Below are 66,206 nucleotides of genomic sequence, written 5' to 3'. Positions count from 1 at the left end.
GGATCTCTCCTTTACGTGAAACGTCACATCCAACCTATTCAACAGAACGGATGAGTCCCGAAAATCAGCAATCAACCTGGAAGGATTCTTACATGCACCATCTTCCTGCTCCAAAGCGACTGACCTCAGCCCTTTCAGATCGAAGCTTAACTGGTTTATGAATCATAATGCTCATATGCTTAGGGACACCGAATTATGCCCGGAATTTAAAAAAAAAGATTCCGGCACATTGTGTAGGTGTATCTGCTGTGTGTGTGTGTGTGTGTGGGGGGGGGGTTATACTTTCCCTCACTGATTCATGGCAACGAATTAATTTGGTAACCCTTTCACAGAGCACAAAATGATCTATTCCCTCTCCCCCGTTCTAGGAATCATGATGTCAGCAAAGCGGAGCGTGTTGAGACAGTTCTGCCCAACTGGAATTAGACAAGAAGGCATCAATTAATGCGTCTAGAAAACCCTCTGATTCATAAAACATTATTACATTTAAAAAGGGGGGAGGATACCTCTTCCTCCCTCCCCCCCCACACCCCCTGCCCAGATATTAATGGTGTTAGCGTAGCAATTCTAGCACACCCGTTTTCATAGAATCAGAGTTGGAAGGGACCACCAGGGTCATCTAGTCCAACCCCCTGCACAATGCAGGAAATTCACAACTACCTCCCCCTTCAAAACTCGTGACCCCTACTACACGCCCAGAAGATGGCCAAGATGCCTTCCCTCTCATCATCTGCCTAAGGGCTGGTAAGTTCATAAGGCGACGGAAGGACATTATTATATTTTGTACACAGAAGTTCCTCTCGTATAGAGGGAAGGCATATATTTGGTAATGTACGCACTAATGGACAGGGAGAAGCTTTTCTCCCTCTCTCATAATACCAGAACGTGGGGTTGTCTGCTGAAGCTGGAGGATGAGAGATTCAAAACAGATAAAAGGAAGTATTTCTTCACACAACGCATCATGAAATTGTGGAACTCCCTGCCCCGGGATGTGGTGATGGCTGCCAAGTTGGAAGGCTTTAAGTGGGGAGTGGACATGTTCATGGAGAGGGCTATTCATGGCTACCAGCAAAAATGGATACTAGTTATGATGCATACCTATTATCTCCAGAATCAGAAGAGCCTGCCTATTATATTAGGTGCTGTGGAACAGAGGCAGGAGTATTTTGAGAGTACTTTCAGTTAGATTCGAGTCCAGTAGCACCTTAAGAGACCAACAAAATTTGCAGGGTATAAGCTTTTGAGAGTCAAAGCCTGCAAATTTTGTTGGGTCTCTTAAGGTGCTACTGGACTCAAATCTAGCTCCTCTACTGCAGTCAAAAAGGGCAAGAGTCCAGTAGCACCTTAAAGACTAACAAAAATATTTTCTGGTAGGGTATGAGCTTTCGTGAGCCACAGCTCACTTCTTCAGATACAGCTAGAATGTGAATCCATCGGTCTTTAAGTAGAGGAACAGTATGTAAATGTGAATAGCAGGCTTGATTGGATTAGGTGTGATATGCAGAAGAGTCTGTGATGTCCAGGGGAGAGATGGGTGTGGAGAAATCAGCATTGGTAATGGGCCATGAATGCAAGGTCTTTATTCAGCCCAGGTAAATGCATTGACTTTAGTTTGAATATCAACTGTAATTCAGCAGTTTCTCTTGCCAATCTCCCTTTAAAATTCCTTTGTAAGAGAACTGCTACTCTTAAATCTGCAACAGAATGTCCTGGAAGGTTGAAATGTTCACCCACTGGTTTTTGAATATTGTGGTTTCTGATGTCAGACTTATGTCCATTTAATCTTTGTCTAAGAGACTGACCTGTTTGTCCAATGTAGATTGTGGAAGGGCATTGCTGGCATGTGATGGCATAAATCACATTAGAAGATGAGCAGGAATATGAACCTGAGTTAGTATGGCTGACATTGGTGGGTCCAGAGATGGTGTTCCTAGAATCTATATGAGGGCAAAGTTGGCACCTTGGTTTGTTGCAGGCCTTGGTGCCAGAGTCCACTGTGAATTATCCTCTACTGCAGACCAACATGGCTATGTTCAGAGGTGGTTTGCCATTGCCTGCCTCCTGATATTCTTTGGAGGTCTCCCATCCAAATACTAGCCAAGGCCAATCCTGCTTAGCGTCTGAGAAGATCAGGCCAGCCTGGGGCTATCCCAGTCAGGGCCAGGGTCAAATAAAACCATCCCCGCTTTAATAACAGAATCGCATTGGTGGGGAGGGGGATTTTCGTTGCAGAATGAGTTCATTTTTCTTATGGTAAATGAAACACGGGGGGGGGGGGGATTTTGCCAAGGTGACTTTTATTTCGTAAGCAATGAGGCGAACGAGAATACAAATGCAGACAAACTTAAGATCACCTTGCTGCAGCCGACAGCTTGTCTTCCTCGATAAAAAAATGGGGCATGGGGAGGAGAAACTGTAGACATTTGCCTGTATTGTCAACAATCAATATTTCTGTTTGTTATAAGCATTCTGCAAGAAATTTTTTGATACCTGCAGTAGAAATCTCCTGGCTGTAGGACCAGGGTCTTTGAAAAGCTACAGATTAAGAGCCTATAAGACATGAGCGATAAGACCTTTTCTGACATGATGTTTGGGGAGGATCCATCCACACAGACCAGGCTCACGTGGTACCCACGATGCTCCCATCACATCCAGTCACCGTTTTGTCTGAATAAGGAAACATGTATTTTCTAGCTTCAGTATGTGCAGTGGAACTAACAAAAAGGGACGAAAAAAAGAACAAACTCAACCTTAACTAGACAAAGAACCTAAAAGTTGAACTGAAATGAAAGTATGAACAAAGAAGAAGTGTTGGTTTTTATATGCCGACTTTCTCTACTAATTAAGGGAGACTCAAACTGGCTTACAATCACCTTCCCTTCCTTACAACAGACACCCTGTGAGGTAGGTGGGGCTGAGAGAGTGTGACTAGCCCAAGGTCACCCAGCTGGCTTTGTGTGTAGGAGTGGGGAATCGAACCCAGTTCACCGGATTAGCCTCTGCTGCCCATGCAGAGGAGTGGGGGATCAAACCCAGCTCTCCAGATCAGAGTCCACCACTCCAAACTACCACTCTTAACCACTACACCATGTATATATGACCACTGAAGAAGGCAATAGGCCGAAACACATTTGGTTATTTATCAGTCATTTACATTGACTTTTAATAATCAACTATGTTGGAAAATTATCAATTATTTTTAATATATTCTTTTAATTGATCAGCCTTTATATTTAAGGCCTAGTGTTTTTAATTTGGTGCACACTGTATAATAAATAATAGTATTCAGTATGTGCAAACCATGAACACACGAAGCTGCCTTCTACTGAATCAGACCCTTGGTCCATCCAAGTCAGTATTGCTTACTTGGACCGGCAGCGGCTCTCCAGGGTCTCAGGTGGAGGTCTTTCACATGACCTACTTGCCTGGTGCCTTGAACTGGAGATGCCAAGGATTGAACCCGGGACCTTCCGCATGCCAAGCAGAGGCTCTACAGAGCCACGGCCCCTCCCCTAAAAATGCACTATTCCATTCACACACACCAAACCTCAAAAACAGGCGTGTTTCCCTATTCAGACAAGAAGGCGACTATACACACAGTTGGATTCCCCTCAAACATGACATCTGAAAAGGCCGTATTGTGTCCTCCCCTTGAGTGCGCAGGTCAAGGGAGGAGAGAGACATTTGGAGGCATCTCCACAACAAAATGGCATGACAAAATATGTTGGGGAGAAGTCTTGCCTGCAAAATTAGGGTTGAAAGCTTATTTCGGAGGGAAAGCCTTTCTGCTTGTCCAAGAGACAGAAGGGAACTTTCAAACAGCTCCGGTTGCTTTTTGAGGCCGTACAGTTGGGTGACGGTCTGTACCTCATGCTCTTCTGTACGCCGGAATTGGCTCTTGTTTCTACAATGCCATACATCTATAGTAGCTGCTTCTGCTTTCTACAATAAAAAAAAAATTATATGCAAACTAAAAAGAGCTTTTAAAAAGTAAGAAGTGTGCTTATTGAAATGGTTCACTGGACTATTTAAAAAACAAAAAAAACACCAAGTACAGTAGTACTTACTTACCACAGAGCTGACTCAGGTCATTTACAACAGAAAATAAAAAAATAGATTTAATTTACAACTACATTACATTGGCCTTTATATAAAACAAGATGCTAGGTCCTATGGCTAGTGAGATGCACTTAACTTGGTAATTGCCGTCACGTTTTTTTGTGTGAAACAACTCGGACATCCAACGGCCTGAGGGATCCAGGAAACAAACTCGCGTTATTTAGCTCACACAAAAAAAACGGAAGGAGACGTTTTAAGCTCCACGTTCATCCCTTTGCATCGATCCAGCACGTTGTGGATTCGGCTCCTTAAAACACGTCCCTTCGCCAGTGAAACAGTACAATGCAATTCAAGAAAGAAGATTCTTTGAAGACCGAAACATTCATAGTCTTAAAATAAACGTGTGTGCTGATGTTTGTACTATAAAGCTTTGTTCCAAAAATCAAGTGATAGTTATTCAATATGTTTTACGGCGATCCAGGACTGATGTGTGAACATTTCACCGCACACTATGCTGACAGTTTCAATATGGCACATGGAATGACTTCAGTAACTACTACCACACGAAGCAAAACACCGTCAGTCATGAGTAACAAAGCCATACGATGGACGATTAACAAGAACAGGGGGCATTTCTCTGAAAGTACTGTGGGCAAATTCAGATTTCAGAAATTTAAGGCATAGAAACCTCTTCGAACGGCGGCAACACACATGAAGGGATGTCGATGTATGCACATGCAGACGACCCAATGCAATACTGAAGAGGTCAAGACCAAAATGTCCGCTACGAGCCAGTCATTGAAGGGTAGAGAAAACGGAATCCAGAAGAACGAATCATTAAAAATAATAAAAAAATAAAAACCCACAACAACCCAAAACCTCATCTGCAAAATAAATAATGAGCACAGTTGTTCATACAAAAGGAAAATGTTTTTAGTATATTGTATATGAATACTCAAAAACTAGTTTGAGGCTAGCTACTCATCTACCAGTCATGTATTCGGTCTGTGGTTTCAAAATCATTTCCACCTCTCGTTTCAGAGAGACTGCACATTTCTTAATGGTGACGCACACAAACTCTGCATTGTTCTTCTAACCTCTTCTGTGTTTGTCTTTCAAACGTAATAGTTACACATCTAAGGAGTGCTCCAAAATGTTGCCAGCCATAGTCAACAAGAGAGTTCCCTACAAAACGGGGGGGTTGGGGGTCTTTTTTTCTCCGGAGTGTACTAGAGTGTGAAACCTTGCACTTTCTCCTTCCTCCACATGCCCCGAAGTAGTTGACAGAAATACCACGTAAATAAAGACGTTACGGAGACGTTCTTGGCGTCTTGTAAAATGTTACATCGTTGAGCATCAAAAGCGCCTGTTATAATACAGTCGGCTTTTTCCCCTTGCAAATGCTCTTTTCCCTATAACATTTTATATAATTGCTTATTTTTTGTATGTTTCTAAAAAAAACCCAACATTGCAAGTTCACTGTTGAAGTGTGTTATACCCCGCTTCCTTCCCCTCATCCATTAACTAAGGATTTTTTTTAAAAAAAAATCAGACTTCTAACTATCATACCTATGTATCATACATTTAAAGTAGACGTTGAAATTTCAAGTAAAAAAAAACGGCAGCCACATCTACTGGACTTAAAACACATCCTGACACCTAGATTTTTTTTTTTAACTTTGATGATAAGTTATACAAATACATAATACATTCTTAAATAACAAGGGTCCACAGTATTAGTTTGTGACCCTTCTCCCACATTACAAAAGTCACTTTTCCGGAATGTTTGCACCCTCTTCTCTCCGCAGACTCCGTTTGCAGACGGGTTTTTGTCTTGTCCGTTCCCAATGCGGTAGGGGAACCCCAGTTCTTCAGCTTTGGCTATGAAATCTCTTATTTCAGTGAGGCAACACTGGTTTATTAAGGCTTGTTTGATTTCTCCTTTGAAGCTTTTATTCCTAAATAAAATACCCTGTTTTCTCCTGAAGTATGGCTATCTTGTGTCTTCCGGCTCTGTCTTGATGACTTTCCTTTCGAGGTTGCTGAAAGCTGAGTGAGGGAAATCTTTCAAGATACCAAGGCCTTCTGCAAATGAAAAAGGAAATGACTGAAAACTTTCAAGAAACGCATCGAACCAAATCCCAGTGTTGAATTACATCGTGGGGAGAGGAAGGGAAGGTGGTTGTAAGCTGGTTTGATTGTCCTTAAAAGGTACAGAAAATTGGCATATAAAAACCTATTCTTCTTCTTTTTCTGATTTGGTCAACTTTCAGAAGGTAACCGGGGTTAGCCCTGGTTAGTATTTGGATGGGAGGCCACAGAAGAAGACAACGAAGAAGACGAAGACGATGAAGAAGAAGTAGAGTTGGTTTTTATATGCCGACTTTCTCTGCCACTTAAGGGAGAATCAAACCGGCTTACAATCACCTTCCCCAAAACAGACACCCTGTGAGGTAGGTGAGCCTGAGAGAGAATGACTTGCCCAAGGTCACCCAGCTGGCTTCATGTGGAGGAGTGGGGAAACCAATCCAGTTCACCAGATTAGCCTCCACCGCACATGTGGAGGAATGGGGAATCAAACCCGGTTCTCCAGATCAGAGTCCACCGCTCCAAACCACCGCTTTTAACCACTACACCACGCTGGCTCTCTGGAAGTCCAGCGTCGCAACGCAGAGGCAGGCAATGGCAAACCACCTCTGCATGTATTTTGCCCTGACATGGATGGCCCAGGCCAGCCCAATCTCATGAGGTCTCAGAAGCTAAGCAGGGTCAACCCTGGTTAGTATGCGGATGGGAAACCACCAAGAAAACACAGGGTTGCTACAAAGAGGCAGGCAATGGCAAACCACCTCTAAACGTCTCTTGCCTTGAAAACTCTCCGGGGTCACCATAAGTTGGCTATGACTTGAGGGCACTTTACACCACCACCACCACTCCCAAGCCTTGTGGGGGGAAATTGGTGGAAATCAGTGCAATCTTGTATATATGCACTGGCATATTTTTTAAAAAAAACAAACAAACCCTAAAAGCACTGGTTTGTGCGGATTAACAACCAATGTACTGAGAACTACCAAAGGGCTGTTTCTCAAGGTGAATGTTTAGGGAGCTGAAGTAAGGGGTTTAAGTGCAGGGGGTTGGACTAGATGACCCTGGTGGTCCCTTCCAACTCTATGATTCTATGATTCCATGACAGGGACCTCGACCCACATTAAATTTTTGCCTGCAATTTACCACACGCAAGGGAGCTTCTGAGCGGTCACAGCAGCAATAAATACAAGGAGCCATCCCGTGGGCGGGAAGGATGATGTGGCCACTTCCCACACAAACGCTTTACCTGAGGTGACTAACACCGATGTGGGAAGGAGCCACGCAACCCAGGCGTCACGCACGGCCGGCCTTTGTGTACGCTTCTGTCACAACGTGACCGGGTTTTTCGGAGGCTCTTGCTTAACCTAACAACTCCCCATCAATCAGGCCATTAGGAGAAAAGCCACACAGGAATTTAGGGAATCGATTTTCCTCCTGAGGGGAAGATGCGTTCAGCTCCCTTTTGCAGGATTCGTTAAAGCGCCAAGAACAAATCCTTACCTGATAAGATAAAATAGCTGCCTGTGTCAAAGCTGAGCCTTTAGCTCTGCTGCAAGGGAAATGTTTAGGTACCCTTCATTTGTGTTTTTACCAGTTGAACGGCACTGAAACGGTTGAACACGTCACTTCACTGTTCGTTTTATAAGGATATTCATCCCCTATGTGTTACTCCTCTTTTAACTAAGAGCCAACATGGTGTAGTGGTTAAGAGTGATGGACTCTAATCTGGAGAACCGGGTTTGATTCCCCACTCCTCCTCATGAGTGGCGGACTCTAATCTAGAGGACCGGGTTCGATTCCCCACTCCTCCCCATGAAGAGTGCTGGGTGACCTTGGGCTAGTCACAGTTCTCTCCGAACTCTCTCAGCCCCACCTACCTCACAGGGTGTCTGTGGGGGGGGAGAGGAAGGGAAGGTGATTGTAAACCAGTTTGAGACTCCTTAAAGGTAGAGAAAATCGGGTATAAGAACCAACTCTGCTTCTATATCCACCCTTCTTGCAGATTGCCTTAATGAAATCACTTTTATGGTGGCCAAATTTTGCACTTTGGCTCAGCCAGTAAGGAAACAGATGCTCCAATCTTTTTATTGACTGCCCTGTTATCGCTGAAATTAGTGCTTAACAAAGGTAAGATTTTTTAAAAATTGTTTTTATATGTTTTATTTGTGCTTAGCTTGTTGCTCTCACGTTGCTCTCACATTGAGGGCTGATCTCGGATCATAATGAACAAAATGAATGAAAATCCTTACCCGAAGAGTGTGACTTTGCCTCACCGCTGGAATACAGCCGGCTCAAGTCACCGCAGAGCGGTTTCACCACGTGGGGGTCCCCGTCTAACGAAATGTGCGGCATCAGTCTGCTGGGCAGCCCTGACATGCGGAGATTTAAGGGCCTTTCGCCTGAAAGAGAGGAATACCCCGGTTATTTACCGAAAGCCTTGTTAAAGCAGAGAGCCATGGCCGCTCTGCCAACCGAAGGCACAGATTTTCATTTATCTCAACAGCAGAGAGGGCCCACCTATCCCGTGGCTGCCGCCACCTCCCCGCCCTCTGCCTATACGAATCCGGTGGCCTGATCCATCCCACACCACACCTGCAATGCCCGTCTAACCCAGCAGGCACTTTAGAAACAGAGAAACATAGAGCTGGAAGGCACCTCGAGGGTCATCTAGTCCAACCCCCTGCACAAGGCAGGAAATTTACAACTACCTACAACTGCATTAACATTTTCCAACGCACATGGATTGCACCATGTAATCACTTGACCTTTGGAGTGATGATACTTTACATTTTAAAAGGGCTCCTCCCCTTTCTGTGCTCATACTTTTAAATATTTGAACCTGGAACAAGGATACCTTGGTTGAAATCCCAGCAACAGACTACTTCCTTCTCACTAGGTAACTTGGGCAGATCATAACTATGGAAATATAGAAACCACAGAGCTGGAAGGGACCCCAATGGCCATCTAGTCCAACCCCCTGTACAACGAAGGATTCACAGCTCCCCCCTCCCCCAGTGACCCTTGCTCTATGCCCACAGGAAGGCAAAAAAAAAAAAAACCCTCCAGGATCCCTGACCAATCTCACCTGGAGGAAAATTGCTTCCTAACCGCAGAGTGGCAATCGACATTGCCCTGGGCATGCAAGAAAGGGCCATGAGAGCCGAGCGCTGGCTCATCCCTTCCTGCCCTCTCTCTCATGATCTGCCTAAGTTCACTTTAGGCACGACCCAGAACTAGCAAGGGAATTGACACACTTAGCATTGCCAACAGACCCGAAGAAAAATGTCCTGTCCCTTTGGCTTACAGAGGAATATGGCAGCTGAAGCTTTATATTAGGTGCAGTGGGACACAGGCAGGACAATGCTGCTGCAGTCGTCTTGTTTGTGGGATTCCTAGACACCCCTCGTTGGCCACCGTGTGAACAGACTGCTGGACTTGATGGACCTTGGTCTGATCCAGCAGGGCTTTTCTTATGTTCTTATGAACACTAGTCATGATGCATACCTATTCTCCCCAGATGCATACCATGCCGAATATATTGGGTGCTGTGAAACACAAGCAGGACAATGCTGCTGCAGTCGTCTTTTTTGTGGGCTTCCTAGAGGCACCTGGTTGGCCACAGTGTGAACAGATTTGATGGTCCTTGGTCTTATCCAGCAGGGCTTTTCTTATGTTCTTATGGCACGGAGGAAAATAATGTCACCTGGTAAATAACACCTCATTCAGCCTCTGTTAAAAGTTCGGGACATTTTTTATCCTTCCAGGCCTTAGGTGACCCTAAAGACTTGTAGGTGAAGAATTCACAGATCATCTCAGCACAGGGGAAACCTCTATGGGAGCGGCGGTTCCCACACCACTCCAACTATCTCAGAACCAGGTCACATTCTCGTTTCTCAGAGCGCTTCTTTGTTGTAACGCGACGGCTACGCGGCCCGCGCATTGGCAAAAGACCTTTCCCTCCTCATCCCAGAGGGAGACCTCCGCGAGACGCCTAACCGTTCCACACTGCTACAGTCTACACCACGTCGCTACAGTATAAATACTGCAAAGGAGAAATAACAAATTGCAACAAACGATGTTGGACGGAAGCAAACGCGTGCAGGGGAACGGCAGTACCTTGCCCGTCGGCATGGTCCGGTGTCAAGCCGTTGGGACTGTGCTCTTCGGAAGTCTGCCTGTAAAGGCCCGTCGAAAGGCGCCTCTCCAGATTCGCCCGGGTGCAAAGGAATTCCATCTGCTTCGACATCATCTTTTCCGGCTGAAAGGGAAGCAAGCCCAAAATTTACACCCAATGCTTCCTGCTCCCGGTAGTTAACCCAGGTTTCAGAACACCCACACACAAAGGACGACAACGCAACAAAGACACACCCTGCCAGAAATTTTGTTAGTCTTTAAGGTGCAATTGGACTTTTGCTAGGGTAGCCAGGTCCCTCTTCGCCACCGGTGGGAGGTTTTTGGGGCGGAGCCTGAGGAGGGTGGGGTTTGGGGAGGGACTTCAATGCCCTAGAGTCCAATTGCCAAAGGGGCCATTTTCTCCAGGGGAACTGACCTCTATTGGCTGGAGATCAGTTGTAATAGCAGGAGATCTCCAGCTAGTACCAGGAGATTGTAGGAACCCAAAACCCGCACAAACAATTCAATGCAATACAACTATATTAAAGTGCAAAATATCAAGTGAAATACTTAACTAAGGATGCTACTATTTACAATATATACAAGTACACGGAAGTGCAAGGAGCAGCAACAATTCTATGGATTCAATTAATCAAGGTATTTCCAATATTGTTCATATGAATAGTATTGCATATATGTAGCAATGCTACAGGTAAGTGGTACAGTCTACGTAGAGACAGCCGAAAGGGGGAAACTAGAACGTATCCGGACGACACGTTCTAGTTTCCCCTTCTCGGTTGTCTCTACATGGACTGTACCACTTACCTGTAGCATTGCTACATATATGCAATACTATTCATATGAACAATATTGGAAATACTTACCTTGATTAATTGAATCCATAGAATTGTTGCTGCTCCTTGCACTTTCGTGTACTTGTATATATTGTAAATAGTAGCGTCCTTAGTTAAGTATTTCACTTGATATTTTGCACTTTAATATAGTTGTATTGCATTGAATTGTTTGTGCTGGTTTTGGGTTCCTATAATACCCCACAGCATAGAGCCTATTTTGTTGTGCCAGGTAGTACCAGGAGGTTGCCAACTAGAGTTGCTTGGTCGCTCTTTGTCACCAGTGGGAGGTTTTTGGGGCAGAGCCTGAGGATGGCGGGGTTTGGGGAGGGACGGGACTTCAATGCCATAGAGTCCAATCCAAAGCAGCCATTTCCTCCAGGGGAACTGATCTCTATCGGCTGGAGATCAGTTGTAATAGCAGATCTCCAGCTACTACCTGGAGGTTACTACCCTATACAGGGAGTCAGAGGCAGGAAGGCAGGCTACTCTGGTGACAGCACGGAAGCAGGATGACACAAATACAAATATGGAAGAGTCAACAATGGGAAAAGAAGTTCACATGCCGAGAAAACACACAGTGCTAAGGGAATGGCTTGTTTTATATCTGTCTTTTCCCCCTTTGTTGGCTTAAACGAAAGCGCATTCCTAGTCTTGCTTTGCAAATATCAAACCTCTTTACAAGCATACTGAAATATTTCGGGACCCGGCAAAGGAAGAATGCACTGAATAATCCCGTTTCATTCAAAGTGCAAAGATCATAGCTCAGGAACAAAAGATGTCTCTCGTTAAAAGGGAGAACAAAACTTGCAATATATTAACCAGTACAGCCTATGCACAGAACGAAATCAAAATTATTAAGAGCCTTAGAAGTCTTATTGAAATATAGATGTATACATATGTAAATATTTCAAGAGCAACAAGAACATCTGCTTTTAAAAACCCACAAAACGAGTTTATGCCAAGATTTCACTCACATTTATTTTTGGAAACAGCACTATCCAAGTTTTTTTTTAAAAAAAATCCAACAATCTGCCATTCTGAAAAGAGTAGGATGACAGTATAGTTGTGTGGAATAACGGTGTGAAAAAAATGTCTAGAAAAAGAACAAGCCCTTATCCACTACAAGAGAAAAGTAATTATCCAAGCAGAGCAATCTGAGAGAGGCCTGTATAAATGACCAGCGTCAAAAAAATTCTGAACTCTTGGATATAACTGACTTCTCATTACTGCGAGAGAACATATTTGGGAAATGAAAAGGAGGGGGAAAAATACTTTCCAAAAAAGCCGATTTAAATGACCCATGCAACACGTTTGAAGAAAACCAGAAAGAAAATATTAACAAACGGTCAAGATTTGGGAAGGTATTTCCAGTTCCTAAGCACCAACCAATGCCAATTTTTGTTATATGCCAACCTTATGCAAGATTGTAAAACAAGTGATTAAATTTTTTGTTCTGCTCAGACAACCCAGAATTTTTCAGCCTGTATCAATAATTAAAAGTGGACCTCTTCAGACATTAGTCTTTACATGTACGCATAAGATATTTTAAAGGCACATTTCTGGCCCATTCCTGAGGGTGAGGGGTAGTTAGGTCATGGCCTGGATCGATGCATATGAACATATGAACACATAAAGCTGCCTTCTACTGAATCAGACCCTTGGTCCATCAAAGTCAGTATTGTCTACTCAGACCGGCAGCGGCTCTCCGGGGTCTCAGGCAGGGGTCTTTCACCTCATCTACTGCCTGGACTCCTTAACTGGAGATGCAGGGGATTGAACCTGGGACCTTCTGCATGCCAAGCAGATGCTCTACCACTGAGCCACGGGCCCCTCCCACACTGCCTCCAGAAAAAACGTTTTGAAAGCATTTTAAAAAACCCTCTTATGAAGTTTGTAACAGAACAAAACGCAAAAAGGCCAAACAGATCTTGTTCATTGCCATGCTCATGTAAACAGGTACGCTGTCTGCAGAAAGGCCAAACAGATGTTGTCCGCTGTCGTGCTCATGCAAACAGGCACGCTGTCTACACATAGCTAAACATGTGATTTAGCCGAAGTCTTCATATATACTTAGGATGTGACTTTCGTACAGGAGTCACTCTGCACTGCTTCCTTGTTTTAATGACAGGCATTTCCTTTCCTTTATCCCTTAGACGCTCCATGATCCATTGATCTCGAGCAGCACAGTTTTGAATCTAATGTTTGGGGGATATAAGGACTGAGATCAATTTTGCCACTGCCAATGGAGCCTTGGGATCCCTATCACTTAATCAAAAAGGCATTATATCGGACCCAGAGGGACTGGATTTATGTACTGAAAGAGGAGAGAGATATCGTGCTCCAAGGTCCTCATAGAAATGGCATTCCAAGAACACATGAACTAATGAGTCAATGGAGCCAGAAGATAAATTCAAAATTCTGCCTTGCATAACCACTGAAGGGTTTAATCTAGCTGGAAAGAAGGCTCTAGAGAGAGGCATTTGCTTTGATGGTTGTCAGAAAGCGTGTTACAAAGAACTCTGACGCCAGCTGTTTTATTTACTTCCTTGCCTTCCAAATGTCGATGCTCAAAAAAAAAAATTATTCCATCAGGATGCATGCATGTATCTTTAAAAAAAAAACAACCCCTACAATCTCCACTTGCCTTCCACCCAACGAAATGAGCGCTGTGGCCATTTATAGCCATTTCAAGAGCTGCTCGCCCACATTCAAAATGGCATCACAATAGCAAGGTCAGAACAACCTCTTCAACTGTGGCTAGTGGTGGGGGGGCCGAGGGGGCAATCATGGCTTCAGAGAATTTGTTGGGAGTCCAAAAGAAAAGCCCGTTATAACGCGGGCCCTCTGATTACCTGCAAGCCGAGAACTGCCAAGTCTTCACACTTCCCTTTTGACAGCGCCTGCTGAATTTTGACCGAATCCTGCTGGTAAAAGCTCTGGACCGCATCCTGGAAATCGGAGAAGCCATCCTGCAGACACGCAAAGGTGGGAGAGAGAAGGAGGCGTTATGACGCAGTCTTATCACCCCAGCGAATAGATGCTCTTCAACAGTTTGTCTGCAGCAGCTTAATTTGAGAACCAGAGCAGAGGACTTTAATGGACACACAATCATACATGCACAAAGACGAAAGTGTGGGTTGTTCTAGATGCACCATGGTTTTTTCCCGTAATTTTAGTTATGTATATTCATAAGGTCTGCCTTCCACAGTTTCAAAACAAGGGGGTTACGGCTACCAACTTCCAGCCGGGGCCTGGAGATTTCCTGGAATTACAACTGAGCTCCAGATTATTTATTTATTTTTATTTTATTCCATGTATACTCCGCTCTCTTTCCCGGCCAAGGCCAGGCTCAGAGAGGGCTAACCATCGTTAAAAGCAGTCCAAAAATATAAAACTCGACACAACACACTACACTAAAATTAATAAGTATTAACAATAAGCCATAACAGTCCCCCTGGAGAAAATGGCTGATCTGGTGGATGGGCTCTGCGGCATTATACCCTGCTATGGTCCCTCCCCTCCCCAAACTCTGCCCCTCCCCAGATTGCATCCCCACATTTTGAGAGTCTCCCAGCTTGGAGTTGGTGTGACGGCGGAGAACTTTCATTGCTGGACAGCTTTCGGAAACCACCAATGAAGAAATTTCACACACCACTACAAAACCAGAAGGCCAGATTACGAACTGACACCACTGAAGAGAAACTTGCACGATGCATTACTTAATGGACAGAACTGGTGTGGTGGCATGGAACGTTCATGAACATTTCAGTTGCACGTGAAATAAAAATATCAGAATGTGTGCAGCTCATCTTTTGATAGAGAAGGAAACCCTTGCCATACTGGCTGGTTCTGGAAAGAGGAATATTATTATGGAGCAGGCTAAGGACTGGGAAAAGATCCTAGGCAATAGGGAACTCATGAGGCCAGCGGAAGGAAGGAAGGAAGGAAGGAAGGAAGGAAGGAAGGAAGGAAGGAAGGAAGGAAGGAAGGAAGGAAGGAAGGAAGGAAGGAAGGAAGGAAGGAAGGAAGGAAGGAAGGAAGGAAGGTTTTCAAGCAATCCTCATACTTTGCCAAGCTATTTTTACTCCATTCTCAAAATCCAAAGCACCTGCAAAGCAGCTTGCAAAAACAGAAGAAATGAGAACACATTATACCACAAGCACCCACATCTAGAACCAACCCCCACCTGGTCCCACCCCCAGAGATGCATGTAATCAGAACAGATGAAAACATAGCAGATCAGCAGCAGACAGAGAGGAACGATCTGCTACGAATTAACAAGATTAAGCAGTCCCTTGAATAGCACACTCTTGATCCTCTCCAAAACCAAACCAAACAAGCCATGTGAGAAAGGGAACGCCTAGGGTTGCCAACTTCCGGGTACTAGCTGGAGATTTCCTGCTATTACAATTGATCTCCAGCTGATAGAGATCAGTTCTCCTGGAGAAAATGGCCGCTTTGGCCATTGGACTCTATGGCATTGAAGCCCCTCCCCTCCCCAAACCCCACCCTCCTCAGGCTCTGCCCCAAAAACCTCCCACTGGTGGTGAAGAGGGACCTGGCAACCCCAGGAACGCCACTGTTTTGCCACTACCACTGAAAAGGCACCGTTCGGCATAACTGTGAGCTGAACATCAGAGGGCCAGGAATGCAAACCAGGACCTCTCTGGATGATGGTTTGTGTATTATAGTCTAATCTGGACGTCACCAGGATGCCCACGACTGTGGTTGGATCAGACTTCTCCAGGGAAGTCACTGCTGGGGTGGTCAAAGGTTCTGTTGGCCCAGCGGCTATATGGACGTCGAGGAGGAACGCTGGATCCAAAAGGAGCCTAAGCCATGCTCCTGAGTATTCAGGAAGTGCTGATCCGCTTCCAGAATCAACTGAACCTCTGACTTGTGTGACTGGGCCACACACAGCCCCACACGCATGCAAACTCTGCATGCTTGTTCTGCAAATGCTGAGCCCGACAGGATCTTTCCTTCATTGTCCACACAAATAGCGGCAGCCGTCTGGGATGGCAAGAACAAGCATGCAGCCATTTCAGACTGCTGAAGTCCAAAAATAAAAGCCGCAAGTGTTCTACATGGGAGCATCCTACCGGCCACAGCCAACATACGCCTCTGGGCTGTTTTGTTTGTGGGCTTCCTAGAGGCACCTGGTTGGCCACTGTGTGAACAGACTGCTGGGCTTGATGGGCCTGGGTCTGATCCAGCAGGGCTTTCCTTATGTTCTTTTGTAGGATGGGGCTATCCATGGCTACTAGCCAAAATGGATACTAGTCACGATGCATACCTATTCTCTCCAGGATCAGGCCTTGGTCTGATCCAGCAGGGCTTTCCTTGTGTTCTTATGACTGCTGGACTTGATGGGCCTTGGTCTGATCCAGCATGGTCTTTCTTATGTTCTTAAGGGATACCACGGCAATTATCACTAGCAGCTCCCTGAACTCGCCCTTTTTAATTATTTTTTACAGAGCGCTCTTTCCCAACTTCTCCTTCAATTGCCGTTTGACAGCAAAAAAGGGAATTTACGGGTAGTTATTAAAGAGGGTAGGCGAAAGGATAGAGGACCATTGTGAGCTGAACGGTCCTCGCCCCTCTGCTCCGTGTGGCCTACTCAGTGGAAAAGAGGGGGAAACCAAAAAAAAAAAAAGAAAGAAAGAAAAAGAAAAGACCCCTACATGCACAAACACTGAGCTTCCTTCCAACTTGGCTGTTCTTGAAGCGATTTCTTCGAGCAGATGTTCCCAGTCCCACGGGCGCTTTTCTTCCCCTCCACCAACCCTTCTCCTACATGAACACCAGATTGCAATGCTTCTGTTCTTTTGATCTGCAGGGAGCGCGAGAGAAAGAAATCCCACACTTCTCTCTTTTCAGCCCTGCTTGGCAGTGGCGTAGGTGGGCTCATGCCTCCCCCTTCCCGTTCTCTCTTTCTTCCCCCCCCTTCCTCCCACCCTCCTCAGTGCTGACATCAATGCTGAACCTCTTCCCCTCCCCACCCCTTCATTTCCCCTATAGGTGCCTGCCTCCCACTAAAAGCCTGGCAAACCCAGCCCTCTCAGAATAACCCTCCACCTCTATTAGGGCTTGCCATTCACCTCCAGGATTGCCTTTGTGCCTGTAGTGTGCAGGAGGGCTGTAATATCCCCCCACCCACCCCGCCACCATGTTACCCTAAGCAGGCAGGCTCCACTTCGGTTGGGAGGATTAGCTGGAGACAGAGAGCAGGTAACTGAGATCAATAACCCATGTATACCAGGATAGCCCTGGGTGAAAAATCTCAAATTAGCAGGCAGCTGTATAATTAAAATATGGTTTTATTAAAGAATAAAAATAGTAAAACAAGAAATATATTTAAAGAAACATATTTTAAGAAACAGGATTGCTTTTGTCCTTCTAGTCTGCAGGAGGGCTGTAATATTTCTCCACCCACCCATGTTACCCTATGTCTCCACTTTAGTTGGGGGAATTAGCTGGAGACAGAGCAAGAGGGGGTAACTGGGATCAATAACCCCTGTATACCTGGGGAGTCCTGGGTGAAAACTCTCAAATTAGCAGGCATTGTACAATTAAAAGAAGGTTTAATTAAAGAATAAAAATAGCAAAGCAAGAAATATATTTTAAGAAACATACACGCACAAAGAGCTAACTATGAGAAAAGGGAGGACGTTGGAGAGGGTTTCAGGGATGGGTGACAGTTACCAGTCTTGACGAGACGTCCAGCGAAAGCAGCGCCGAAGAGGAAAATGACCAGCGTTTCCAGGAGCAAAGGAAAGAGCCTCACGCAAGTGGGGGTGCGCACACGGATCCAAGACACACACACACTATGTATGGCCAAAGGACCAATACTTATACTACAAAATGGGCCCTGAGGTGGTATGAGATAAGCCGGCAGGAAAGCCAGAGACAAAGAATTGACTGCTTTTCGGGGGTCCGAACAATAGGATAGGAGATGGCTTGATGGGTTGTCAGGACCCAAGAGAATGCCTGGTCTATTTTCTTGAATAATGATTGATTGCGGGAATGGGTGCAGATATAGGGTAAGTAATGGAGCACTGACAAAATCACCTTAGGGTGATACAATGGGATTTTCTAGCCCCGTTGTCCAGCCAGGCACACCTTCATGCCAGGGGGAAAGTTCAGCGGCCAACTGCCTTCATGCCCACAAGATGGGCTAGACCCACATGATGGATCCCAAAACCCTCTGAGAGGCATCCATTTTGTGGGGAGCGGTGTCTTGCTCTTATGCCAGTTTTTGGGCCCCGTGCCTCCGCGGCACCCCTTAGCAGGAGGAGGGGTCCGACTCCTTGCACCCATTCCCACCCCGCGCTTCCTCCCTCCTCCTGGCAGTCAGCACTATATTTGGAAAGGAAACCTCTTTCGCGCATTGCAAGATAACAACGGCTGATTATGATAAGAGAAAAAGGACAGACTTAGGAAAGAAAAGAAAAACCAGCCGCTTGTGACTCGCTCCGCTTTCCACGGCGGAGCAAAAAAGCTCCCGGCGTGGTTGTCACTGACTCATTGGAGGTGACAGAAAATAAGGAGGGGGGAGACACCCACACTGAGGCCACAGCAGGCCCCTCCATGGGGCGAGGGGGCTGGTTTGACGAAGGGCGGCAGCACAGCGGTTCATATGTGCCAGCTCCCCAAACCCCCGGCTGGCTGCAAGTTCCTTTGCTGCATTCCTTTCTCACCACCCACTCGACTCCCATAGCCTGTCATTTTCCAGGAATTCCCCCCCCTTCCTCCTCCCTGAACGCTTTCTTCCCACATCTTTACCCACCCACTCCATCTTTCCAAGGGGGGAGGTCGCACGGGAGGGGGAGAGCAAAAGGCTTTCACAGGTAATTGAATGTAATTTGCGATCCCCCTCCCTTTTGTATTGCTTATGTGAAACTCGGGGCTCCCGTGGAGGAGAGGTTTACAATGGTGGTTAGCGGGAACCGGGCAGGCTGCAGGGTTGCCCACACAGTTGAGAAGCTTCGATCTTGACATTTTTTTTTAAAAAAGTCTCCTATTATACCCAGAAATCGTTCCACATCATGCCCAAGGCAGTCATTTCTACCTGTGAAAAGGAGGTGTTAAATGCCTGAAAAGATCAAATTGCCAGTAGTTTTACACCCACTGGTTCTTGTAGGTTATCCGGGCTGCGTGACCGTGGTCTTGGTATTTTCTTTCCTGACGTTTCGCCAGCAGCTGTGGCCGGCATCTTCAGAGGAGTGACACTGTGGGTAAGTGCACATCTTCGCACTTATTGCTTCGAAACGTAACAAAAACCACACACCACTTCTTAACAAAATTATACAACTGGTTACTAGACAAATTCTTTGATCTTACGTGTGTGTGCATGATGTGCTGTCAAGTCGCCTCTGACTTACGGCAAACCTATGAATTAATGATTTCCAAAATGTTCTATTGTTAACAGGTTTGCTTAGGTCTCGCAAACCGATCTTACATAGTGAGGGTCAGTTTTATCATTAAAACCTATTTCCCACTCCTTGCAACACCTGGCATGAATGGCCCAGGCTAGCCCAATCTCAGAAGCTAAGCAGGGTTGGCCCTGGTTAGTACAGGTTGAGTACCCCTTATCTGGACATCCGATATCCGGACTGACCCAAAAACCAGACTTTTTGGGCCAGCATGCAGGCATTACTCACAGGCGCTCATCAGGACTCTAGTTTGCTTTCTGATGGTTCAATGTACACAAAATTATTAAAAACATTGTTTAAAATCATATTCAGGCTATGTGTATAAAATGTATATAAAACATAAATGGATTTTGTGTTTAGACTTGGGTCTCATCCCCAAGATATCTCATTATGCAAATTCTTCATGCAAAGCATAGTTAAATTGTGGAACTCCCTGCCCCAGGATGTGGGGATGGCTGCCAACTTGGAAGGCTTTAAGAGGGGAGTGGACATGTTCACGGAGGAGAGGGCTATCCATGGCTACTAGTCAAAATGGCTACTAGTCATGATGCATACCTATTCTCTCCAGGTTCAGAGGAGCATGCCGAATATATTAGGTGCTGTGGAACGCAGGCAGGATAATGCTGCTGCAGTCATCTTGCTTGTGGGCTTCCTGGAGGCACCTGGTTGGCCACTGTGTGAACAGACTGCTGGACTTGATGGGTCGTGGACTGATTCAGCATGGTTTTTCTTATGTTCTTATATCCCCACTGGTCAGTTAAAAGCCCTTCCCCTCCCCACAACAAACACCTTGTGAGGTCAATGGGGCTGAGAGAGTTCAGACAGAACTGTGACTAGCCCAAGGTCACCCAGCTGGCTTCAAGGACAGCATACGTAGAGACCCTGTTGCAACATCAGAGGAAAAGGAGGAGGAGGAGAAGAAGAGTTGGTTTTTATATGCCGACTTTCTCTACCTTTTAAGGAGAATCAAACCGGCTTACAATCCCCTTCCCTTCCCCTCCCTGCAACAGACACCCTGTGCGGTAGGTGGGGCTGAGAGAGCTCTAAGAGAGCTGTGACTTGCCCTAAGTCATCCAGCTGGCTTCATGTGTAGGAGTGGGGAAACAAACCCAGTTCACCAGATTATCCTCCACCACTCATGTGGAGGGGTGGGAATTCAAACCCGGTTCTCCAGATCAGACTCCACCGCTCCAAACCACCGCTCTTAACCACCACACCATGCTGTCTAAATATTTTTTTTATTAGAACAGAACCAAAGTGTTCAGAGAGGTGGGAGATAAAATATCTAAACCTCTCTTATTGCCAAGTATCCAAGTATTTAAAAAACCCACATTTAATCTCCTCCCAGGGACTGGTGCAGGAGTTACAGAGGAAAGGAGAAATCTGCTTGAACAAGAATAAAATAAATAAAATGGCCAGCTGCCTGCCCTTAGGAGCCTGAAAAAACAACGAAAAATGTATGTGTTTGGATCTCTTGCAACATGCATAAATAATTACACGTTGCTGAAAAATACCAGTAGGCCAAAATGCATCAGGTGAATGTTCTGCAGTGACATGTGTGTGTGTTAAATACCATCAAGTTGTAGACTGACTCATGATGACCCCAGAGGGTTTTCTTGGGAAGGATTAAGCAGAGGGGGTTTGCCATCACCTTCCTCTGCAAACTCTTCCTTGGTGGTCTCCCATCCAAGTACCGACCCTGTTTAGCTGCCGAAATCTGATGAGATCGGGCGATACTATACCATTCCCCATCCCCTGTAGCAAAATACTTGTGGCTAACCAAAACTTGAAGTACTGGTATAGCAAATGCCAACCGGGGATCCCAGAAACAAACCTGAGATTTATTTATTTATTTTTTTACAAAAAAAGAAGAACACATGTTTGTGAAGAGCTGAATATTGTATTGAATATTTGTATTGTATTGTTCTGAATATTATATTGAATCTTTTTTACTTATTTATTTTCCTATTTTATAACCTAACTTTTTTAGTGCAAAAATACTAATCTACTAGAATAGGGTCGCCAGGTCCCTCTTCGCCACCGGCGGGAGGTGTTGGGGGGAGGAGCCTGAGGGCGGAATTTGTGGAGGGGAGGGACTTCAAGGCCATAGAGTCCAATGGCCAAAGCAGCCGTTTTCTCCAGGGGAACTGATCTCTATCAGCTGGAGAGCAGTTGTAATAGCAGGAGATCTCCAGCTAGTTCCTGGAGGTTGGCAGCCCTACACTAGAACGACCGCACTTTAATAGGATTACATCCTGTATTAGGCTGCAATCTTAAATACACTTTCCTGGAAGTAGCCCTCATTGACTGACATGTGGTTTCCTTCTGAGTAGACCTGCCTAGGATTGCTCCCTAAATCTTTCTGTGAGAGCATAAAGCAACAAAACCTTCAAAAAGCTCTCCCCAAAAACATGTTTTCAACCAGACCACTGAAAATTTTTTATTTGAAGACATTTTTAGCTCACCATTCTCCACCCCCATCAAAAAGGACTCAAAGCAGGTGTGAAGAACAATGAGTCGATCACATAAAAAGCATGCCTTCCCTTAGAAAATAACACTGGACGGTGAAAGAGAATTTCGCAGCAGAACAGGCAACTGGAAATCTACGCCAGCAGAGGGAAATTCACCACCGCAGCAAAATAACGACCACCCAGCTGCGTCACGTACCGGACTCCCCCATCACAGAGGGAAAAAATACGGTAAAGTTGGCAGCTCCCTACCCACGTCCAATCTGCATTTGTCAAAATTATGCCATCAATCACAAACTATTATTTTACTCCAGCGTAGCACACTGCTGTACCAGCAGGCTTCAAAAACACGTTCTTTTTATATCTACAAGAGCAAAAATCAAGTAGAGGAGGAAGGTTTTATTATTTTTTATGCTATGAGTTTTTTAAAAATGCCAACTGGCTGCAAAGCTGAGAAAAGATATTGTCGAAGGCTTTCACGGTCAGAGTTCATTGGTTCTTGTAGGTTATCCGGGCTGTGTAACCGTGGTCTTGGAATTTTCTTTCCTGACGTTTCGCCAGCAACTGTGGCAGGCATCTTCAGAGTAGTAACACTGAAGGACAGTGTCTCTCAGTGTCAAGGGTGTAGGAAGAGTAATATATAGTCAGAAAGGGGTTGGGTTTGAGCTGAGTATTGTCCTGCAAAAGTATTGTCCTGTAAGTATCAAGATAATGTGCTAATGAGGGTATGGTATGTTAATATGGAACCATTGTATCCTGAAGTGATCTGTTAATGTGTGTAATCCAAAGCTAATCTGTATGGCTATTGTTGAATGTTGTCTTTGTCTGGAGGTTTTTCAGGACAGGAAGCCAAGCCTTATTCATTCTTAAACTCTCCTCTTTTCTGTTAAAGTTGTGCTGATGTTTATGAATTTCAATGGCTTCTCTGTGCAATCTGACAAAATAGTTGGTAGAATTGTCCAGTCTTTCAGTGTCTTGGAATAAGACACTGAAACAGGACACAGGGTCTTATTCCAAGACACTGAAAGACTGGACAATTCTACCAACTATTTTGTCAGATTGCACAGAGAAGCCATTGAAATTCATAAACATCAGCACAACTTTAACAGAAAAGAGGAGAGTTTAAGAATGAATAAGGCTTGGCTTCCTGCCCTGAAAAACCTCCAGACAAAGACAACATTCAACAATAGCCATACAGATTAGCTTTGGATTACACACATTAACAGATCACTTCAGGATACAATGGTTCCATATTAACATACCATACCCTCATTAGCACATTATCTTGATACTTACAGGACAATACTTTTGCAGGACAATACTCAGCTCAAACCCAACCCCTTTCTGACTATATATTACTCTTCCTACACCCTTGACACTGAGAGACACTGTCCTTCAGTGTTACTACTCTGAAGATGCCTGCCACAGTTGCTGGCGAAACGTCAGGAAAGAAAATTCCAAGACCACGGTTACACAGCCCGGATAACCTACAAGAACCACTGAGAAAAGATGTTTCCCATAAGTACGAGTGCGGTGTAGTGCGGTGGTTAAAGCGTCGGACTAGAATTTGCGAGATCCAAGTTTGAACCCCCACTGATGCCATGGAGGCCTGTGAGTGCCCTTGGGTCAGTCTCACACCCTCGGCCTAATCTACCTCACAGGGCTGTTGTGGGGATAAAATGGAGGAGAAGGGAACGATGTAAGCTCCCCCCATTGGGGAGAAAGGTGGGGTATAAAGGAAATAAAACAAATAAGTTCACTGAACAGATATGCTCAAAGCCCCAGGGATGTAACTTTGAATTTAAGTTTAGGAAATCTCAGCAATGGCTAGGATTCAAAGAATCGAACAACACATGAACACGTGAGGCTGCCGGGTACTTCATCAGACTCTTGGTCCATCAAGGTCAGTATTGTCTACTCGGACTGGCAGCAGCTCTCCAGGGCCTCAGGTTAGAGATCTTTCATATCACCTACTGCCAGGTCCTTTAAAACTGGAAATGCCAGGGATTGAACCCGGGACCTTCTGCATGCCAAGCAGATGCTCTGTCACTGAGCCACCCCCGCCACCTCCCATGAGCACTTCTCTGTGTTAAACACTTCCCAAAACTGTGAAGTTGCAAAGGCAGATGCTGACATGCTGGGTGGTGAATTCTAACATGCCAGGTCGTGGATCTGCTGTTTGGAATAAAAAATCTCACTGGTTGCAAGAAGGGTGTAGGATATGCCCAAAGGAAGTCTCCAGAACTCAGACTGTAAGAGTTGCTGGACAACAGCACCGATTGCCCGGGAGGCTGAGTTATCCCTTTCCTTGAAGACTGTTCAAAGGTCTCCCAGTAATGCTTTCCATATAGGATTGATGAGCAGCTGGCTTGTCTAGCAGATGCATTTAATCCCATGCAATTCTGAGAAAGATCTTCAAAGATCTATTCATAAGAACGAAATAAAGGCCCTGCTGGATCAGACCAAGGCCCATCAAGTCCAGCAGTCCCTTCCCACAGCGGTCAACCAGATGCCTCTAGGAAGCCCACGAACAAGATGACTGCAGCAGCATTGTCCTGCCTGTGTTCCACAGCACCTAATATAACAGGGCAGGCATGCTCCTCTAATCCTGGAGAAAATAGATATGCATGACTAGTATCCATTTTGACTGGTAGCCATGGATAGCTCTCTTCTCCATGAACATGTCCATTCCCTTCTTCAAGCCTTCCAAGTTGGCAGCCATCACCACAGCCTGGGGCAGGGAGTTCCACAATTTACCAATTCTAATTTGTGTAAACTGGTTTGTCATCTAGCTAAGAAGAGTTGGTTTTTTATACGCCGACTTCCTCTACCTTTCTGTAAGAAGAATTAAACTGGTTTACAATCTCCTTCCCTTCCTCTCCCCACAACAGACACCTTGTGAGGCAGTTGAGGTTGAGAGAGTTCAGAGAGAGCTGTGACTAGCCCCGGGTCACCCAGCAGGCTTCATGTGTAGAAGTGGGGAAACAAACCCGGTTCTCCAGATTAGAATCCGCCGCTCGTGTGGAGGAGTGGGGAATCGATTCTGGTTCTCCAGATTAGAGACCACTGCTCTTAACCACCACTTTTAACCACTATACCACACTGGCTCTCTAAGTGCAGACGAAGGGATTCCTAAGCCTCAATACTTCCTGGACCCCAAATTCCACATCCCATTTGTTTTTAAGATGGCCAACAAACACTTCTGGACTACAAAATACTAAGGACTAAAGAGCTCCGTGAGCTCTTTTTTTTACTCATCCTCTATGAAGTCAAGACAAAAAAAAAATTGTCTGAATACCAGGACGTTATTTCCTAATGGCTCCGTGGTCCATTAGGCAGGAAAGAACGCTCCCAAATGTACTGTCTGTATGTTATTGCATATGCTGAGGAAGATCTGAACAAAGAAACACAGTCCACTGGGTTATTGGAAAAGAGCGAGCTTGTTTCGCCCACGCCAAGAAACAAAATAGTTTATGTTAGGTCCCATGCTGCTCCGTGAGGAACAAGACTTCCACTCAAGCAACCACTTAATTTGACAAGACGTGCAAAAAAGGATGAGGCTGATTCCTCAAAGCGAAACAGTGGAAAGCCCAGAAAACCATATCGGAATCCATGTTTAGCAACAGTATTAATTTACTTTTCAGGAACAGACACTTGATCGCATCCTAATGGCAAAAATTTCAGAGGTAACAACCGCTTTACTAATTTCATTTCCCAGATAGGTGGCATGTTAAGTCTCCTAGAGCCAAAATAACTAATAATCTTGTGGGGGTCTACTTCATAAAACCTTATGGCATGTTGCATTTCATTTGTCTTTAAGTGCTACAAGGCTCTTTGGTTATTCCTAACAAAAGTACCCAAGAGAACGGACACCCTGTCACAAAGTAAAACTTTATGTTCAAGCTGACAGTTGCTTTCCGAGCCGTGTACTTTGCCCTTGATTGTCTTGATAACTCAACAGATAATAGGATGATACAACATGGTTTGACAGAATGCATGGGTATTACACACACACACACACACACACACACACACACACACACAAAGTTCTTTAGAACAGCATATTGGAAAGGTTTAAAAGAGAAGCAAAGGGAATCTGAGTAGCATAGGGGGAATCAGAAGGCTCACTTTTTATTGGATAACAAATATCAATCAGAAAGGAGCTTGGTTTTGATTGAAGCCATTTATGCCTGGCTGTTTCCTCGCCATCACCCCATTGACTTCTTCAGGGCTTTGCTTCGATTATGCATGCATTTTCCGACCGTCAGAGGTCGCCTCACTCTCCCCCCGCGTTTCCCCCGCATTTTGCCCGCGTTTTCTGGATTTGTGTGTAGCTAGCAACCAGAAAACGCAGGGGGGGGGGACACGCGGGAACTCGTGGGGAGAGCGAGGTTACCTCTGACGGTCGGGAAATGCATGCATAATCAAATCAAAGCCCCGAAGAAACCAGTGGTGTGACCATGAGGAAACAGCCATCCATAAATGGCCTGGATGAACAGAAGTGTTTTAGCCGGGATTAGCTGAGAAAAGGTTCTTTACATTTGGGGTTCCCAGATTTTAGCCCAACAAACTTTTGATTCCACAACTTTATCACTGCTCTTCTAATGATCTTATTGTTAGACTCTCAGAATAATTTTTAATTCCAAGTGTGTGCTATTTTAAGGGTGTGTTTGTGTCTCTGTGCATGCATCTCTGAGTGCATGCATGTGCATCTCTGTGTGTGCGCGTGTCCAACCTTTCTTTAAATGATACTTTAACAGATATAATGCCAGTCAGTTTTTGCAATTGCATTTGAACAGAAAAAGAAGTTAAAATACAATACCTCTAGCTTAATTCTCTTTGGAGACAGCTCATCCCTTTCCCCACATTTAGACCTAGGAGATGAAATATATATATATAATTTAAATTCATTTAGACCGCAGTTCAGGAAAATTATTTTGAAAAATCCTGGCTTCTAAGGGAGAAGTTAAATAAACCAAATTCCTTGCTAAACCTTGCATCGTTTCAAAAGGGAATCTCTGATGAGCCAAATTACGGTCTTCGGAAACAAAAAAGGCTCTGCCTGAACTGTAGCAACCCAATGAACAAAATTGCGTGTCTGAACGCTCCTTCGTACCAAAAGTGCCTCTGTATAGAAAACCAGCATGTCACGAGGAAGGATTCTAACCCCTCTGTGACCCGTTCTGAGGAAGTACAGTTACTGGTAGCCAGGGTGGAACTGAGGTTGCAAAGACAGGAGCGGCAGGTGGGGAGGAAATTCCATGGGCCCAGGTTGCTCTGAAAGCCTCGGGAGGCAGGCAGTCCATACAGCCTGGCTTCCTTCTGGGAGAGAGGCACAGTACGGAGAAGCCACCCCGTGACACTGAAGGGCGGGACATTCAGAACAAAAAGAAAGAATGTGTAGTTAACTTGTGGAACTCGCTGCCACAGGATCCAGCAATGGCCAATTGCACAAGTAGCTTTTAGACAAAGGGTGCTAATCTGGTTCTCCAGATTAGAGTCCACCACTCCAAACCACTACACCACGCTGGCTCTCACGAATGAACCCAATACTTACCTTGCAGTGCATGACAGAGATGTTCCTGCCATACATTCCTGCCTGGGAATTAAGACCACAGGAAGAAGCCCTCCTAACTGTCCCATCGATCAAAGCAGCTCGTTTGGTGGGTACATGAGAGAAGGGCCTCTTCGGTGGCAGCCCCACAAATACGGAGCACCCGCCCCCTCGCTTTCCATCTTGAGGAGGCAGTTGAAAATGGTTTTATTTCTGCGTTTGGTTAAGTTTGCTAGGGGCACTGAGTTGTGACTTTAAAGGGTGGTTTTAATGTATTTAATTTTATGTGTTTTATCTGTGTTGTAAGCCGCCTTGAGCTTCATACAGAAGGCAGCAAAGAGATGTTTTAAATAAATAAGTAAATATAGACGAGTGGCTCAATCTTTCCTACTCACAAAAAGGGGGAGAGCAGTTGTGCGAATCGTACAAATTTACAGCCACAACAAATGTTATTATTATAGATATAATGAGAAAGAGAGAAGAGGAAGAGTTGGTTTTTATATGCCGACTTTCTCTACCACTTGAGGAAGAATCAAACCGGCTTACAATCACCTTCCCTTCCCCTCCCCACAACAGACGCCCTGTGAGGTAGGTGGGGCTGAGAGAATGTGACTAGCCCAAGGTCACCCAGCTGGCTTCATGTGGAGGAGTGGGGAAACAAATCCGGTTCACCAGATTAGCCTCTGCCGCTCGTGTGGAGGAGTGGGGAATCAAACCCGGTTCTCCAGATCAGAGTCCAAACCACCGCTCTTAACCACTACACTACGCACGAATGGTTCTGCTTCCGTGCAACACCTTGGGCCATTTAGGCATATCTACAAACCAGACTTCTGAAAGTCAGACCTGACTCCGGAACAAAAACTGCTTTGCAATAAAACAGGTTGCTAAAACTGCAGTGCTTACTTGGTGGTCCGGTAAGTATACTTGTAGGTCACTTCTCGAGAGATCTGCCGCGCCAGCGCAAACAGCTCGTCCCTCCGGGTCAACAAGGCGTTATCCTTCACGCACAACTGGGCGGCCGCTTCATTAACAGTGAGCTGGAAACAGAAGACATGAAAAGTTCTGTTGTCTTTACTGCTATCACTGGGGGGGGAGAATCTAAATACTGATGATGAGAGGGAGGGCATCTTGGCCGTCTTCTGGTCACTGGGTGTGTGGGTGGGGGGGAGGTAGTTGTGAATTTCCTGCATTGTGCAGGGGGTTGGACTAGATGACCCTGGTGGTCCCTTCCGACTCTATGATTCTGTGGTTCTAAATGGCTTTAAGAACGCATGGCAAAATACACAGCATTTGTGTAAAGGGCCTATGGTTGAGGACTGCAACCGGACCATCACAGTACTGGCTTCCCTTTCCTTCCTTTCCCCCCTCTTCCCTCCCTTTCCTTCTTCCCTCCCTTCCATCCCTTTTTTCCCTTTCCCCTTCCCTTTTCTGTGTCTGATATGATTAGGGTTGCCAACCTCTAGGTACCATACATACTATGAAGGCACACTCCTTTATTCCATGACTGAATCGTCAGGCATATGGATGGACCAGAAGCTTGAAAAAAATTCTTCATGAAATGGGAATTTACCGGAAGCCCATTGCGCAGTATTGACTCTCCATTGCTTTATTGTATTAACTTTTATGGATGGATTGTTATGACTTTGAGCGCTTTGCGCCTAGTTCTACTTTGATGGAACCCCTTTCACGTCTTGTGTATTTTGCACAGTTCAGACCTGTTGGTCTGATTTTTTCTTACAACTGCGGTTGTCCTTGTGAGATTTTATCTCTCAATATATTTTTCTAACAGCACCATCTAGCTTTGATATTCATTTGCCTTATTTTGGCTTGTTTATTCTTGTGCTTTCTCTTTGAATTCCACAACCTCTAGGTACCAACTGGAGATCTGCTATTACAACTGATCTCTAGTCGTTAGAGATCAGTTCCCCTGCAGACAATCGCAGTTTTGGCCATTAGACTCGATGGCATTGAAGTCCCTCCCCTCCCCAAACCCCACCCTCCTCAGGCTCTGCCCTCAAAACCTCCCGCTGGTCATGAAGAGGGACCTGGCAAACCTAGATGGAGATTTCCTGCTATTATAACTGATCTCCAGTTGATAGGGATCAGTTCACCCGGAGAAAATGGCCCTTTCGGCAATTGGACTCTATGGCGTTGAAGTCCCTCTTCTCCCCAAACCCCGCCCCAGAAACTCCCGCCGGTGGCAAAGAGGGACCTGGCAACCCTAGATTTGTCCCTATCCTAAACCCTTCCTTCCCCCAGATGGCCTGGGTCCACTACCCCCTTCCCTGAGATCAGTAATATGGACCTGCCGCTGTAGCAAATAGCCCTGCTCCCGAAATAGGAAACTGGGCGCCAAAGTTAGAATCATAGTATTACAGCCTGCTGAGGTTTTATTGCGTTTCAGAACGTTTTAAAATGTGTAAGATTGTTTTATTTATTTTTTAACTAAGTTTATGTATATTAAATTGTGTTGGTAGCTGCCCTGGGGGCGGGCGGGGTATAAACAAAAGCTATTATTATTAAATGCATATGGAGACTTTTCTTTATGCCCAGAGTTACCATCACAAACCTTTATAGTGAAATGATTAGTACTATTGCAAATTATCTTTATACTAGGATTCCCTTTGTAGCGAGCTAGCCCTACGCAGCAGCTGCTAACCAGAGACGGGAGGTTTTGTTTAGAAGCAGAGGTTATTATTTTTTTTAATGTGCTGTGCGTAAAGATGGAGAGCACAGCTGGTCTACACATTTCAGAATAACTTAAAAATCATCACAAATAGTGGGAGACGCCTTGTCAAATGCCGCCCTTTGTAATAGAATCCTCAAAAAGAAACAGCAAGAAAAACATCTTAAAAGCCTTTTTCTCCTCTTCATCCCCGTCCGTGGATAAATTTATATTTGCATCCACTCTTCAAAGGACTGAAAGGTATATGGAGTCCATCAGCGAGGAAGAGGAAGAAGAGGAAAAAGAAGAGGAAGAGGAGTTCGTTTTTATATGCCAGCTTTCTCTACCACACAGGGGAGAATCAAATCAGCTTACAATCAATCACCTTCCCTTCCCCTCCCCGCAACAGACACCCTGTGAGCTAGGTGGGGCTGAGAGAGCTCTAAGAGAACTGTGACTAGCCCCAGGTCACCCAGCTGGCTTCACATGGAGGAGTGGGGAAACCAACCCGGTTTTCCAGATTAGATCCACCCTCTTAACCACAACACCTACTGACCATGTCCCTGCTTATAAGTGGTCCACCTATGCTTTTCCTATTATAGCTCCCAACCGAGGAAGGCAATGGCAAACTACCTCTGCTTCTCAGATTCTCAGATCTCAGAAGCTAAGCAGGGTTGGTACTTGGAAGGGAGACCACCAAAGAAGGCTCTGCAGAGGAAGGCAAAGCAAACCACCTCTGCTTCTCAGATCTCGGAAGCTAGGTGGGGTCGGTACTTGGAAGGGAGACCACCAAGGAAGGCTCTGCAGAGAAAGACAATGGCAAACCACATCTGCTTCTTAGATCTTGGAAGCTAGGTAGGGTTGGTTGGAAGGGAGACTATCAAGGAAGGGTCTGCAGAGGAAAGCGACGGCAAAACGCCTCTGCTTAATCACTTGCCTTGAAAACCCTCTGGGGTCACCATAAGTCAACTGCAACTTGACAGCGCTTTACATATGCATCAAAAACAACACAGTGTGTTTTCACATGACCCTACACCTGGAGGTTACCAACACTGTACGACACATTACTACAGTACAAGTTTTGTGATCCAGCTCTTGATTATCCAAAACGCTCAGCTAACCAGCATCGCCCAGAGGGCAGGCTCCTCCCCATCAACCACCGCACCATACCATCTTGGGGAGCATGTCCACCCCCTCTCACATCTCTCCAAACTCTCTCAGCCCCACCTAACTCACAAGGTGTCTGTTGTGGGGAGAGGAAGGGGATTGTAAGCCGCTTTGAGGCTCCTTAAGGGTAGAAAAAGCAGGGTATAAAAACCAACTCTCCTCCTCCTCCTCCTCCTTCTTTAACAAATATATCCCCTGGAGGCTTACAAAGGATATAAAAAACACCAGTACAAAACACGCGAAAATGACATAGCCATAGCCAGCAGCCGGAAATTAAAACACATCAAAACTTTATGGAGCCCACAAACCATTTTTAAGGAGAGGAGAAGACTAAGTGAAATAAATACCTTTTGACAGCCTTCCTAAAAGCTGCCAAGAAAAGGGCAGAGTGGACTTTTAGGGGGAAGCCATTCTTTTACTGTGGTGTTCTTTTTTTTGGGGGGGGGGTGTTGACATCAAGTTGCAGCCGACTTATGGTGATCCTATAGGGTTTTCAAGGCAAGAGATGAACAGAGGTGGTATTCCATTGCCTCCCTCTGCTGGTCGGCGGGCAGCCTGGTGAATTGGCAGGGGTTTGCCCGCCGCCACCTGTCACTTGGCAACCCTGCCTCTGGGGTCTGTGCGATCCACATGCAATCAACCTGAAACAACCTCATAGATAAGGGTTTTGCTGCATTATTTCGGTAGCCAGGTTGGTCTGCAGTGGAACTTGCAGGATTTTTTGGGGAGGGGCTGTGGCTCAGTGGTGGAGCATCTGCTTGGCATGCAGAAGGCCCCAGGTTCAATCCCCGTATCTCCAGTTAAAGAGGCTAGGCAAGTAGGTGATGTGAAAGACCTCTGCCCCTGAAGAGCTTTGGAGAGGGGCTGTGGCAGAGCCTCTGCTTGGCATGCAGAAGGTCCCAGGTTCAATCCCCGGCGTCTCCAGTTAAAGGGACTCGGCAAGTAGGTGATGTGAAAGACCCCTGCCTGAGACCCTGGAGAGCCGCTGCCAGCCGTCCGAGTAGACAATACTGACTTTGATGGACCAAGGGTCTGATTCAGTATAAGGCAGCTTCATGTATTCATGTGTTCATATATAGCATAACTAGAATATCAAACTGAAAATGATAGATAATAGTAATTGTGTGCCATCAAGCCACAACTGACTCATGGCAACCCCAGGACCAGTGGGTTTTGAAGGCAAGAGAGGAACAGAGGTGACCTTTGATGGTCGGAAAATGCAAACATAATCAAAGCAAAACCCCAAAGTAGTTGGTGGGGTGACCATGAGGAAACAGCCACCCATAAATGGCCTATGTCTTCGTATGGACACTATGCCTTAACAAGGCCAACAAAGCCATGCCTAATTCCTGTATGGCCATCTTTAGTCTGGATTCGAAAGTTGCCACGCACAATATTTCCATACAGGAAACACTTCTAAAGTAGCATGACTGTCCACATTCAACGGTACCTATGCTGGCATTGAGTCTAGAACCCCTGACGATGCTCTCTTCCTTATGAAGCAGGAGTTTTCTGCTTGGGCTGCAATCACAATGAATTAAGAAGTCCTGGGAGACCTTTGGCCAAACCGCAAACAGATCAATCCAACAGGAAAATCGCAGAGTTGAAATAAAGCAATTGATTGTCACCAATTAAGCAGAAGAAGAAGAAAGAGGAGGAGGAGGGTTGATTTTTATATGCCGACTTTCTCTATCACTTAAGGAAGAATCAAACCGGCTTACAATCACCTTCCCTTCCCCTCCCCACAACAGACACCCTGTGAGGTAGGTGGGGCTGAAAGAGTGTGACTAGCTCAAAGTCACCCGGATGGTTTCATGTGGAGGAGTGGGGAAACGAATGCTTTTCACCAGATTAGCTTCCGCCGCTCATGTGGAGGAGTGGGGAATCAAACCCAGTTCACCAGATTAGAGTCCACCACTCCAAACCACTGCTCTTAACCACTACACCATGCTGGCTTTCACCCATCACTTACTACACTGCTGGCATCGAATCACATTGGCAATCATATACTTGTTGATTACAAACAACATTGGGGAGAAAAAAAGGGAGGTGCCGAGAGAGAACCGAAAAGATTCTCCCAGAGAAGTTGTCTCTGAACACCTCATTTTAAGTGCCATTTTATTTATGGAACCTGTACTTCAGAAAGAATATACCTGGTGATTCACATTCAGGTGACGCATTTTTGAAAACTGCAAGAGCACAAACAAATCTGTTAAGGACTTTCTGACCTGAGAACAGTTATTGTCCTGACAACACTGGGCAGTGCTAACTTAACGCCTAGAAAATCTGTCAGGAGAGGGGGGAAAAGAACCTCTGACAACTAGAATCATAGAGTTGGAAGGGACCACCAGGGTCATCTAGCCCAACCCCCTGCACAATGCAGGAAATTCACAACTACCCCCCACACACCCCCAGTGACCCCTACTCCATGCCCAGAAGATGGCCAAGATGCCCCCCCCAGGACCTGCCTAAGGACATAGAATCAGCATTGCTGTCAGATGGCCATCAAACCTCTTCTTAAAAACCTCCAGGGAAGGAGAGCTCACCACCTCCTGAGGATGCCTGTTCCACTGAGGAACCGCTCTGTCAGAAAATTCTTCCTGATGTCTAGACGGAAACTAAACTGAACGCAAATGGAGAACACCGATTCTCGCCCGCATCGTTGTTTTACCTCGTGAAGGGTGAGATGCTTGCCGTCTTTCCTCTTTGAGTCAAACCGGCCGTAGATTGCGCTGTACTTCCTGATCTCCTCCTCTTTGCGAGGGTCCTCGTCGCTCAACTCAAAAATGTGGCCCACCATCTTGGCCAGCTTCTTATTGATTTTCAGCAGTTCTTTGACTTCGTTCAAGTCGCTCTTGGGGAGGGTGGGGACCAGGCGCTCGACGCACTCGGAGACCGACAGGGCGGCCGCCATGTCCAAGGTTTCTGGGTTTTCCTTTGGCGAGGCCGGAGAGCCGACGTCTGCCGGGGAGAGGCTGTGCTCGCTCTCGGTGGCGGGGTGGCCTTGCCACAGTCTCTGTTCGCTGCCGCTCTGCAGCGGCAACGTGCCCGCCCCGTCGGACTTGCCTGCGCCCACGCTCTGAATGCACGTGGTCGCGGCGCATTTCGGGATCTTCAAGTGAGGCTCACGCGAATTACTGTTCCTTTCGTAGCTATTGCATGATATTCCCAACCAAGCGGGAGATCCTTCCGGTAACTTATATATAGGAATGCTACTGACCGGTAAGGAAGTAAGGGGCTGGTTAAAAAGGCCTGGATTCGTGACCCAGTCTCTCAACGCCTTCTGAAGTCTTCGGACGTGAAGGGGTTTGCTCGCCATGCCGACGAGGGCCATGATTTCGAGGAACTCCTCTTCCCCCGCCTCGCACAACTGCTGGACGTCATCCCCTCCCTGTTGAATAAAGGCATCGAAGTAGAACAAGAGATTGGCTTTCTGCAGGATTCGATAGAGCTGCAACTCTCCGAGGGTTCTGGGTAAAGCTGTGGCCATGGTGGACAAAACACCCTGAGGAAGCAGAAAGAGAGCAACAAAATGAATATCAATTTTTCAGGGGGGTTTCCGATGCCGCTGTTCGTTGCAAACGTTTGCATTTTGATGGAGAGGGAGGCTTACTCACGAGCAGGGACCTTTTCTTTGGGTTGGGGAGCCAGCCCCAAAACGTAGGAGCCAGACTCCTTTTTCAGTCTTCAGGGTTCTGTATTGTCATACTACATTTTTAAAATAATTGCTACTCACAAAACCTACTCTTATCCTCTTTTCACCCATTTCACATTATTTTCTAAAATTCAATGACAAGCATGTTTTTGTACAAATCATCACATAAAAAAAGCTAACCTCTAACCTCAACCTAGTTTCTCATCTCCAACTTTCTCATGACTTAATTCAAAAAGAATTTAAAAATAGAGCAACTGGTTAAGAAATTAATGTCTGCCACCACTGAATGGTATACAATTAAAACTGACATGTAAACAAGCAATGACAAGCACTTCATACACATTCATTTTTACAACAGGCCACAAAATATATCATGACATGAAACAATCCATAAGCTTAATGTATCCACGGAGGGTCACCAAGACACACCCCAACAAAATCACGTTGAAAACGTTGGCACCATGATGAAATTTCTCAGTGTCATGATAACCTGATACCTGGGATAGAATCATAGAGTTGGAAGGGACCACTGGAGAATCTAGTCCAACCCCCTGCACAATGCAGGAAATTCACAACTACCTCCCCCCACACCCCCAGTGACCTCTACTCCATGCCCAGAAGATGGCCAAGATGACCTCCCTCTCATGATCTGCCTAAGGTCATAGAATCAGCATTGCTGACAGATGGCCATCTAACCTCTGCTTAAAAACGTCCAGGGAAGGAGATCTCACCACCTCCCAAGGAAGCCTGCTCCACTGAGGAACCGCTCTAACTGTTAAGAAGAATTTTCTAATGTCTAGACAGAATCTCTTTTGATTTAATTTCAACCCGTTGGTTCTGGTCCGACCTTCTGGGCGACAGAAAACAACTCGGCACCATTCTCTATGTGACAGCCCTTCAAGTACTTGAAGATGGGCATCATATCACCTCTCAGTCTTCTCCTCTCCAGGCTAAACATACCCAGCTCTTTCAACCTTTCCTCATAGGACTTGGCCTCCAGACCCCTCACCATCTTTTTTTGCCCTCCTCTGGTCACGTTCCAGCTTCTCAACATCCTTCTTTTAAAAAAATGTCCCCTTGAATAGAGTAACTGGTTAACTGAATGACATACAATTAAAGCTGACATGTCAACAAGTAACGGCAAGGATTTATTCAGCCCTGCTGGTGAGCAACTTTAATCACTTATGGGAGCTTGTATAATGTAGGGAACTAGACAGGTTTATAGAGACTGAGGTTCAAAACCCTACTAAAACATCAACCCTTGGCTGAGTTCCGATCATCTCTAGATAGCTCTACCTCACCGAGTAGGCAGGTATGCTTTAGAAGTGAAAATAATTATGGCATACTGGTGTTGTGTTGTGGTTACGTTATGACCATTCTTATTGGAGGTAGGACATTTAGCCTGAGATCCAGAGATTTTTTTCCCCAACCACATCAGCCATCTGCTCCTCACCAGGAAGTTTCTGTCCTCATACGAACTATGTGCAAAAAAACACTATAAAAGGAAAACAAAGCCCTCATACAGACTTTACTTCTCCGAAGCAACTTTTGCCTCATCTACCGAGAGCCTGACCAACATCACTAGCTCAATCGCTGTACCAATAGAGGGGGAGTACTGTTGATCTCCAGACACCATCGCCATATCTTGACAGAGCCAATCTCTACATCAGGGGTGGGGAACATCAGGCCCGGGGGCCGTTTAAGGCCCGCGGAAACATTTGGTCTGGCCCTTCGTGGGTCCTGGCAGATCTCTGGCTCAGAAGGATCTAAGACTGGCGATTTGCCCCCTCCCACCGGTTGGATGCTTGCTTGCTTGCCCGCGCTGGGGGGGTCATCTGGGGCAACTGCCTGCTTGGGACTTGGTCGGCTAATTTTTAAGTTGATAATTTTGTATGGCCCGCGAATGATGTTATAAATATCCAAATGGTCCTTGGTGGAAAAAAGGTTCCCCATCCCTGCTCTACATACATCCCTTTGCACCCTTACTCAAATAGCGCACTTTGGGCCAAAGGGCTAGTGACTGTATTTCCCCAAAAGGAACACCGGGTCATTCTCCCCCCGATGCGCCATCAAGAAAAGAAGAAGAGTTGGTTTTTATACCAACTCTCTCTACTTTTTCTCTACCTTTAAGGAGTCTCAAACCAGCTTGCAATCACCTTCCCTTCTTCTCCCCCCCCCCACAACAGACACCTTTGTCAGATAGGTGGGACTGGAGGGAACTGTGACTAGCCCACGGTCACCCAGCAGGCTTCAGGGAGAAACTGTTAAAAGGACATTTCTAACTTCTTCAAAGAAGCCTCTAGTGTTCGATCTGCTACTGAAATAGGATCCTGCATGATAATATCTAACGTTATCAATTACTTTCGTATCAGCTCAAGCTCACTCGACCAATTAATGAACCCATTTTGTCAATGCTTAACAATTTAAAATTACAGAATGGTGGATAATTCCAGCAATCCCTCAAAATATGTAGTTTTTGCTGCCTGTGATCTTTGAACAGTTTAACAGCATCTTTAAGCAACAGATTCTGTGACAGTTAAGTCCTACGTTTCCCCCAGAATATTATTAAATGGTTAGACTGAGAAATGTTTTAAGACAGGACGTACAGCCATAAGCTGATCAAACTAAACTTCGGGAAAATATTAAAAAAACAAGCTGGAATCCGCCCCCCCTCCCTAAAATACACAGGCTAGATATGCTAATACATTCAATTAAAAAGACATGGGCGAGTTAAATTAAGCCCGATGTGTTAATTTGCACAGTTGTAAGAGCTACCCCGTCTCATCTGACAGTGTACAGATGACATTCTGTGAAACTTAACATGAATGTCTCCAATTTCACATCAAGCTTAGTTACAAAAAGGAAAAAAAAAAAAAGAGTTCAAACATCTTAAATAAAGACACAACGTCCCAGAAGAAATTCAGAACTCGTCAGTTAAAATTTCCATTTACAAAATAAGGTTTAAAATAGAAAACTCAACTTCTCCTGAACTGGGTATTTATACCCAAAAAAGAAAGAAAGAAATGTAACTCGTGGGAAGCTCTACTTTTGCCAGGGAACCGAATTACAACTCTTGATAGAAGAAGAGTTGGTTTTTATATGCCAACTTTCTCTACCGCTTAAGTGAGACTTAAACCGGCTTACAATCACCTTCCCTTCCCCACAACAGACACCCTGTGAGGTAGGTGGGGCTGAGAGAGCTGTGACTAGCCCAGGGTCACCCAGCTGGCTTCATGTGGAGGAGTGGGGAAACCAACCCGGTTCACCAGATTAGCCTCCGCCGCTCACGTGGAGGAGTGGGGAAATGAACCCGGTTCTCCAGATAGAGTCCACCGCTCCAACAAGCCAAGGAAACCTGAAATGTGAGGGAAGGATGGCCGACCACCAGCTCATGCGACAGAGCGCCAATGGCACTCTGCGAGAGGGACAGCGCCACACCGTTCGCCACACAACTTCCAAAGGAATGAGCGAACACCACCCACCACAACCACCTCTGACATCAGGACAAATGCCTTGTTAAAATAACCCAGAAGCCACAACATGGCAGCTAGAAACGCTGAGCTATGGGGAGTGCCACTCGCCTGGAGCGGCGCACCAAAAAGTGAACTTCAGATGTTCCACCATGGCCATTTATGCAAGGCTGTTTCCTCGCGGTCACCCTCGCCGACTGCGCCATTGCTTCGTTTTGATGGCTGCATGCCTTTCCCGACCGTCAGAGGTCACCTCGCTCTCCCCGCGCCTTTCCCCCGCATTTTCCAGATTCACGTTAAAACAGCATCCGGGCAAAACGCATGGTCACATGTGGGCAGAGCGAGGCAACCTGTCGGCAGGGAAAGGCACGCATCATCAAACAACCCCGCATAAACGGCCCTGGACCCGCGCGGCCGAAAGCAAACACCCCGTGCAGCAGCACACAAACCGTTCCCCACATGTCGAGCAGCCTCTACGAAAGCTGGATGTAAACTGATAACTGCATGGATGAGGGACCGTGGGCTAACTGAGGGATGGTTCGCACATGTACGTGCTTGTTTGCATCATTTATTGACAGTAGGGCATTTCCTGGGGCGGCCGAAAGAGAAAAACGTTAGGAACGGAGAGGCCGCTTCGCTTCATGAATGCAGCAACCCTGATCAGACCCCAGGGAGAGTTTCTTTTGAATCACCGCTCACATAACGCTCATCCAGGGAAGAGGTTCACACATTCAGCTGCGACTCATCCAGTGTAAAATAACGCAGAGAAGAAAATCAGTAAATTATTCCTTCTCGCTAGCCCCCCCCCCACACACAACCAGTCCTTAAGCTGCTTTTCAAACTATCCAAGAATTTTTTTTTTTGTGGGGGAGGGAATCAAGCTGGGCACGGGGCACACTCCTCTCGTGCAAAATGCTCTTCCGCCAGGTCGGTGGCACCATTTGAGGAAGGGATGTGCAGGACCCGACCAAGCGTCTTGGGAGCATGCTCACGTTCTTAGTAGTACTAAAAAAAATGTAATTATGGGAGGGAGGGAAAACAATCCCGAAATTGTTTTCAATTGGTAGATTCCCCAAGCTGGCCCAGTGGAGCTAGAGAAATTCCAGGCCCCTCCCATGTTTTGAAGGTGGTAACTAAGCAGGGTTGCCAACCTCCAGGTACTAGCTGGAGATCTCCTGCTATTCCAACTGATTTCCAGCCAATAGAGATCAGTTCACCTGGAGAAAATGGCCGCTTTGGCAATTGGACTCTATGGCATTGAAGTCCCTCCCCAAACCCCACCCTTCTCAGGCTCCGCCCCAAAAAACCTCCCCGCTGTTGGCAAAGAGGGACCTGGCAACCGTATAACTAAGGAATATTTTTCCTATCCAGAGAAGGAAGGAACGTAGCCTAGCTCCTTCCTTCTCAAATGGGGTTGCCAGCTCCGGGTTGGGAAACACCTGGAGATTTTCGGGATGGAGCCTCAGGAGGGTGGGGTTTGGGAGGGGGAGGGACTTCAATGGGGTATAATGCCAGAGTCCACCTTCCAAAGCGCCCGTTTTCTCCAGGGGAATTGATCTCTGTCGCCTGGAGATCAGTTGTAATAGTGGGAGATCTCCAGCCACCACCTGGAGGTTGGCAGCCCTACTCTCAAAGGCTCAGCCGTCCTCGCATGCTCAGCAAGAGGGGCACAGAATTACTCTGGCACCACAAAAGCAATTTGTTCCGAGCCTACCTCACCAGGCGGCTCTAAGACCTACAAGCACGTGAGGCACTTGGCTTCGCTCCGAGAACCATTCTTATTGTGGCGAAGCAGGCGCTCTTTGTTCACATTCCTTGCCCAGGTCAAAACTGAGACGAGAAATCTCGATCGCTTCCATTTCTATCCATCTTGAGATGAAGGGGGCGGAAGACTGGGAGTGAAGGTTATGGGGAGGAGGTTTGGCGGCCGTGATGTGGCTTCCATGTGGGCGAAGAACTAGAGAGAAGTCTCCGCGTGGGCTGCCAGGGTGGGATGGAGATGCCTTAACCAGTTCTTCCCCGGATTCTGGGAGGAGGACAAAGTGTATTAGGAGCAAAATATGTTCCCCTAAAGGCACGGTGCATGAAATTCCAAACCTAAATTTTGCAATAAATCTCTATCGGCCCATACTCAGCATCTCAACCCCACCCCGCATGAAGGCTAAGATGAAACACCCCCTTTACAGTGGCTTAGGAGAAATATTTTTGCATCATTCTAAGTGGGAAATTTGCATGCAAGACTCAGGATTTCCCCCCCCTAAATCAGGCTGTAATATGGATTTCCATGGGGGGGGGGGGGAGGAAAGCTGATGGAGAATCGATTACAGAGGTTTTTCCGAGTCCGCCAGGATGTCAGTTTGCTTACTAATCCACCCACCCCCCAGATTCATTTTAATTTGGCCAAGATCCCTCTTCGTTCCCTTTCCACTCAGAGCTGAGCACGCACACCTGCAGGAAAGCCAAGGTGCGGGAAGCAAGTTCAAAAGGTACAATCCAAGGGCAGGAACTCAAATGCCCCATGCAAACTTTCTAATATATACCTGCTACAGTAGGTTAAGTTAAGAAGTCAGCCCAACTACAAGAGGAATTCAGGGTACCTGTAGGCTTCAAAAATCAGTGATATGCTTCCTGGTTCTACATAAGAGCAAAAGAATGAGCATCAAAAGCTTTTAATCAGGAGTACAATTATGCAAAGATAGCTTTCACAGTCTAGTACTAATGGCACTCTATATAGCCAGGTCAACCATAGAGTGTACTTTAAGTATTTGGTGAGGGGGGTAGGAATCAGACCCTATTATTATCTGCGCTGTCCTTTCATATTATCTTCGAACATGTTCAGCACTTCATTTTCACAAAAAGAAACAGTACATCTGCTCAGAAGGCATGCCAGTAACTTCCCGACTGCTTTAGCGTCACAGCACACTCCTGGGCAGAGTTACTCCAGTCTAACCCCACTGAAAATCAATGGGCTTAGAATGGAGTAACGCTTTTTAGGATTGCACTGTTAACAGGCTAACGTTAGCCCCAATATTTTGAAAAGCCTTTACGTCCTTTAATATTCCAGCGTTATATATAAAATATACGATTGTTTCTGATCAAACTGCATGGTATTTGTTGAATTGAGCAAATCGATCGCTAGTAACCTGATGCTAAACTTGTTCTCTCGGTGCCCACTTTAACAGAAATTATGCCCATGTAAATCGCAGGTGTGCTTACTTTGAGGCAAGAGCCGCAAAAATGAACGGGATGTTTCCAAATTTAGGATCAGGGGGCAAGCAAACCATTTAACTTTTTAGCAAAAATACTACAATGCGACCCCCCCTCCCCCGCAGTTATTGATTCAGGTCTTTTTGGCTTGAATGTTTGCAATCTGCACAGCAAGATGCAGCAATTATTTTTTGCAAACTATGCAATACATTCTGGGGAGGAAATTAGTTCAAATCTTCATAGAACGACAGATGTAGACCGTAGATGCTCTAATCTTAATTTATCAAGGCAACCCACCAACTTTTCTAAATTATATTTTGATAGCACGCCTTGAGCACTTGCGGGAGGAGGAATCAGAGTTCGGTATTATCATTTGCACTGTCGTTTGGTAGGATCTGATTTGCGTAAAGATTCCTGTCTCAACATTTAAAAAAATTTAGGGCAGCTGACTGATCAGTTACCATCTAATGAAAAGCACCAACCTCTCCTTCCTCTTCCGGAGAATTAGCCTATTTAGAGCCCTACCGAAATTGGCAAGAGAATGCACCCCCCCCCCTGATGTCGTTCTCACTTTGCCGCAATGCAATCGAATAAATAAGATCTCTTACCCTTTTAAAATCCTAAAACATGTATAATCTTCACCTTTTTTTTTACTGGGGTGGGGGAGAAAGAATAGTCCCAAAATATTGAGCTGGCTTTGATTTTGAAGAATGCAGGGCATATTTCAACACGCATGCCGAAAACACATGCCAAAATAAAAATCCTCTTGGAAGTTTGTCAAAAGTTGGTCCAGGATGGGTGACCAAGAAAATAACTGTGTGTGTACACACACCCCTTCGAGAAACACTGGTTATCCAGTGTGGTGCAGCAGTTAAGAATGTTGGGCTAGTATCTGGGAGACCCAGGTTCAAATCCCCACCGTGCCAAGGAAGCTCGCTTTGTGACCTTGGGCCAGCCACACTCTCTCAGCCTGACCTACCTCACAGGGTTGTTGTGAGGATAAATGAGGAGACGCTCTCCTTCCCGGGAGGTTTTTAAGCAGAGGCTAGATGGCCATCTGTCAGAAATGCTGATTCTATGACCTTAGGCAGATCATGAGAGGGAGGGCATCGTGGCCATCTTCTGGGCAAGGAGTAGGGGGTAACTAGGGGTGTGGGGGGAAGTAGTTGTAAATTTCCTACATAATGCAGGGGGTTGGACTAGATGACCCTGGTGGTACCTTCCAACTCTAAGATTCATTATTCTAACGCTGTACGCCATTCTGGGTCCCCATGAGGCAGAAAGACAGAGTACAAATGAATCAAAATCAATAAAGCAAGCTCAACTTTCCCAACGCCTTTAAAAAAGATCGGTTCTTGCTGGTGGATCCTGTTGATCAGCGACAGCAGAGAAAACCTAGTGACACTCCCACTCAAGAAGGGTTGCCAGGTCCCCCCCCCGGCCACAACCAGGGGATGGAGGGGGGGGATAGGGTTGCCAGATCCAGGTTGGGAAACTCCTGGAGGTTTGGGGATGGAGACAGGGACCTCAGCGGGCTACAATACCACAGAGCCGACCCTCCAGAGCATCCATTCTCTCCAGGGGAACTGATCTCTGTAGTCATAAGAACATAAAGAAAGACCCTGCTGGATCAGACCAAGCCCCATCAAGTACAGCCATCTGTTCACACAGTGGCCAACCAGGCGCCTCTTGGAAGCCCACAAGCAAGACGACGGCAGCAGCATAAGAAGAAGAGTTGGTTTTTATATGCCAACTCTCTACTACTTGAGGGAGAATCAAACCGGCTTACAATCACCTTCCCTTCCCCTCCCACAACAGGCAGAGGTAGGTGGGGCTGAGAGAGCTCTAAGAGAACTGTGACTGGCCCAAGGTCACCCAGCTGGAGGAGTGGGGAAACCAACCTAGTTCTCCAGTTTAGCGTCTGCCGCTCACGTGGAGGAGTGGGGAATCAAACCTGGTTCTCCAGATCAGAGCCCACTGCTCCAAACCACCGCTCTTAACCACTACACCACGCTGACTCTGCATTCCACAGCACCTCACAGAATAGGCCTGCTCCTCTGACACTGGAAAGAATAGGGATGCATCATGACTGGTATCCATTTTGACTAGTAGCCATGGATAGCCCTCTCCTCCACAAACACGTCCACTCCCTTCTTAAAGACTTCCAAGTTAGCAGCCATTCCCACATCCTGGGGCAGGGAGTTCCACAATTTAACTCTGGGTTGTGTGAGGAAATACTTTCTTTCATCTGTCTTGAGTCGCTCACCCTCCAGCTTCAGCAGATGACCCCTGCTGAAGCTCACCCTCCAGCTTCAGCAGATGACCCCTGCTGAAGCTCATCCTCCAGCTTCAGCAGATGACCCCTGCTGAAGCTCACCCTCCAGCTTCAGCAGATGACCGCGGGGTCATCTGCTGAAGCTGGAGGGTGAGCGACTCAAAACAGATGAAAAAGGGAGAGAGGGAGATGGGCTGTCATTCCAGGGGAGATCCCCATGTCCCACCTGGAGGCTGGCATCCCTACATGCATGGGAGGGGTCAGAAGTTTGACACACACCCCCCCCCAAAAAAACCCTCTGAATACAGACAATACAAGGAGGTTTCGGTCCTTTCCTCCTACGCCCTCCTCTCCCCTGTTTTTGCAGGCTGCATTCCTCCGGGGAATCATCCCCACAACGAGCCACCCACACGCATCCGCCCTCTCCAGCAGCGGGAACGCAGCCACTCTGCAAACGCCCCTGCGGGGCAGGCCAGGGACGCTCCTGCCCGCCCCCTCGAGTCGCTTTCCCCCCTCCTTTCACCCTCTGCTCAAAGCAATCCAGCACCCCCCCGTCCTCCAAAACCATCCGCGCGCCCCAGTCCAAACGATCCCCCTCCCCAAAAAAATCAGGAGGCGCGCACATGCACGTGTCTCTCTATCACACACACACACACACACACACACACACACACACACACACACACGAGCTTCTATTGCACGCGTTTCGACAGCCACGGGTCCTGCAGGGGCTCCGCCTGCAGCCGCAACGCGTCGGAACGCGCATCTCGATCACACGCACACGAGTTTTTGCACGCGTGTCTATAGACGCGGGTCCTGCAGGGGCTCCGCCTGCAGCCGCAACGCGTCGGAACGCGCCTCTCGATCACACGCGCACGAGTTTTTGCACGCGTGTCTATAGACGCGGGTCCTCGCAGGGGCTCCGCCTGCGGCCGCGACACGTCGGAACGCGCATCTCGATCACACGCGCACGAGTTTTTGCACGCGTGTCTACAGACGCGGGTCCTGCAGGGGCTCCGCCTGCGGCCGCAACGCGTCGGAACGCGCATCTCGATCACACGCGCACGAGTTTTTGCACGCGTGTCTATAGACGCGGGTCCTGCAGGGGCTCCGCCTGCAGCCGCAACGCGTCGGAACGCGCCTCTCGATCACACGCACACGAGTTTTTGCACGCGTGTCTATAGCCGCGGGTCCTGCAGGGGCTCCGCCTGCGGCCGCAACACGCCGGAACGCGCCTCTCGATCACACGCACACGAGTTTTTGCACGCGTGTCTACAGCCGCGGGTCCAGCAGGGGCTCCGCCTGCGGCCGCAACGCATCGGAACGCGCCTCTCGATCACACGCGCACGAGTTTTTGCACGGGTGTCTATAGACGCGCGTCCTCGCAGGGGCTCCGCCGGCGGCCGCAGCTCGTCGGAACGCGCCCCACCCCCCCGGCAACACTTTCCCGGGTTCAAAACGCCAGCTGGAGCCACGAAGCCCCCCCGACGGTCCAGATCCCCGCGCGCCACGGAGTCCAGCGCCGGCGGAAAGGAGAGGAGAAACTTTCTCACTCCGGAGACGCTCGAAACGCGGCATCGTTGGGCGAAAACGCACGGGCGCTGGAGCCGCCTTTCTTCCCTGTTCCAGCCAGGATCCAGCCAGGATCGAACTGCGTTCGATCCTGGCTGGATCCTGGCTGGAACAGGGAAGAAAGGCGGCTCCAGCGCCCGTGCGTTTGCGCCCAACGTTTGGGGGCTTCGGCTGGGGAAAAACGCGCATCTGGAAAAACGCGCATCTCCCGCGCGGGAGCGGCCGGCGCGCCGCCGACCCCGGAGTCCCCTCTCCTCCACGCCCCCGGGGCCAGGGGGAAGCCGGCCCCCGACTCCGGAGCAGCATCCCCCCCCCCAGGCCCCTCCGAGGGACCGGGGCAGCGACGCCGGGCGCGCGCGCCAAAGCCCTTCGCCGCGGCAGCATCCCTTTCCCCGGGGGCGGAGGCGCGCCGGCCGGCCGGGGACGGCTTACTCCCGAGGAGACCCCCCCCCTTCCCCCGGCGGCTGCCTGCCTGCCCGCCGCTCGCTCGACTTACTGGCCGCTCCTCGGGCGGCGCGGCCGGCGGGTCCCCGGCGGCGGCCGGCCTGCGCCTCTCGTCCCTCGGCCGCTGCCCGTCCGTCCGCCCGCCCCCGACGCCGCTGCCGCCGCCGCTGGCAGTAGCAGGGCGGACGGGAGCCGCCTCCCCGTCCCCTCCTCCGCGCATCCAGGGCCGCCTCCCTCCCTCCATCCCTCCCCCGCCGTCACATGGGGACATCCCATGCGCCCTCGTGACGCGCGGCCCGGCGGGGGCGGCCGACCGGCCCCGAGGCCCCCGCCGCCGCCGCCTGGGAGCCGGCCCCCGGGGGCTGGAGGAGCCGCCGCCCTGCCCGCCCTGCCCGCCGCCTGACTCCCGAGGAGCCCCGACGGCTGGAAGGGCCCTGGGCCCGCCGCGCCCCGGAGATCCCCACCCCCGGCGCCGCCGGGGGAGTCCGGCCGCGCCCCCGGAGAGCCTCCCTCGGCCGGCTCCGGGCCGCCGCCGGGGCGGTTCTGCGACTCGGGAGTCGAGGGGAATCGCCCGCGCGGCTTACTCCCGAGGAAGCGCGCCGAGAGGCCTCGCCGGTGCCCAAAAGGAGACCCGGCGCAACTTGGAGGGCTTTCGTGCGTTCCGTGAAAGCCCCGGGGGGGCCTCGCCTCCGCCTTACTCGCGAGGAGTCCCAAAGGAGCCCCGCGGCTGGGAGGGTTCCCAGCCCCGCGCGGCCGAGCCCGGCGTCGGCGGCTTTGGCCGGCTGTCTGCCCCCCACCAAACCCCACCCCACCCCACCGTCCCGCTGCGCCCCGGCCGCTGATCCCCACCCGCGACGGCGGGGGCGTATAGCCGCCCGACCGGCTCCACCCTCGCCCTGTAGGGCCCAGCCGGTGCGGTTCTACTTGGGAGTAAAGGAGCGGGCCCCGCGCGGCTTACTCTCGAGTAAGCGCGCCAAGAGGGGCCTCTCCGCTGCCCGGTGCCAAGAAGATACCTGGCACAAGTTGGAAGACTAACAATAAAGCTGAAGTTGAGTTTTGCAGAAGTTTAGGTATTAATTAATTATTAATTGACTTGTTAAAGTTGATGTTTTCTGGCTCCTTCCCCCCCCCCTGCCTTTTTTTAGGTTAGCCTTCCTGCTTTGGCGGTTCCACCACCATCCCTCTTTTGCGCCAGTTCCAGAACTCCTTCCCTTTGGATTCCAGCCGGAAAAGTTTTCCACCAAAAGCGAAAAAACACGGTTCTGGAAAAACGGTCTCCTTTCTCGCCCACCCCCTTCGGCGGAGGAGTTGCTATCCCCGCTTCATTAAGCCGCCTCTAACGGGTCCCTAGCCAAGCAAATACGGAGGAGTGCATCGATTATTTTGAACGTCCTTTGGTATGCTGCTTACCTTGGGGGAATAATGCATGTTGAAAATCCTTTCAAACGTAGGTGGGCATCCTCGCTGAGGAGCGGCGCAACCCGCTCCGTTGCGCCGTGCCTTGAAACTGCTTGGTTAGCCTTTTAAACCGACTTATTCCTGCAGCTTCCAGTCCAACGCTGAGAGGGCTGCTAAGCCGTCATGGCGTCCCGTGGTTCACGGCAGCTTCCTCCCCGGGAGGCGGGTATCAGATGGTAGCCGTGCCCGCTTGCATGAAATCGCTTCTGGGGCAGGCTTCGACCTGCAGGCTCGGCAGCCGGAGTTAACTGAAATGTGTAAAACTCCCAAGTGAGAGTAACAGGCCTAATTAACTATTTTATTTGCTTCGTTTATACCTTCCCTTTCTTCCCTTTCCGGGGACCTAGAGTGGCTGGCGTCATTCTCCTTTCCTCCGTTTTGACTTTACAACAATCCTGTGGGGTAGGTTAGGCTGAGAGGGCTGAGAGGGTGCCTCTGGCCCAATGGTCACCTGGCAAGCTTCCATGGCAGATTTCGCACCAGTTCCAGATGATTAAATAAAATGCCATCAACACCCAAGGGGTCGTTACCTGTCTTAACTCAGGCACGTGCAAAAGCCTGTGGAACTCCCTGCCCCAGGATGTGATGGCAGCCAACTTGGAAGGCTTTAAGAGTGGAATAAACATGTTCATGGAGGAGAGGGCTATCCCTGGCTGCTATCAAAATGGATACTAGTCATGATGCATCCCTGTTCTCTCCAGGATCAGAGGAGCATGCCTATTCTATGAGGTGCTGTGGAACACAGGCAGGATGCTGCTGCTGCAGTCATCTTGTTTGTGGGCTTCCTAGAGGCACCTGGTTGGCATCTGTGTGAACAGATGGCTGGACTTGATGGGCCTTTCTCTGATCTAGCATGACCTTTCCTATGTCCTTATGTTCTTAAGCCTGCAGAGTTAAGGAAAGAATTTATACTTTTTTCAAAGTTTGACAGCAGGCGTAGACGGCTTATTTTGAAGGACAAAGGGATTCCTCTTGATATTGGAGGTCTATTTTTTTTTTGACACTGTCATTATACACCCTTCTCTGTCTGGGGTACATTTTATCCCACCTCTTGGAGGGGCGTACATGGTTCTCCCTGCCCCATCACGACAACCTTGTGAGGTGGGTTAGGTAGAGAGAATCTGGGAATCCATGGTCACCCAGTCAGTTTCATGGTAAGGATTTGAAACCAGGTCTCCTAGATCCTAATCCGACACCTTAACCTAGGCAACCCCAACCTTTTTGAGCCTGTGGGCATCTTTGGAATTCTGACACAGGTGGTGGGAATAGCCGCAAAGTGACCACCATGGGAGGTGGAGCCAACCACACAAATACATGCACACACATAGAGAAAACCCATGTGCCCGGGATAAGAAAACTAATTTTTAAAAATACACTGGGAAACAGTGAGAGAATACAACCAACACTGGTTATTTTAATCTATATAGTTTGTTTATGCATGGGAGTTTTACCTGTGGTTTGTTGCTTGCTGGACCCACACTTTCCTTTTGGGAATCTACGCACCAGTAGTCTCCAAGCTCAAATCAAGTCCCCGCCCTTTGAAATGCTGCTTTGTAATTGGCTTACTTCGCAATGCTTACTGTGAGAGAAAAGTGCCCCCCCAACCCGTGCTGCATAAAAAAGCACTTTAAGAACAAAAAACAGAGCAATCTGAACATGTGTGTGTGGGGGAGAAACCCAACCCTCAGTTTTAAAAGCTTTTCTTCTGCTCAGAGAGAGCTCCGAGAAAGCAGGAAGCATTTGAATCCCTACCCCTTGACATGCTCCTTTGTAATTGGCTGTGAGCGAAACCAAGCTTGTGTGTCCTGCACTTTGCCTTATGCATGGGGATTTCACCTGGGCTGAGCTCAGGGGAGAGGGCAGAATCGGGTTAACAAGAGGGACGGAAAGTCCCGGAATCTGTGAGGGCTGGCAGCGATGTCATCTTTAATGAACGGAAAATTCATGCATAACTCCAAGGAGCAACCGAGACAGACCGGGGGTGAACATGAGTGAAAGTACCCATGCATAAATAACCATAGACAGATCTCCAATGGCCCGCTTTGCCCCCTCCTATTTCTAGAAATACTTTGTAGGTGCCAGGAAAGGTGTTGGCAGGTGCCACGGCACCCACAGGCACCGTGTTGGGGAACCCCGCCCTAACCGCTACACCACACTGGCACCTTACTTCTCTTTCCCTGCAGCTGATATTCATAATCTCTCGCTGGAGAAAGTTTTGTGCTAGAACGGTAAAATAAAAGTGCAGTCCCAAGAACACTTTCCTGGGAGCAAACCCCATTGAACAGTCCTGAGTCTGTCCCCGAGCACCCCTGCCTAGGGTTTCCAAATTAGAAAACACCAGCCTCACATTCAGAGATCTCACACAGTGCAGCTCTTGCTAGAGTTCAGATTCTAGATCAGTGGTTCCCAACCTTTTTTTGACCAGGGACCACTAGGACTTTTTTGTTCGGTGCAGGGACCCCAAGGTTCAAAATAAAAATTCAGAGAATTTGAAAATAAACTTTAATCATAACTGTTAGTTAAACATTAAACTTAGAATAATATTTGAATATATATTTTTATAATAGAGAACTTTTAATTGAAAATATTAATTTATTATGGGTTTATAACTTTGTTTCGCGGACCTTAATTTAGTTCTCACGGACCCCTGGGGGTCCACGGACCCCCGGTTGGAAACGCCAAGCCAGCCGCAAACTTGCAGGGAAGGGAGAAATAGGTTGTTTATGCATGGGAGTTTTACCTGCTGTTCGTTGCTCGCTGGACCCACGCTTTCCTGTTGGGAATCTATGCACCAGCAGTCTCCAAGCTCAGATCAGGGAGTATTTGAATGCTGCTCCTTGAAATGCTGCTTTGTAATTGGCTGTAGTGAGAGAAAAGTCCCCCCCTAACCCAATTGCTGAGTAAAATCTTTTTAAGAACATAAAAGCAAAAAACAGCAATCTGAAAAGATGGGGGGGAGAGAGAGAAGTCCAAGCCTCGGTTTTAAAAAGCCTTTCTTCTGCTCAGAAAAAGCTCCCAGGAAGCACTTGAATCCCTGCCTCTGGACATGCTGCTTTGTAACTGGCTGTGAGCGAAACCAAGCTTATGTGTCCCATGCTTTGCCTTATGCACGGGGATTTCACCTGGGCTGAGCTTGGGAGAGGGAAGAATCAGGTTAATAGAGGAATGGTAAGTCCCAGGATTTGTGAGGGCTGGCAGCGAGGTCATCTCTAATGGAGGGAAAACTCATGCATAACTCCAAGGAACAACCGAGACAGACGGTGCGGAGGGGGGGGGTGAACGTGAGTGAAAGTACCCATGCATAAACAACCTAAGACTTGGAGTGGGGGCTGTGGATTATCTGTATACTCTGAGCAGAAAACCACCAAGATCCTGCTGAGAACCCCTCTAAGTAGGACCCAAGATATCTTGTGACATCTTCCCCCACACAATGGACAGAATGCTACTCTGTTTCCATAAGACTGGTGACAAGCATTAATTGATCTGGGAGGAAGTAAAGTAGAGGCCACGGCTCATGTAGGGGCTAAACCCAACCCCTCTCCCTGTTAGGTCCAGTATTTAGCCTACCGGGGAATCCTGAGGCAGGCCACCTCTCAAATGAACAGGTTTTCATGAGGCTCTACTGCGTGAAAAGAAAATCGTGAGCCCTGTGGATGGAGAGTGAGATTTTGTTAAAAATCTAATAACTGGCCCCAGTTCTTGGCTATTCGTGCTTGTAATCCACCTGCAGTTCCAGTGAAAAAGAAGGACTAAAAATGAAAATCATGGAATCATAGAGTAGGAAGGGACCACCAGGGTCATCTAGTCCAACCCCCTACACAATGCAGGAAATTCACAACTACCTCCCCTCACACCCCCAGAAGAAGGAGGACGGTTGGTTTTTATATGCCAGCTTTCTCTACCTTTTTAAAGGAGAATCAAACCAATTTACAATCTCCTTCCCTTCCCCTCCCCACAACAGACATCCTGTGAGGTAGGTGGGGCTGAGAGAGCTCGAAGAGAGCTGTGACTGGCCCAGGGTCACCCAGCTGGCTTCATGTGTAGGAGTGGGGAAACAAACCTGGTTCACCAGATTAGAGTCCACCGCTCATGTGGAAGAGCTGGGAATCAAAACTGGTTCTCCAGATTAGAGTCCACTGCTCCTAACCACTACACTACGCTGGCTCCCTTAATCGATAAGTGATAAAATAGAACTAGGCTCTGTAGGTGATGAGTTACATAATTCCTCATGATGTATAAAATGTACATGAACTATTATATTTATAGCAACAGATTCACAGCAAAAAGCCAGCACAAACACTATCTCTTGATAACGTCTGGTTTATGTTTGCTTAAAAATTCTGCCCTGGGCTTACCGTTCTTAATTGACATATATAATTGGAGAGCTGAGTAGCTGACTTCTCTCCCAACCCTTTTAAACTGTATTTACATCAAATAATGCCAACAAAAATGGAAAACAAACCAGTGGCCCACTCACCAGAAATGCTCAGTTTACATTCCAATTCCAAAAAAAGGAGATGTAAAAAACAGCAGCAACTATCGGACCATCGCATTGATTTCTCACGCAAGTAAAATGATACTCAAAATCTTACAACAAAGATGGTTGTAAGATATGGCTGTATGGAACGAGAAATGCCAGATTTTCATGCTGGATTCAGAAAAAGAAGAGGCACTAGAGATCATATTGCAAATTTAAGTGGGTTCCTAAAGCATACGAGATAATTGCAGTAGAAAATCAGCTTGTGTTTCATAGATTACGACAAAGCTTTTGACTGTGTGGATCATGAAAAGTTATAGCTGGTTTGAAAAGAAATGGGTTTGCCACAACATCTGACTGTTTTGATGCGCAACCTGTACTTTGGATAAGAGGCTACTGTTAGGACAGAATATGGAGAAACAAAATGGTTTCCAATTGGCAAAGGTGTCAGACGAGGATCTATTTTATGTCCCTGCCTGTTCAATCTGTATGCAGAATTTATCATAAGAAAAACTGGATTCGATTTAGATGAAGGTGGAGTGAAAATTGGTGGTAAGAACATTAACAATTTGAGATATGCAGATGACACCATATTCCTGGCATAAAATAGCGAGAACTTGAAACGACTACTGCTGAAGGATAAAGCAAAAAGTGCCAAAGCAGGATTACAGCAAAACATCAAGAAGACGGAAGTAATGCATAAATGACTATGGGGCAATGGGGCAAACAGAAAGAGAGGGAGTCGGGAGACCTACAGCATTACAGGAGGTGTGCGGCAGAGAATGATAATCTGTCTCAAAGGCCACGGAGGGGTCACACACCAGTTCTACAAAGTTATGCCTGAGAACACTAATATTAAGCATTATGACATTAGTAATATAAAGAGGTGAAACAAGGAAATATAATACTATAACACGAATATCATATGAAAATGAGAATTTATCAAGTGGTAAAGGGGATATATGAAGTAAGCAAAGATGTGTAATTGAACTGAAATAACGTATGAGGCCTATCTCATAGAATCATAAGAGTTGGAAGGGACCACCAGGGTCATCTAGTCCAACCCCCTGCACAATGCAGGAAATTCACAACTACCTCCCATCCCCACCCCCCAGTAACCAGAAGATGGCCAAGATGCCCTCCCTCTCATTATCTGCCTAAGGTCACAGAATCAGCATTGCTGACAGATGGCCATCTAACCTCTGCTTGAAAACCCCCAGGGAAGGAGAGCTCACCACCTCCCGAGGAAGCCTGTTCCACTGAGGAACCGCTCTAACTGTTAGAAAATTCTTCCTAATGTCTTAGCGGAAACTCAATTTAAAATCAGCCCGTTGGTTCTGGTAGTTTCCTGTTATAGTTAGGTATAAATACAGATGCTGAAAGGTAGAACTGTTTTAAAAAAATAATAAGAATACGATATTGTATCTAAAGTTTAAACTAATACAGTAACTGGTATAAAATGGTGGAATTTATATAGTAATATTTTTTAACATGGATAGAAAATATCCTAGTAGTAAATATAGCAGGGATTCTAATAATAATGCTTCAGGTGGTTGTTTTACCTTGCTTATGTTTATGGGTTTTTTTTCTCGCTTCCCCCCAATATCCCTTCTTTAATTTTTGTATCCCACATTTAAAAAACCAATTAAAAATTTTATTCAAAAAAATGATGGCTGTTCGTATAATGACAGTTGGCACCGCTAATGTGACACCGGTAATTTCCGATGAAAACAGCAGTGACCCGTCTTTGGAAATCTTGATACGGAGCTGGGATTCTCCCCTTGTTAGGTCTTGCTCCTAGGGAACCCAAAAGATGTCCCAGAAAGTGTAAGCGGCGTTTCCCCCCAGAAGGGTGTTCAGTTCCCATGAGAAAATGTGGTGATTTGCTGCCCTGTGAAGCTGCAACTATCTTTCACAGGGCCGCCCGCTCTCCACCCACTCGAAATGTTTCTGCACATCCCCTCGGGCACGACAGTAACGATAATTATAGTTGTGAAATATCATTACAGTCAGCCGTCCACGGGCCTTTAATCCGCCAGGCAAACCACCCTTCGGAGAGGAGGGCGTTCAGCAGAGCGGGAAGGGACATCGACGTTCAGGCTGGAAGCCCCCAGGCAAAGCTCTTCCCTACCAGAAAGCGCCAGAACATTAAGTTTTGTCGTGATGATTATTAAAGTGTTTTCCAAAACGGTGAACTCGACGATCCCTAATCAGAGCCGGCTGAAGGGTTTTTCGCTTTGGGGATTGAAATGTTGCCACCCCTTTAATGGCGTCTCCTTGAATGCTGCAAAGCGTAACAATAGCATATTAAATGATTAAGAGTTGACCGGGTCATTTTTTAAATAAATTCCACGAATTTAACCGTCACACAACTTGCGTTCTTTTGTGAATTACTTGGATCTCAACCATTCTCTTGTTTCCGTCTAGACATTAGGAAGAATTAGAGCGGTTCCTCAGTGGAGCAGGCTTCCTCGGGAGGTGGGGAGCTCTCCTTCCCTAGACGTTCTTAAGCAGAGGCTAGATGGCCATCTGTTAGCAGTGCTGATTCGATGATGTTAGGCAGATCATGAGAGGGAGGGCATCTTGGCCATCTTCTGGGCATGGAGTAGGGGTCACTGGGGGGTGGGGGGGAGACAGTTGTGAATGTCCTGCATTGTGCAGGGGGTGGGACTAGATGACCCTGGGGGTCCCTTCCAACTCTTATGATTCTATGGGCGAAAACGCACGGTCGCTTTATCCTCCTTTAATCCCTGTTTCAGCCAGGATTCAGCCTGGATCAAAGACATGCATTTCGCCTAATGTGCGTTCGATCCTGGCTAAAACAGGGATTAAAGGAGGATAAAGCAACCATGCATTTTAGCCCTATGACTCCCAGCTGCTTGGGCGTCGTGGCTAACGTTGATTGGATCCCCCGCCTCTCCTCTAAGCTGGATCCACCACAATGTACAGGCAACAACTCTTATCTCTCTCTCCAAGACCTGAGCTTGGCTTCTGCAGGCGCCCCTCGAAAATTTGACTCTTTAGGCAGTAGCCAAGTGTGCCTCTGTGGTTGGATCAACCCTGCCGCCAGTTTGAACAGAAAAGGCAGAAGGTAATAGGTTTTCAGAGGGACAATTCCAGGCCACTCTAGGGGCGCTAGGATAATAACAGCAAGCTTGTACTTGTTCTAATGAAGCATCTTACGGGTGTTCCTCTGAATGTGAGGAAGGGCTGGGAAGCTTGCGATGGGCCAAGTCAGTTAAGTTGACATACTACGCACAAAATGAGCCTGAGAAGGTGTCGAAAAGAGCAACCAAAATGATCCGGGGACTAGAGCAACCGCCCTATGAGGAGCGGTTAAAACGCTTAGGGCTGTTTGGCTTGGAAAGAAGGCGGTTAAGGGGAGACACGATAGAGGTCTATAAAATTAAGCATGGTATGGAGAGAGTGGACAGGGAGAGAGTGGCTTTTCTCCCTCTCTCATAATGCCAGAACGCGGGGGTCATCTGCTGAAGCTGGAGGGCGAGAGATTCAAAACAGATAAAAGGAAATATTTCTTCACACAATGCATAGCTAAATTGTGGAACTCCCTGCCTCAGGATGTGGTGATGGCTGCCAACTTGGAAGGCTTTAAGAGGAGAGGGGGCATGTTCATGGAGGAGAGGGGTATTCATGGCTGCTAGTCAAAATGGATACTAGTCATGATGCATACCAATTCTCTCCATGATCAGAGGAGCATGCCTATTATTTTGGGTGCGGTGAAACACAGGCAGGATGGTGCTGCTGCAGTCGTCTTGCTTGTTGGCTTCCTAGAGGCCCCTGGTTGGCCACTGTGTGAACAGACTGCTAGACATGGTGGGCCTTGGTCTGATCCAGTACGGCCTTTCTTATGTTCTTATTTTGGACAAAAACATATTTTAAAAGGACCATTTTTCTTTGGTCTGGAAGACTTTGTGGTTGAATCACCACAATTTAAACAACTGAGATGCAGGAGCTGTGGTTTGCGTCGTGATCTGTTCTGAATTGCCTGTTCTCCCGGTTGCTTTTGAGATTTGTTTTTATTGCTTTCCCCCTCCCCCCTTTTTAATTTGTAACTCTTGTGTAGGCAGCCAGGCCGTGCCCACACAGCAACGCTTGATGGTTTATCAGTAAATGGAAAATGACAGTAAAATATTTAAGATAAGAAAATGGCAGTAGGCGGGGTTTTTTCACACACGACACCAGGATGGTTTTCCGATCAATTTTGTGCACCGTGTTTGTCTGGAAGCACCGCTACCTCCAGACAAGGGTGCGCTAAGCATCAAAGCCACAGAAATGGTCTTTCTTGGAGACCAAGCCCTATGAGAAAAGTCTGAGGAAGCTGGGAATGTTCAGTCCGGAGAAGAGGAAGCTGAGGGGGGACATGGCTGCTCTCTTTAAATAGCTGAAGGGCCGTAGCTTAGAGGATGGCAGGGAGCTGTTCCTCTTGGCAGCAGAGGACAGGACTCACAATAATGGGTTTAAATGGCAGGCAGAAAGGTCCCGGCTGCATGTTACGGAAGTTGTTCGACAGTGGAATCGGTTTCCTAGGGAGGTGGTGAGCTCTCCCTCACTGGCAGTCTTTATGCAGAGGAGGAGGAGGAGGAGAAGAAGAAGAGTTGGTTTTTATATGCTGACTTTCTCTACCACTTAATATTCCTTTTGAGAAAAGATTATGTGTATGTGGCTTGAGTCAACACGATACGCTACAGCATATAATCATAAAATGTCACCTGAACGATGGTCCTCGTAAAAAAAAACAATTCTACCCTTTGACTGATAAAATGAAATCTAGCCAAGAATTCTCTGTATGCCGGTTTTTAATGAATGAGACTATTCCTGAAGTCACTGTAAAGGTGGCAGAATTTTTGATGGATGTTGTCAATATAAGGACCAAAGTCCATATTTAAATCGAAAATGTATAGACAGTGAATTTTGTGTACTGCTTACGTCATATTTGTGAGTATATGCCAATAAAGGTCAATTGATTGATTGATTGATTGATTGATTGATTGATTGATCGGAAGACTCAAACCAGCTTACAATCACCTTCCCTTCCCCACCACAGACACCCTGTGAGGTAGGTGGGGCTGAGAGAGTTCTGAGAGAACTGTGACTAGCCCAAGGTCACCCAGCAGGCTTCATGTGTGGGGAAACAAATCCAGTTTTCCAGATTAGCCTCCGTCACTCATGTACAGGAGTGGGGAATCAAACCCGGTTCTCCAGATCAGAGTCCACCGCTCCAAGCCACTGCTCTTAACCACTACACCATGCTGGCTCTCAGCTGGACAAACACTTGTCAGGGATGCTCTAGGCTGATCCTGCATTGAGCAGGGGGTTGGACTAGATGGCCCGTATGGCCCCTTCCAACTGTATGATTCTATGATTCTAAATAACACGATGGGCCTCAAGTGATTTAGCCTCACACGAAAGCCGTGAAATAGAAATCAGCCGTGAGTAGCAATCAGGAAAGAGAAGTCTGTGAATGACATCCATAGGCCGCTTCAACTCAGCTGCCAACACAGTAGCTGGTGTAGCTCCCTGTGGAGATTCTTCAAGCAAATCTCCCACGACGTGCTCCTCATCTTCTTTGACAGCCACGAGAAGAGGAGGAGGAAGAGGAGGAGGAGGAGGAGGCGGATATGGTGCTCGAGAAGTATAGAGCGCCTCTACCCCCTCAGCACAGTCTGCTTCCTTCAGCAAGCTTACCGCTGCTAAGCTGATAAGGTCACAACGCAAACAGAATTATTACTCAAGAAGTGTATGCTTAACCATATTTTCTGAAGAGAGGACCCATGTGTGCAAAGAAAGCATTCGATGCTGTTTGCTTTTAACACTGTGGGAAGACGAGTCTTTGCATATGCACACAAAGCACTTAGCATTTCTATAATAGTCCCAAAGGAGCCGAGATATTTGCCATCGATACGAGAGACTGATAGAGCCTGTTAGGGAGATTACAGTCTAAAATTGCAACCCTATCCACACATAGCAACTATCACAGAGAGGACAGGACAAACAATATAGCTTTCCTGGCTCGTTTCATGCCCAATTTCCCTGGCAGGTAAATCCCACGTAGCCCTGGCTTGTAGGGTTGCCAACCAGCAGGTGGTGGCTGGAGATCTCCCGCTATTACAACTGATCTCCAGGCGACAGAGATCAGTTCACCTGGAGAAAATGGTCGCTTTGGAAGGTAGACTCTATGGCATTATACCCCATTGAAGTACTTCCCCTCCCCAAATCCCAACTTCCTCAAGCTCCGCCCCCAAATATCCAGGTATTTCCCAGCTCGGATCTGGCAACCCTACCAAACCCTGTGGGAAGGTAGACTCTATGGCATTATACCCCATTGAAGTACTTCCCCTCCCAAAATCCCAACTTCCTCAAGCTCCGCCCCCAGATATCCAGGTATTTCCCAGCTTGGATCTGGCAACCCTACCTGGATGGCCCAGGCTGGCCCAGACTTGGAAGCTAAGCTTAGTATTTGGATGGGAGACTACCAAGGAAGTTCAGGGTTACTACGCAGAGGCAGGAGATGAGAATCTACCTCTGTTCATCTGTTGCCTTGAAAACTCTATGGGGTCACCATTCGTCAGCTGCAACTTAAGAACATAAGAAAAGCCATGCTGGATCGGACCAAGGCCCATCAAGCCCAGCAGTCTGTTCACAGAGTGGCCAACCAGGTGCCTCTAGGAAGCCAACAACAAGATGACTGCAGCAGCATTATCCTGCCTGGGTTCCACAGCACCTCATATAGGCATGCTCCTCAGATGCTGTAGAGAGAATAGGGATGCATCATGACTAGTATTCATAAGAACATAAGGAAAGCCATGCTGGATCAGACCAAGGTCCATCAAGTCCAGCAGTCTGTTCACACAGTGACCAACCAGGTGCCTCAAGGAATCCCACAAGCACGGATTTCTGTCATCTGGAGATGAGCTGCAATTTGGCGATTCTCCCTTAAGTGGTAGAGAAAGTCGGCATATAAAAACCAACTCTTCTTCTTCTACCTCTACAGCACCAGACTCAGGACCACAATGCCCCAGGATCGAGAACCTGTCATTGACGAGACAGCCGATATCTTCGGTGCAGACTTACTCGGTAGGGGCAAGCGCAGGACGCTCACACCCTCCGGAGAAATACATGAAACCGGGTTTCGGAGAAGCAAAACTGTTAATGTATTGCTGATGACATTAGAAATGAGCAAGGCTGATTGGAAAGAAATGAAATGCCGCAAAGGTTGCCGAGAGCCTCCCTCGTACTCTGCCGACACACTTCAGTTCTGACCCGTGGCGACCTTTCCGCCACTCTTCAGGCAGCTCTCGCGTGGAATTAGGCGGTTGTGAGAACAACAAATTGAGGGGTGTCGAAGGGGCCTGCCGGATGGACAGGCGGGCACCTGAGGGGCAAAACGAGGAAGGGCTATTTTAGATTTTTGAGAACCGAACGAGCGTTGAGGAACTCGAACACCACTTGAGCTCCCTCGAGAGACGCTGCATAGCCTCCTCTGGGCTAAAAATATTTATTTGTTGAAATCCCTGCGCGGCAAAAAATAAAATACCGGGGGTGGCGGCAGAGAATGGGAGAGACACGGTTTGACTGACTGCGAGCATGGCTCTGCACCCCAGCGGTGGGCGTTTGGCTCAGGGCGAGCAGCCGCTGCAATCCTGCCGGTACCCTGAGGTGAATTCTTCAGTTTGTAACTTTAATCTTCCCAGGTGTCTCTCTCCCTATGTGTGGGAAAGCAGGGACACGCTGTGACAGAAGCTCTGCAGCCCCGGCCTGCCTATTTCCTCTCTGCGGGGGCACAGTATGTCTTAACCACTTATAGGCAACACACCATATGAACCAACACTACCAGCCTGGCTTCGAACGTCGCCATCCTAAGCAGAATTACATCCTTGGCTTAAAAAAAAGGTAAAGGTCCCCTGTGCAAGCACCGGGTCATTCTTGACCCATGGGGTGATGTCACATCCCAACATTTTCTAAGCAGATTTTGTTTATGGGGTGGTTTGCCAGTGCCTTCCCCAGTCGTCTTGCCTTTATCCCAGCAAGCTGGGTACTCATTTGACCGACCTCGGAAGGACGGAAGGCGGAGTCAACCTTGAGCCGGCTACGTGAAACCGACTTCCGTTGGGATCGAACTCAGGTCGTGAGCAAAGCTTTGGACTGCAATACTGCAGCTTACCACTCTGCACTACGGGGCTCCTACATCCTTGGCTTAGGAGGGCCTAAAACAGTGATGGCGAACCTTTTAGAGACCAAGTGCCCAAACTGCAACCCAAAACCCACTTATTTATCGCAAAGTGCCAACACGGCAATTTAACCTGAATACTGAGGTTTTAGTTTAGAAAAAACAACTCGCGGTCGCTGCACCACCAGGCACTAAACGCCGAGGGCGATGGAGGACCCGGCTCAGCTGGAAAGCAGCGGGAAGTTTGCCAGTTTTCATCCCTCGCCCCCCCACCCCAGTCTCCTTGGAAGAGACTGGAACAAATCGGGAGGGGGGGAGGAGGATAGGGAAGCCAGGGGGTTTTCAGGCCCCCCCCAAATAACAAGGGCCTTTCCCGAGCCCTTGGCTGGAAACTGCAAAGTTTGGAGGAAAGTTTCCCCGGCTCTCAGCAGCTGCATCGGGAGTGAGCAGCACACGCGGCGAGCAGAAAAGAAGGAGGCAAACTTACCGCACCGGCTCGGCCCGCTCCCGGAGAAGGAACCAGACAGGGGGGATCGCCCGCCTACTCTGCCCAAGACATGAGCCGCAACAAAAGGTCCCACTGGATGCGCCCGGATTGGCCTCCCCCAAAAACGCCCCAAACCCCGCAGCCGGTGCCGGGAGGAACAATAGGCATACTGTCCTCCTCCGCTCACAGTCCCAGCTTCGTCGGCCCCCAGGAGCCGCTGATCGGGAGAACAAGAAGCCGCTCTTCCAACTCTGGGCCGGGAAGGCACCGAGTCCAGCCCGGAGACAGCCGCGCTGCATTCCTGTGCCGGCTTCTCCGCCTCGCGCCTTCGGAGTGCAGCAGCACCAGCTCCCTTCCTTCCTTTGCTCCAGCAGCCGGTGCCCGAGGTGAGCCGCCCCTCTGCGCAGTGCCGAACTCAGGCGAACTCTGTGCTGGGGCGACGGCGCGCGTGCCCAAAGAGAGGGCTCTGCGTGCCCCCTCTGGCACTCGTGGCAGAGGTTCGCCACCACTGGCCTAAAAGAAGGCGGCTAAGGGGAGACATGATAGAGGTCTATAAATTTATGCATGGTATGGAGAGAGTGGACAGGGAGAAGCTTTTCTCCCTCTCTCATAATACCAGAACATGGGGGTCATCTGATGAAGCTGGAGGGGGAGAGATTCAAAACAGATGAAAGGAAGTATTTCTTCACACAACGCATAGTTAAATTGTGGAACTCCCTGTCCCAGGATGCAGGGATGGCTGCCAACTTGGAAGGCTTTAAGAGGGGAATGGACATGTTCATGGAGGAGAGGGCTATTCATGGCTACTAGTCAAAATGGATACTAGTCATGAAGCATACCTCTTCTCTCCAGGATCAGAGGAGCATACCTATTATATTAGGTGCTGTGGAACACAGGCAGGATGCTGCTGCTGCAGTTGTCTTGTTTGTGGGCTTCCTTGAGGCACCTGGTCGGCCACTGTGTGAACAGACTGCTGGACTTGATGGGCCTGGGTCTGATCCAGCAGGGCTTTCTTATGTTCTTATGAATACTAGTCATGATGCATACCTATTCTCTCCAGGATCAGAGGAGCATGTCTATTCTTAATTCTGCTAAGAATTAAGGTTTTCGACAGCCTGATCCCTTCCAGGGCTGGTGGCAGAAAGTGCCATGAAGTCACAGCTGTGGTGACCCTTGGTGGGGTTGTCAAAGCAAGAGACGCTCAGAGGCGGTTTGCCATTGCCTGCCTCTAGGGTTGCAAAAACTGGGTTGGGAAATACCTGGAGATTTTGGGGTGGAGCCTGAGGAGGGTGGGGTTTGGAGAGGGAAGGGACTTCAGTGCCATAGAGTCCAATTGCCAAAGCGGCCATTGTCTCCAGTGGAACTGATCTCTGTCGCCTGGAGATCAGTGGTAATAGCGGGTGATCTCCAGCCACCACTTGGAGGTTGGCAACCCTACCTGCCTCTGCATCACGACCCCAGGATTCCTTGGGGGTCTCCCATCCATAAACCTGCACGTTTACTCCCAAATAAACCCGGATAGTACAGGATTTCAGTTTATTAGCCAGCATTTCCTGTCTTATGATGTAAAGTTCCTATTTCAGTGCATTCTTCCATAAATGCGTCCTGCCTCGGTTTATTCGTTCAGCACACACATTCTGCTTCCCAGAGAGTAGGACTCCCATCATGCTTTTCAAAGATCTTGGAATCTTTCAGGAGTCACCACTGCAGGTTTGCAAAGGCATCCGTATCTTCCAGGGTCCTTTCGTAAGCAATGCGAAGGTGGCTCATGTTCCAACGTATCTTCCAGTGTGTTCAGTGTAGGCACTGGTCATCGCCAGGAAGTTCCTCCTCCACTTTACAGCTGGCGATGCCAGCTGTCTGGTCTGATTCCAGCCCTCCGTGCCCACTTCTGAAGAACAGCAGAGGATCTGTAATGCCAAGGCCAAGCTGGAGAGAAACTAGAGACCGGGGACTCAGATTTAATGGGCTTGCATATTTCCTCCATTTTGCCTCTCTTGCAAGGTATTGTTTTGGACAGCGTTGTAACACAGTTACCTTGATTCGTCGAGCAATTCAGATAATTTTTTGGGAGGGGAAAAAAATGCCACGGCTCTCTTATTACCAGTACAAAGCTGAGAGGTGTTAATAAGTGACTACCTGAATCAAACTTGGTAAATCAATGACAGTCAAAATACACTTACAAGGAACTGGGAGGTTTTTTTTTTTTAAGGCAAATTGTGTGTGCATTAAGTGCCGTCAAGTAGCTCCTGACTCATGGTTAGGGTTGCCAGGTCCCTCTTTGCCACCGGCGGGAGGTTTTTGGGACAGAGCCTAAGGAGGGAAGGGTTTGGGGAGGGACTTCAATGCCATAGAGTCCACTGGCCAAAGCCACCATTTTCTCCATGTGAACTGATCTCTATCGGCTGGAGATCAGTTGTAATAGCAGGAGATCTCCAGCTGGTACCTAGTTTGGGGGGTGGGGAAGCCATGTCCTAGCCCACTGGTTCCCAACCGGGGGTCCATGGACCCCCAGGGGTCCGTGAGAACTAAATTAAGGTCCGCAAAACAAAGTTATAAACTCATAATAAATTAATATTTTCAATTAAAAGTTTTCTATTATAAAAAATATATATTCAAATATTATTCTAAGTTTAATGTTTAACTAACAGTTATGATTAAAGTTTATTTTCAAATTCTCTGAATTTTTATTTTGAACCTTGGGGTCCCTGCACCGAACAAAAAAGTCCTAGTGGTCCCTGGTCAAAAAAAGGTTGGGAACCACTGTCCTAGCCTGTTGATATAATGCGTTCATATGTGCATTGGTGTGGAAACATGTGTCCCATAAAAATGCAGAGGGGATTGGCGTTGAGAGGCAGAAAGCGATGTTGGCCACTGTGTGAACAGACTGCTGGACTTGATGGACCTTGGTTTGATCCAGCAGGGCTTTTCTTATGTCCTTATGATGTTGAACCCGCCTCCAAAACAGCATCCTTCCTTTAGAGTACAGGCCTCATCCTTCTGTGGATTTCTTTGGGTAAAGAATATTCATTTTGGATTGTCTCACCAAGGTAAAGGTTGGTCAGAAGTGGTTTACCAGTGCCTTCTTCTGCGCAGTACTAACCAGGGTTAGCCATAGTGGCACTGCCGTTGTCTATGAAAGATCCTCCGCCAGTGTCACCTTCCACTACTGCTGCTGCCCAGTAGCTAACCTTCAGGGATTCCTCTGCCCCCATCCCCATTGGAACTGCCTGTTCTCTTCTGCGGATGTGGCCATTGATCCCTTAAGGGGGTGGATGCATCTTCGTCTGGTGTCTCAGCTGTGACCATTCCGTCTTGAGTGACTCTGCTAGGAGTTTAGTCTCTTGATAGAGTCTAGACCCCTTACGGTATTGCTCTCAGCTTCCCTGACACACACAAACCCCCTCACCACGTTAAGGTGTGCATCCAGAATGGGGGTCCATTTACATTCCAATTCCCAAGAAAGGAGACATCAAAGATTGCAGCAACTATCGGACCATCGCATTAATTTCTCATGCAAGTAAAGTGATGCTCAAAATCTTACAGCAAAGGCAGTTACCATATATGGAATGAGAAATGCCTGATGTTCAAGCTGGTTTCAGAAAAGGAAGAGGCACTAGAGATCATATTGCAAACATATGCTGGTTACTGGAGCATACGAGAGAATTTCAGAAGAAAATCAGCTCGTGTTTCATAGATTACAGCAAAGCTTTTGACTGTGTGGATCATGAAAAGCTATGGCTGGTTTTAAAGGAAATGGGTGTGCCACTACATCTGATCGTTTTGATGCGTAACCTGTACTCTGGACAAGAGGCCACAGTTAGAACAGAATATGGAGAAACGGAATGGTTTCCAATTGGCAAAGGTGTCAGACAAGGATGTATTTTATCTCCCTATCTCTTCAATCTATATGCAGAACATATAATTAGGAAAGCTGGATTAGATTTAGATGAAGGTGGAGTGAAAATTGGAGGGAGGAACATTAATAATTTGAGATATGCTGATGACACTACATTATTGGCAGAAAATAGTGAAGATTTGAAACGACTACTGCTGAAAGTTAAAAGAGAAAGTGCCAAAGCAGGACTACAGCTGAACATCAAGAAAACAAAAGTAATGACTACAGGAGAATTACACAACTTTAAGGTTGACAATGAGGAAATTGAAATTGTTCAAGACTTTCTATTCCTTGGCTCCACCATCAACCAAAACGGAGACTGCAGCCAAGAAATCAGAAGGAGATGGAGACTGGGAAGGGCAGCCATGAAGGAGCTAGAAAAGATTTTGAAGTGTAAGGATGTGTCACTGGCCACCAAGACTAGATCAATTCATGCCATCGTATTCCCTATTACTGTGTATGGGTGTGAAAGCTGGACAGTGAAGAAAGCTGATAGGAAGAAAATAGATTCCTTTAAAATGTGTTGTTGGAGGAGAGGGTTACGGATTCCGTGGACTGCCAAAAAAACAAATCAGTGGGTTATAGATCAAATCAAGCCTGAACTGACCCTAGAAGCTAAAATGACTAAACTGAGGCTGTCGTATTTTGGTCACGTCATGAGAAGGCAAGAGTCACTGGAAAAGACAATAATGCTAAGGAAAAGTTGAGGGCAGCAGGAAAAGAGGAAGACCCAACAAGAGATGGATTGACTCAATGAAGGAAGCCACAGCCTTCAATTTGCAAGATCTGAGCAAGGCTGTCAAAGTTAGGACATTTTGGAGGACTTTCATTCATAGGGTCGCCATGAGTCGGAAGCGACTTGACGGCACTTCACACACACAAAGAATATTCAGAAGGTAACTCCATTAAGGCATCTCCTGCATTCTTACAGAATTCTGTTCCTCCCAAATTGGCTGTCCTAGCCCCATGAATCAGATAGGGTTGCCAACCTCCAGTTCTATAATTAGCTAACCGCATCAATTGAGTAATGCTGATTTTGTTTTGTATTGCTTGGTTGTACGTTTTGTATGGTTTGATGCGGTTAGTTAATTATAGAACGGGTATGTATATATATAGTCTGGCAGGATGTTAATGCTATTCAGGATTAAACCTCAGTAAAGTTTTGGTATAACATCAAAAAATACCTAGTTGTTTATAGTGGTCAGTTAGGTTGATATGTTGAGCCTTCGTGCTGCTTGTTCTCTTCAGCTTTTTCTAAGTCCAGCACAGGTTAGTATTTGCATTGACCTCCAGGTGCTAGCTGGAGATCTCCTGCTATTATAACTGATCTCCAGGCGACAGAGATCAATTCACGTGGAGAAAATGGCTGCTTTGGAAGGCAGACTTTATGGTGTTATACCCCACTGTGGCCCCTCCCTGCCCCAAACCCCGCCCTCCTCAGGCTCCGCCCCCAAAATCTCCAGGTAATTCTCAACCTGGACCTGGCAACCCTAGGGTCAGAAAGCCTCTGGAAGCTCCTGCGCCAAATCCAGCCTTAGTGGATCCATTCCCTCTTCCCTAGGATTGCCAACTCAAGAAGGGAAATTCTGGGAAATATTGGGGTGGAGCCTGGGGAAGGTGGGGGAAAGGCAGGATCTCAGCAAGGTATAATGCCACAGAGTCCACCCTCCAA

The 66,206-nt window shown here is 47.4% G+C and overlaps 1 protein-coding gene across 1 annotated transcript; it reads right to left on the bottom strand.

Annotated features, from left to right (window-relative positions):
• Positions 1–5,905: 5,905 nt before the first annotated feature.
• On the bottom strand, positions 5,906–34,903 carry NAB1 (NGFI-A binding protein 1). The gene is made up of 7 exons (XM_056861382.1): positions 34,075–34,903; positions 28,475–28,608; positions 26,840–26,891; positions 13,967–14,083; positions 10,264–10,405; positions 8,397–8,546; positions 5,906–6,144 (listed from the first exon to the last, which is right to left on the bottom strand). Exons 1-7 carry the CDS (start codon positions 34,891–34,893, stop codon positions 6,053–6,055), a joined length of 1,506 nt encoding a protein of 501 aa, XP_056717360.1. The 5' UTR covers positions 34,894–34,903; the 3' UTR covers positions 5,906–6,052.
• Between the last annotated feature and the right edge of the window lie 31,303 nt (positions 34,904–66,206).

This window comes from Euleptes europaea, chromosome 15, assembly GCF_029931775.1.
Source record: "Euleptes europaea isolate rEulEur1 chromosome 15, rEulEur1.hap1, whole genome shotgun sequence".
In the NCBI taxonomy this organism is placed as follows: domain Eukaryota; kingdom Metazoa; phylum Chordata; class Lepidosauria; order Squamata; family Sphaerodactylidae; genus Euleptes; species Euleptes europaea.
The sequence above is the reverse complement of the archived record's forward strand: the minus strand, read 5'-3'. Positions and strand labels throughout refer to the sequence as shown.

Coding starts and splice junctions, on each gene's coding strand:
- NAB1 (XM_056861382.1), bottom strand. CDS start 34,893: ATGGCCACAGCTTTACCCAGAACCCTCGGAGAGTTGCAGCTCTATCGA. Junction 26,892..28,474: donor TATACTTACCGGACCACCAA/GTAAGCACTGCA, acceptor TTCATCTCCTAG/GTCTAAATGTGGGGAAAGGG. Junction 10,406..13,966: donor TGGCAGTTCTCGGCTTGCAG/GTAATCAGAGGG, acceptor CTTCCCTTTCAG/CCGGAAAAGATGATGTCGAA.